At 41.8% G+C, this 72,089-nt stretch overlaps 1 long non-coding RNA gene across 1 annotated transcript; it reads left to right on the top strand.

The window, feature by feature from the left end:
- Positions 1-15,195: 15,195 nt before the first annotated feature.
- Positions 15,196-56,532, top strand: LOC136014289 (uncharacterized). Its single transcript, XR_010612608.1, has 10 exons — positions 15,196-15,361; positions 23,969-24,070; positions 24,528-24,714; positions 42,894-42,946; positions 45,181-45,299; positions 51,471-51,537; positions 52,106-52,257; positions 53,621-53,693; positions 54,227-54,375; positions 55,010-56,532. It is a non-coding gene; the product is annotated as an uncharacterized LOC136014289 (long non-coding RNA).
- The last annotated feature ends 15,557 nt before the right edge of the window (positions 56,533-72,089 follow it).

Genomic DNA, 72,089 nt, shown 5'->3' with positions numbered 1-72,089 from the left:
TAAGAGAAAGTTTGGTTTTCTTTGGCTTATACCAGAAAAAGCAGGGGAAATGGCAGTCTTGTGGCCCAGAGTGTTGCTTGTTGTTGAAGGAGCTCTGTGCAGCCTTGTGTCTCACGTTCAACAGCTCTTTGCCCAAGCTTATTTAAGAGTTAAAGAGAACTCAAGCAGTTACAAACCCAATTACTGAAGGGAATTCAGGAGATTGCAGATTATGGAAGAGGGAGACTGTCAAGGCCAGTCCATGCTGCTGAACAGATGTATGTGTGAAGCAGTCCGTGGTGCTGCATGGTGCAGGACAGACACAAGGAGGTCTTCTAGTTTTCTTCCAAAGCTCTGGCCCAGGAACTTGGGTAATCAAACATGCCAGAGCAGAGTTAGGTTGCATCCTTGGCAGATAATTTCCCACCAATGCAAATGGCCTGGGAAGGATGTGTGTGTGGGGGAAGAAGATGGGTAAGTCCCACTAGTCCATAAATGTGATTTGCCTTTTCTCTCTGGATGAGTTATGAAGGAATGCACTGCTTGGGGATCTTACAGCACATGATAGGCTGAGTAACAAGGGGTTGTGGTCATGCTGTGGAAGAATGGCAAAAAGAGACATGAAGTAACATCCCTTATCTTTATCCAAAGTGATCCTGAGAGATTCAAAACTCTGGCAAACACTTTTTTGACTTTGCAAGTCTGGCAGTGAATTGCAAAGGAGAGATAATACATATAATTCTTAATGCCGAGTGATTGACAACTCACAGTAGCTAAGCATCCTGAATGATCAGTTTGTGAATTCGTTGTCTAAAATCTGTTTTTACAAACTATCCCCGAGGTAATTAGGAACATGAGAATAAATTCATAGTGCGAATGAACTGTTTGCAGGTAATTTCTTTAAATAAAGAGTCGATTTAGTTGATTTAAGAGAAAACAATTATCCTGTAGTGAATTATTTGCTTATATCTGTCTCTGAGACATGTCTCATCTCCTCCCATAGATTTCTAAGCCTTTATGCATGAGTCACTAGTAATATGGTGAAACAAGGAATTTGCATGAAAAAAAAGCTCCTCCATCTTTTAAAAACACATTTCAGCACTTGTTCTGTGCTTCCAGCTTTCCTCTCTACAGCAAACCAGGATAGCAAAAATATATATAGACTATATGCCTAATGATATCCTGTGCAGTTTTGTGTTTCCACTGAACATTCATACTATTCATGCTGTTATTTCTGAAGCTGTTACTGATCAAGAGATTTTAAAACAATTTTTCATCAGCAACATGTGCAATGTGTTAAGGATACCTTTTGGAGAGCTTACTTTCGACAAGATTTCTCATCAGTGGATCATTTCAAACATTATGAAGTGGTATTTTTATTCTTTGCCAAAGTATCTGTTTTTTTTTTTTTTTTGTCCAGAGAAGCCTGACAGTAATTTAGTCTGCAGTTGTTTGCTTACATAGCTTCTGACTGCATTTCTTTTGTAATGATATGCTGTGCATGCCATGCATGGATCTAAAAAGACAACACCACAATAAATTAAGGAAACATGATGATTGATTTAAGAAACCTATTGTTTTTACCACACGCTGCTACTGGCATACCAGGAGTGCAGTTTTAACCAGGCATGCCACTGCTATCAGTATCTTTCAGATAAACTTTAAATAACCACTGGAAAAACACTCTGGACAGCTTCATGAAGGTAATAACAGCAATTAAATCATGATTCTTCTTGGAGAAACCTTAGCAAACCATAGATGAAAATTTCTCAGCGAGATCCCCTATGTCGGGTGCGCAGAGGCAGAGAAACCCACCACATGCACAAGATTAATAGGGCCCTTGTTGTGCTGCAGCTGGTGCCATGGCCTAGCAGGTGGGCAGGATTTAGGCCACGTGCCTCCATCAAACACCCATGCTCCTGCCTGCCTCTTGTCCCATCCTTCTGCAACTGGAGGGGGCTGTCTCTTTGCTCCTCTCCTGGAGCCTGGCAGCTGTGCAAGGGCTGTGAGGAGCTCTGCTCCCCCCGTGCACACAAATCACTGTTCATGGGTAAAGCAGAGAATGGCAGCCCGGCGGTAGAGAGTAACTGCATGCTGGGGTGTTTCTTGGCTGGGGAGGGTGAGTGCCCCCTGCTCTCTTGTCAAGACAAACAGCTCCTCAGGCACAGCACACCCTGCTTTGCTGACTACAAGGGTGTGGATGTGTATACTCGTTCCCACAGCTTCTTTCTTTCGAGGACGGCTTGTGTCAAACAGCTACTAAAGCCTCACTGCAATGGCCCACCACCTATTTTATGGTGGGTTATGCTGGACTTAAGGCATTTGAGGCTCTGGATTGTAGACCTGGGGACCCTACAATAGGACTCAGAGCTTTGCAGGAGGCTTCTGCACAGAACTTGAGGATGGGCACTGATGTAGCTGTGGTGATGCTAGAGACTTTACTCCTTTTTTTTGTTTTCCTCTGCTCTTTGGAAAGTTGCCCCTTCTCGGGGCTAACAGCAGGAAATGTGTGGTGATTCCTTGCTGGTGGCAGGGTATGGCCTAACATGGCAGTGCGGGAGGCTAAGTCAACACTGACTGGCATGCTGGCTGTGGAGGAGGCATCTCCTTATCTTGCCCATGTGATCCCAGTGGAAAAATGTTGCTGTGGACAGCGAGAAATGCATGTATCCTAAAGTGCCTGCTGGACTGACAGCAGTGAGGCACGCTGGAGTCCTGTCTCTGCCTGGACTGACAACCTGAGAGCTTCACCTGTGGTAAAGTACTTTGCACTGTTCCCAGGAATGCTGATCCCTGTCATTTGCTCTTTACTCTTTCAAGGACAGTACTGGAAGTGGGGCTCACCATCTGTGTAACCCCTTAGGTTTCTTTGCCCCTGAGTCCCCTGCTGCCTGTTGCAGCCGCAGAGTGAGAGTCAAGTCCGGTCTGCATTTCTGTGTGGAGACATACAAATGTGTGTCCTGCAGGAAAAAGCTGATGGCCTGTTGCTTTGGCAGGCCATGGGCAGGAATGGGCTCCCCTCAGTAGTGATGTTCTGCTGTTCTCCAGCAATTTATTGAGGGATGCTACCTAGCCCAGCCAACAGCCCACCTGCCAGGGGTGCAGACCACTTTCTTACTGCTGCCAGTTGATAGCTAATGGACAGCTACAGTTTGTATAAAGAACAAGTAACAGTGGTGGAAATAGATCCCTGGCTTTTCCTACTCTGGACAATATAGCCCCACAGAAATGGGAAAAACAGTGACAAGGTGCAGTCTTGTTTCAGGCCTCATGTGAACACTGAGATGCAGAGCTGTGGAAAGTGGGTTTCTGAACCAGAAAAGCTTCGACAGAGAAGGAGGAGAGCACATCATGTGTGGAGTGGGAATATTGAATAAGCACAAATCTGTTCCTGATAGGTACAATTGCCTAAGTCATTGCTTCATTTATATTCCTCCCATACCTATCTGAGTGCTCACTGATTTCATGGTGACCTCCCAAATGTCTGGAGAGTTGTCACTTTGCTAGCTTCTTCTGGGAATAAATAAAGCTGAGCAGTTAACGTAGAGTCGTGGCTATCTGAGGACTGCTACTATTGTGGGAAAAAGCTCAGCATTATGCATGTAGACAGCGAGCCAGCAGTGAAGCCAAAGTAGGGAATAATGGTGCCTTTAGAGCTTCTTTTCCAAATGCCTTGCCATTAGGGTTTTCAGTTCTGAAAGGAGCTTATTGCTTTCAGGCAGGACTGTTTTACCACAAGAAAATTGGAAAAAGGAGGAAGAAAGAAGAGGGGAGGGGAAAGAAAAAAAGGAGTTGTGTATTGTACAAAAACAATTGGGACTTAGTGGAAAGTGGAATTGGTTACTAATGATCTGTGGCTAAGAAAGCATTAAACATATTTAAACTCCTGCCTCTGTGATGATAATACTCAGTGGGTGAGAGGAAGGCAACATGAATGTCAGCAAAGTAGGAAAGAGCTATAATACTGACGCAGCACGGTGTGACTGCTGCCCTGGTTTCACTGCTCAGCCGGAGCCTGCCTGCCTGATGCCCACTGGGTACCAGAGATGCAGTCCTACGCTAGTGATTAGCAATTGCTTTCCTGGCTGCTCCTTTTGGAAGAGCAAACAAGCAAATTTTTTGTCTAATAACTGCCCGTTCCTCTAAGAGCCCTGCTGACAGTTTGTTCGAAAGGGGGCTGTAGGCAGCCTCCCCTGCAGCAGGGAAGAGTAGGCGTGACTATTGCAGGAACTGAAACAGCAACCTATGACTGAAGCAGGAAATCTTGTGTCACCAAGGAGGTCAGGCTGCATGATGATTGTAGCAGTTCTTGCTGGCCTTAAAATCTACATTATTCTCTGCTTCAGCAGGTCTGACTTAGAGCCTAGAGGCTGAAACAGGTTGATTTTTTTGGTGAAATGCTGATGTTTGACTCTTCCTGCTGCCCACTACATGTGACTTTAATTTATGCTACTTGGAAGAGTTCACTGGGTTCATACAAATTGCTTCATTTTCTATTTTGTTTCAGATATTTGTAATGACAGGTATCGTTGTGGCCACAGCCTCTGTGAGCAGAGAGCACCTGACATGGCTCTTTGCACCCCCTGTCTGTGGGACGTCTCCCTTTCTCATCTAAGTAGACCAGTTGCCTTGCACATCCCTTCTGAGAACTGGGTCCTGAGAATGCTTCTGCATTTTCCTGGTGTCTCTGCACTACTTATTCCTGCAGCCAGTACCAGGACAGTGAGAAGAGCAATCTTTCTGTGGTCATTATATTCCCTGCCAGCAGATGTGTCAGGCAGCAGTGAAGAAGATTAAGGCAAAGGTGTTTTCTTTCCCAGTTCTGCAGGCAGGCATGGTTGTACAGGGCTAAGCGCAAAATCTGACTCACGCTATTGTGTTAGCCACTGCACCCCCTCAGGTAAGGGAAAAGCTCGTGAATAGGTCCCAGTATCACTTTACAGTTTACCTGGTGATGTGCTGCCAGATAGACAGGTTTTTTTGTCAAAACCTCAATCCAGTCCCAAGACTTGAAGACATCCGAAGTAACTGTGTTTTCCTGTCTATGTGTATGTTTAGGGCTCAGCCCTGCTAGGCAGTGATGTTGGATGTATATCATGATCCAAAAGGGAAAGAATATAGGCTTTAGTTAATCAGGCTCCATTTGGAGCCTCTCATTTTATTGCTTTGCTAGAATATTTTCTAGTTTGATGACTTAAGTCACAGGCTTGTTTATTTGCTCTGCTGCTAAACTGTGATTTCTGAAATCACTCCCTGTTGGCCCTTTTATAATTCTCAGCTTCCCTAATAACCTTAATTTTCTGTCCCAATTTTCTTCTTCAGTGTTAACACCTGCAATTTTATTTTCCTTTGTAAACTGGAAACATTTATGGCAGAGGTCTCTTTAGTAGGGTCCTACGGTGAGCTGACTTATCTTAAAAAAATCTTGTGCTCATGTGGAGGTCAGGTACTAAGGAAATTTGAAAGAAGTGTAAACCAGTTTTCTATTCAAACAATTAAAAATCATTTGGTTTTGCTAATATTTTATAGGGAATTCAACAGAAACAAATCTATGGTCATTTCAGGCACTCTACAGCTTTTGTTCTTGCTTGTTTACCTGAATTGTTAGGAAAGAAAGGAGGAATCTATTACATACAATTTCTAATTACATTAATTAATGTAAAAAATGTGCAATTTTTAATTATTCAAAGAATACAACTATATGAACCAGTATACGCTGAACAGTTTTTCATGCATCAGGAAAGTACTGTTGCTGGAAAAACTCTTTTTTTATGCTGTCTCGGTTGCATGAGGCCTAGCTATGCTAGTTCTCACCAGAATCACACTGGAAGAGCTGCAAAAGAAAAATTAGTTTCTCTTTTATGGACCTGACATGTTGTGTCTTGCAGCTAAAGCCAGTCTCTGTTTATGTAACGCCCTAGGTTTGGGCCTGTAATTCTCATTAGGTAGTCTTGGTCTCATTTGCTTCTGTGTAAATGTTCTGAAAACTGTCTGATAGTCCTAGGTATTGCCTGTTTTATAGTGAAGGTGCATCAGTCAGAAATGGTACCCAAACTGAATCTTGCATCAGTGTAAACCACACCATGACTCTGGATCTGCATGAGTGGATGTGAAAGGGCATTTTTCCTCTCCTTTAGAGAGTTCTCCTAGTCTTCAATAAAACTGCAGTCCCATGGTAATGTTTAACTTCTCTTTTTAGCTCTGATTCAGGGAAAGTCAGTTATCTCCTGTACGTAGGGATTGTATCTTAAGTGGATTCCCTCTTTGAGCTGTTTTGGGCCATAACTTGTAAAAGAAGAGATTTCTCACCTCGCCTTCCATAACAAGATGATGCAAGAAATTGGAATGCAGAGAATAATGCAAAATCAAGACATAGGAAAGTAGTCTCTAGACAGGATGAAAGCAGAAGGTTTTCTCCAAGCAGGCATTCTGGAAACGTCTTTAAATGTGGTTTAAACCACGACACTTAAGCAGTGTATAAATACTCTTACCACACATACTTATTCTTCACGTTCGTAGTTCAGTCACGGAGGTGTGTGCATTGCGGCAGTACAAGAATTCATAGCTTGTCTTCTTAACATTTGCTTCTGCTCTTTGCCATGCCTGGCCTAAACTGAGACAGCTTGCTGAAGACCAATGTTGTTATGATGACTTTGAATTCATGCAAAGAGGAAACTGGAATATATGAATCGGTCTAGTGCTTTGCTCAAGTGAACTTCCCTATTACAAACTGACCCTTAAGTCTGCAATCAATACATACATGAAATAATTATTTGTACCAATAGCTTCAAGAAGTCCAATTCAGGGACTGTGGGCCTGAAGAGGCATATACAGAACAACATGAATTCCTTGCTCTGGAAAAAAGAGACTTCGGATATTGAACAAGATGTGCCAAGTGATACAGATACCTGTTCTGTGAGAGCTATCTCTGCTTTAAGTCTAGCTCTTATAAGCTTTGTTTAACTCTTTTTGCTTCTTGCAGTGGATAGACCGCAAACAGTCATTTCCTGTCCACTCATTAAACGTTATTCATGAGTGTTCAGAACTCTAGAAACCATTCCATAGTTTATTACAGTTCCTCTGAACTTTTTCAACCTCAAATTGGGAACCCTAACTGGAAAAAAAGTCAAGTTGTGGATAAGCAGAACCATAATAATGTTTTTGTTTTTCTTTTTATTCCTGGCATATGTTGTTTTTTTTTTGACTACTTCTGAGCATTGAGTTAATGCCTCTGTGGAGCTGCCTATTGTACCTGCAAGCACCCACTACAAAATGGTAATTGTCAGCTCAGAGTCTGCCCTTCTATGTCATTGTGAAGACTATTTGTTCCATTGCAAGAACAGACCCGTTTCATGTCTTTTGGCCAATAATCTGTTCCCACTGGGTCCTTCCCTCCTACCCATGGCTCCTAAGTTTCTTTAGAAATCATTTATGGGATACTTTGTCAAAAGCATTTTGAAAGTCCAGTTGTACTTTGCTTGATTGGCTCACCTGACCTATACACTTGTTAACTTCAAAAAACTCTAATGGATTTTACAAGGCAGAATTGCCTGCTACAGAACTGACATTGGCTCTTCTGCATAGAATGCATTTAGACACATATCTTCGGTAAAATCTGTCCTTTATTGTAGCTTTTACGATTTTATGCACTAGAGTTACTAGCTTGCAGGCCTATAGCTGTCTAGATCCTCACTGGCATCACATTTGCTAGCCTTCAGTATTCATAGTGCCCAAAAACTTAATGTGGGAGATCACATATTAGTGAGTAGTTAATGTGGGAGGTCCTTCTTAGTGATTCAGCTATTACCTCCTCGGGTTTTCTCAGTACTCTTGGCCAAACATCATCCAATGCAGATGAGTTGTTAGCACTTGCGCTAATGTTACAGTAGTCTCTCCACAGTCACTTTTGTTTCGGATGGATCCTCTGCAGCATTGCCTTCCAGAAAGGCTTCTAATGAGTAGATATCCTGTTTCTTCTACAGCGAGCAGTGATGCAAGTATTCATTCTGCTTCTCTGCAACAGCCTTGCCTGCACTGGGTACTCAACCTGGCTGTCAGTGGGTTCCACAGACTGCCTGGCAGGATTTTTGCTCTGATGTGCTGGAAGAGGAATTTAGTATGACATTTGATTGCTCCAGCCAACTGTTCTTCAAACTCTTTTTTTTTTGTTTTTGGTTTTTTTTTTTTTGGGGGGGGGGGGGTTGGCCTGCCTAATTAAATTTTTGCATTTAATCTGCCAGAGTTTATTATCCTTTTTATTTTCTTCATTTGGATACAGCTTCTGCTTTTTGAATGATACCTTCTCAATTCTAATAAACTCTTTTACTTCCCAAATCTTTAGCTCACTGCTCCACCATGCCTGCTTCTTTTTATTGTTTCTCAACTTTTCCTAACAGATAGTATGCATTGAAGCTCTGCTTTCAGTAGGATGTTTTTTGGTAGTCCCTGTGCTGTCAAGCAGAGGAGATGAGATGATGGATGAGGAAGCAGTACTTAGAATGGATTCAAAAGGTGATCAAGCAATATTATAATTGCAGGGTGTGTCACAAGGAGATAGTATGACCTTTCTCAGTAGTAATTCCTTTATGCAAACAAAGCTTCCTCTATGCCAACTGGGTCAACATCTTGAGTGCATTTGGACAACTGAGCCTCTGTCTGGACCTCTTCATATATTAAAGACTGATTCAAACCTTATAAAGTGTTAACCTGAATAATGCATGATAGAAAGTAAGTATTAGAAGTTGTTAGCAGGGCTGATAGCCTTGAAAATATGCAATGCTATGAGATTACTTATGCCATACTGCCTAGAAGATCCTCTAGGAAAAGAAAAATTAGCAGAAAAACCTTAGGTCAAAAATGCTAGCAGAAGGCTAATCCTTCAATTAATTAAATCATTGCAGATGAACCTTCTTTATGCAAAGGGTGCAGGGAATTTTGCATTACTGTTTTGCACATGTGGGCTTTATTCATTGAGGAAATGTAATCATCAGTCCAGGCAGTGCTTTTCTTCTTCCCTCCCAGCCCCTAGCTTAGGAATCAATGTGTGAAGAACTGGATGTGTGTGGTAGCATCTATATTCTTTTCCCCTGATTTATTTGGCTCCATACACACTGAATACATCAGGCATTTGTTTAAGTGTGGACTTACCTTTCTGGGTAACTGTGGACTGAAGGAGCATTGAACTTGATATAATACGAATCTCTCAATAAATAAAAAATCTCCTACTAAATCTCCCTTTATAAAGGCTGAGAAGAGAGATCTGTAGCATTCCACCTATGCATGAGTCGATTTCAATCAGCCTTTAGGAAGTTTCAGTCTGTGTTAGCTCTAGGATAGCATAGCCCAGCAGCGAAACTGCCCTTGTGTCCCTTATTGACAGGTTTCTTATGAAACATGGAATATTTAGATTGAAGAGATTCATCCCAGTACTTCAGACACCCAACGCTGTTATCTTCACTTCAGGTCTATTGTAATAACATCCAGAAGCACACCAGCTTCGCCATCCCTTGCAAAAGGACACAAACTTCTCTGAGTAAGCATTTTCTGGTAACTAATTAGCTCTTTAAAGGGGCAGGGGAGGGAGGCATTTTCTGGTTGCGTTTTTTAAGAGCAATTTCTGTGTTTAGGAAAATGGGCCAACTTTCCCATTTCAGAGCCCTCTGATTCAGATATGGGCAAGGTGAGAGGTTGGAGGCCTTGTTGTTAATGAGAGAGGCAGCCTCTGATTTTTACACTAATTGAGGCATTTACATTTTTCAGCAGAACTAAAATGCAAAACTAACACATTCCTTGGAGATTTATAACCCCACAATGGATTCTCCTATCCTCTCTCCCTTAATTATCCCAAATTATCTGAACTCTCATGAAGACGAAAGAAATTAATATTAATATTCCATTTAGAATATACTCTAAAATGCAGTAGAAAATGGAGGCAATAATAATGATAAAGCGGGTAGCTGAGATGATTTGGAATATATAATCTTTCTTCTCTTCATTGCAGCTTCCTTAAACCTGGAGTAAGCCAGGAAAACTCTGTCTTGCATTCATTTATCAAAGCAATTTTTGTGCTGCATTGACTTCCAGTATATACATAAAAGCTTGGTAAAATGTTGCTCTGTTAAATATAATATTTTGGCTTTGTGCCTTGATCAGAAAAAAAAAAAAAGGATAAATAAAAATGGATAACTTTTTCTGAACAGTGTACATGGGGGGCAAATAGACAGGTAAGGGTCATCATTAGAAAGTAGATGGGAAAAATAGAAGAAAAATTCAGTTATAAACTGGACATGAAATAGAGCAGTAATTATAGTTTACGCTGAAAGAAAGGAGGGAATAACAGTTATCCAAAGAGCAAACAGTGGGGTCAGATTTATCAGAAGTGGCAAATGTTGAATTGGTGTATATGGTCAGAGGGGAGGGTCTGCTTGCACAAAAGAGACAGGTGCCACAGGGAAGGGTGAGAGGGGAAAAGGAAGAATGTCTCTTCGTTTGGATGGTGAGACCAAAGTACCTGACAAACCTCCAGTTAACCACTAACTACCAATGGTGAGTTACAGGTTTGTAAGTGGCCTCTACCACTCAGAGATGGCTCCCAGCTGCTGCCCCAGATTCCTTGCTCCCAGCTGTAGGGCACTGTCTTTGGGTTCTCAGTGTCCTGAAAGCTGCTAGTTATGAGTGGAAGGAGAGAGCTAGTTTCAGTTTAGAAGTGCCCTAAGATAGAAAATAGCCTCGAGACCTGTCCTCAGTGGTGGGATACCATTCACACTGGACATAAATGTAAACCCAAGCTGAGCTTTAAAGCTGAATGCAGATTATAAATCTGAGTCTCATAACCACTTTGTCATCTTGTTCTGTGTAAATCCGTTTAGGGTTTCCACTCATTGAGAGAAGCCAGAGACTTTCCACCTCACCACCTGTGAGCATCTTGGTTTACGACTGCCTAGAGTTATGCTGTTGGCTGTACTTAGAACTATGTTATCCCATGAAAGTAATGTTTAATTTCTCAAACAATATTTTTTGCCAAACCCATAAGTTTTTAAAGACAGAAGGGATACAGACTAACCCAGTACTCTCCTACTTTCATAAACACTTTGTTTCTCACTATCTTAGTACAACGTTGGCAGGTTGCTGTAAGGGTGGAAGGCATCATGCAAAGTGGAGCCCATCTGCAAAAGCTGTTGCATACGGCATCACATATTGGGCTGGAGGATGGATTGCGGGAGAAAAAACTGTCATGTTAAAAGAACCCCAACAACCCACAACAGAGAATGATGCTAAAAATAGTGAGCAGACTTGAGATCAGCTGTGAACTAGAAAAGCCATTTTGCTGTTGCATTTTAGCTTGAAAATAGCCTTTCCTGTTTTTGCAGCGCTTTGCCTGCTCTGTTTTGTTTGCTCAGCTTTCAGAGGCTGAAGAAATGTTTGTAAGGAGTACTGAGATATGGAGCTAACTCTAGATATAGAAGCTGGTTCTATATATATATATAGGTAAAAATATATATAGAGAGAAGCTGTTCATGGTCAGCATCTGGTACAGCTGGGTGTCTATGTTATGTATACTTACTTTTGCAGGTCGCCCTACCTCATCACCATCTCAAAGTAATAATACACAGAAAGTAAACGGAGAATGACTTGGACTTGTACTGCAGCACCACATGTTGTGATGAGGCAGGTGCCATGGGGCTAGACCCTGGATTGTGTCCATAGCACATGTGCAGAATTACACCTGGGGAAGTGCTGCACAGGACTGCACATTGCTGGCACAACCGCATTCCTGCACATTGCAACTCTGGGTTATCGTATGCTGTGCTGGTACAGTTCTAGTGTATTAGGGGATGTTGTAGGTTGGATATTTTGGGTTCTTTTTCAGTCTGGAGCATCTGTGAAAGGAGATTGTGGTTCTTATCCTTCTCCAACAGGCCAAGTATTTGGGGAGGAAGGCTAGGTCCTAATGCAGTGTTTTGTTATTCTGTTTACTGTAGTGGCATTCAGTCTCAGGTGAAGCAGTTTTGTGATCCTGCCTCTTTGGCTTTATTTAAAAGTGAGAAAGAAAATGAAACTAAAACCCACTCCTAAAGATGTCAGTAGTAGCTACGGGTTTTTGGTGTGAATGTGTGTTTTGAATAGTTACTAGTGAATATGTGACCTTTAAACATAATGGAATGAGGAAATTAGATTTTATTTCATTTAGCCTGATGTAACAATTTCAATGTTATGCATTGCAAGAACATTTGCAATGCACCATCGAGAAACAGTAATGTGATGGATAAAGCGCTGGACTAGGATTTTATTCTAGGCATAGCTGTAGACGTTCTGCATCAATTTGTCCAAGAAAATTAACTGGCTCTCTTAGCCAGGGCTTTTTTATCTGTGAAATGAGAATGACAATCCCACAGTACCAGTCTGTGACAGATACACAATTAGTACTTATATTTACTAAAAAGTTTTAGATTAATTTTTTTCTCTTGTCCAGTTATTTCATAAAACAGCTCTCAAGAAAACCCAGCTAAAGAAATGAAAACTGTTGCATTACATGTCTAATGTGAATTGGCTGACACACGCTAGACTATTGAGTGTCCCAGGATGAGAAATTAAAATAGTTTGTTTAAATTATTGAACAACTGATTGCTAAAAGTGTCATATGACCAAACACTGGCTTCATAATCACTGAAAATTTCTGCACTAGTAATAAAAAATGATGCATTTCAGCTAGATTCCTCATTAATTTTGTTCATTAAGTAAAGAGATATGGGGCTAAAATGAGACAATTTTATTATTAGAACTACAATTTAATTTCCAAATATCTTTTATTTTGTTCTGTGGCAAACGTTTTATGGATTGCTTTCTTGTTCATCATTTAATGAGCAGCAAACTACTTTGCAAACTGCCACAGAAAAAAATAACACATATGAGAGGATGAGGAAAGAGATAAAACAGCACATGCTATAAAATGAACAAAATAAATGCAAGATATCTATGCATGCCTTTTGTTACATATATTTTTCTGTATTGCTCTGGGTGAAAAGAAATATTCTACATTTCTTCATGCGAATTAGAATACAACATGCTTTCCAGAAGCAGTGGTACCTTTTCTTAATGCAGAAAAGCAAAGTCTGTCTTTTTCTGTTTCTGTTTTCACTACCTTACAGCTATCTCCTGTGCATCACATATCAAAACTGCAGTGGTGATCATCTGAGAGGAAAGTGCCACATGTGTGTGCACGATGGTCTGATTGTGAAAGGCTTGCCTTCCTTCCCCCTTCTTGACATCCCAAAGGCCACATTTGTCATATAGTCACTTTGTTATGAGTGTGTAATTAAATGTAAAGCACTTTGGGAGGTTCAGCCATATAAAGTATTGCTACTGAAATGCAAGTTGTTTTTCTGCAGAAAAATACAAAAGGAAAAAAACAAATAAACAGCAACAAGAAAGAAATGAAAAGGTTTCTAGAGATAAAAATGTGAACATGGCTAGATAAATAAAACATTAGAAAGAAAGGAAAATACTTCCTGAAAACAAATCAATAAGATAAAAAATAAAAAAAAAAAAAATATTTGAGAAAGTTGACAGGCTTGCAGAATTTTCTAGCTTACAAGATATTTACAGAGAGAAAATATGATGAATCAAGACACAATCATCAAAGTAAAAACCCTAGGTATTAAGATTTTAACTTTAACTTGTAAAGAATACAGATCTTTCCTCTGTGACATAAATTTGCACAGGCAGTAGGAGCTTCCAATTACAGAGCTTTTTCTCTATTTTACATCCTTGGAGATAATGTTTGTCCTTTTGCGAAATATGTGTGAGATTCTGTTCTCCCCAATTTATGACATCTACATGACATATTAGGAACTGGAATTATTTATAACACCAGAAAAAAAAAAATAAGGCTTAACAAGCTCATTGGTGGATAGTTCTATTTATTCACTGCAAAATGACATTTTTGCCATGAACAAACAGTGGCAGGATTTACCCTGAGTTGTAGTTCAGTCATGGACTAGACCCCAGGTATGCAACCTTTCAAGTAAATGACCATGTGGTTGTAGAAGTATAGGCATCATAACGTATTTTTTCTTTCTGTTGGTTCTGGGCACCAAAGAAGAGGCAGCTGCATGGAGTTCTTCTCTTCCACAAGAGCACGCCAGCCCTCACACTGCTAACTAGACAAAGAACCACCACATCCTACATCTCTGCTGTTTTTGGAAAGGGACCCTCTGTCTAAAACCAGTCACATTCACCTGCTTCTTCTTTCATCTAGGTTGTTTAGGAGGTTACTGCTTCACCTCCTCATAACACTCCTCAGCAGAGGTTACCATCCATGCATAATCCTCTGAAGGAGATTTTGTGTCAGGGATGTGGGGGACAGCTTTTGAAACAGGGCAGAGGCACACATTGTCCTCTGACTCCAGCTGTGCTGAGTGCCTCTTTTTTGTTTTTTATTGAAAATGTCTGGAAAAAAAGTGAAACTCTAACCAATAAGTTGTGGTTAGCTATTTTGGCATTAAATACAGTGAGGTGCAGCCTGTACTATACATGTATTTCCCAGATAATTTAATAACCAAAGCAGTTAATTATCAATAAATGTTCTCTATTAGACTCTAGCATTGTTTCAGCCTTCTATTATGACTTATCATCAAAATTCATGTTCTGAGGGTCCTGGGTTACTTTAGCTTTGGTAGCTTTTTCATACTGGGCCATATTAACTCATATTATCTCCCAGTGGGTCCATGCTGAATTGAAACTAATGGGTTGATGGTGGCTGTCATTATTAAATGTCCATGCTTCTCAGTTTTGGACTGTTATGTGTTGGAGGCCAAACAATTACAGAAGTGGGAATTGCCTTTCAATTTTCTAGTTATCCTCTGGACTTTTAGTTATTTATGATAAAATGTCTCAAGTGTGTCGATTCATCTAATCTTAGAAATATGATTTCATGAAAACCGTATCTTCCCCCCTGGTTTACAGAGCAAGAAAAGTTTCCATGCCAGGAGGACTTCATAGTAAGAAGTTGGACTACCCTTTCATGTTTGCTTAAACTTGCTCAGTTTGGCTAAAATGATTCTTCTGAAATTTTGTAGTTAGCTTGAGTAACTACTCAGAATGCTGTGTACTCTCACTTTAGGTATATGAAATTGTCTCTGTTAGGGCTAGTAAATTCTGAATATTAGCTTTGTGTTTCCCATTTGTTTGGGGAAATAATCCAGTGTATTTGTTTTCCTGAAACACATAACAATAATCTATGAAGAAAACATGTCTTGCTGATTGCTTTGCTTCTGCCCTGGACTGAAATGCGGTACGAGGGTGGGAAAATGCCCCAGCTAAGCTGAAATTCGAGAGAAAAAAAGAAGCACACTTGCACCACTGAAACCTGGATCCATGAAAGGTATTTTTTGCGGGGGCTTTATTGTTCATGCATTTCTAATAACATTCTCATTTCATCTTATTGTGAGTAAAGGGAGAAGATATACTGCCATGAATGCTAGCGCATAGTCTAAGCTCCAGCTTTCATTGTTACTTCCAGAATCACAATGGGTTTTCATTGGCCTGAACTGCTAACATTCTTAGAGGAATGATAAGACTAAAATGGCTCTACCTGTCATTCACTGATGTGTGAATCGACAATCAAATGATTGATTAATTTTTCTGTGCTTTAATAGCTTCTTTCAAGCCACGCATCTGGAGTTATTGTGTAAAATGCTGCAGTTCCATCTAAGTTTTCTAGGGGATAGATAAAGTAAATTAGGCAATTAGACCTAATCTCAGATTTAAAAATTGAAAATCCATCAGTATCCCTGTCTTGCAAAGAAAATGCATTTCAAAATCTGAATGGAAAAAGTAACCTTACAAAAGAGAAACTGTAGTCCCAACAGCTTTCCTGTGAATAGCTTACATGAATTTCTAATACATTTTTCTTTTGTTCATTTTTTCAAAAAACTTTGGGCCCTAGAAGCTTTTAAGGAGGAGTTTTGAAAGTGGAGCAATAAGGAGAGCTAAATATTTTATTAGCGATTTATGAAAACATGTTTTTGCCTTATTCCTTTAACAGAAAAGAATCATGACAGCAAAATGATGAGGATTAATTTATGAAAATGTATTGCATGGCAGTTTCTGAGCAATGGTTTTATAAACAGTTTCTTTTTTCAAAATTTTATGTCAAGATGGATTACAAGAAGACTAGTAAATTATTGTCGTCAGATCAAACAGAATATGCAGTTCATGAGTTTTCCTGTAACATCTGCTGCATCCTGACTGAGATCACCAAGTTTTCATCTACTTCCTTCTCTAACAGCAATGATGTATTACTTTTGTTCACCTCCTTGGTTTAAAGCAGATGAACCTCTACAGAGTTTAATGTAGAAAAAATGCTTCTTGGTTCAAGTTAGGCTTCATCCAAAATCTATTTTTCAGTCTATTTAGTCCTTTTTGCAATTGTTGGTGAATCTGTGCACTTCATGGTGTACAGGTAATGATTCATTTTTAAACACTGCTGAGACCAGAGTTGTATGTTCTACGTGATCTGTTGAAACAAAAACCAATAAAATGCTGCAGAAGGAAAACCAAACAACCGCCAAACAAATAAACAGAAAAAAACCAAACCCCACCCAAACAAAACCCAAACAAACAAGCAAACCAACCAAAAAGTCCAAACCAAAACCCAAACCAAAGATAAAGGATAAAAGTGAGACAGAACCCATCAAAATAGAAAAGTTGAGGCAGACAAAGACTGGGTAATCGTTTTGACAAGCTGACTGGAAGCCACTGTACTTTATGCTGTGAGGGCTTCATCCAAGTTTCACTGGTGGCATAGAAAAGCTTAAGAGGACTTTGATGCAAGCCTAATTCAGCCAATTTATTGAATGATTTCTTCATATTTGTGACACCAGTCTTGTTGCTGAGCAGGGATGAGGAGGAAGGGGACTAGGGGGAAGCCAAAGGAAAGTTGACCACACAAATGTAATGTTGGAGGCATTAGACTGCATGGGGCTGTTCAGCCTTCACAAAGAGCCAAACTTATTTCCATGGAAACCAATGTTCAAAGATGAATAAGTAGCCTGGCTCTCAGCAGTTCCCTTTCCTTTTTCTCTTTTCTTCTCTCTTGGGATGTTTTGTTGTTGTTTTTGGTAAAGGGAAAGAAAGAGGCTCTTCACCTCCAAGCAGCTTGAGAAAAGACTGGTAACATTCATTCCACTAATAGGCTGGCAATTAATGCAAAGAGGAATGTCCTGGATTTCTCAAAGAGAAGTATTTTTCCACAGGAGCTAGTCAAGATGTTGACGAGGTTTTGTTTCTCTCTCTCTCTCTTTGTTGTTGTTGTTGTTGTTTTGTTTAAATATACTTTCTGGAAAAAGGGGTTGCTAAACTGGTGTTGTAAGTCTGCCCTCACGTGTTGGATTTGAACTCTTCAGGAAAGAAAGTGTAAGTGAGCTCAATGGAATCCACCAGATGTATTATGGCACCACCCAGGTGCAGATCCTCAGATCTGCTAGATTTTTCAATTTTTAATTTTAGGTGTGGATGTACACGTAGCAATGGGTTACACGCGGAATACACAGAGGTATGCACTGTCCCTTTGATGGAGCAGATATGGGTCATTATCGTTCCTATGCTAAGTAGATAACGAATTCAAAGGGAAAGTTACAAAGGTGTTGCTGATGTTATCAGTGTTATAATGTGTTGCAACTATTGACTGACATAAAAAGAGACAGCCAAAAGTAGGCTGAAAAACAGAATTACCAAATATCTTTCAGTAACGAAGATATTCTCAATAGTCTGAAAGAAATCCTTTGCATTTGGCTTCTTGTGAAGAGAGCTTCTGAGAATAGGAAATATACCAGGCAATAATGTCATATAGGAAATTTCCAGTGTGAGTCAGCATGTAACTGTGCCTAGATGGGACACAAGTGTTTCTTCAGGCTTTGAAACTAATGAAGCCAGGTCTTCTGCAGGCTTGCATCTGTGGCTGACTGACTTTGGTGTCTCTGAAAGCGTCAATGCCTGTTGAACTTTTGGTGCAACAAGCATCTATAGAAGATCTCTTCTGCCCAAAGAAAGACCTCTTCCATGTGAATACTCTGATACCTAAATGATGATTTCATGCTGCAGCCTTTCCTTTAGCAGAGAATAAATTTTGGTTGCTCTCCCTTTTCCCTCTCCAAACATCTGTTTTTACAAAACTTGTAGGAATATAACTGTCTTTGAGAGCTCTGTCCCTCTATTCCGCTTGGCTGACATCAGTCAGTAAGCTCAAAATTATTAGGGAAACCAGCCAGACAAAATGAGTGCCTAAGCCTCATTTCCTCAGGAAACTAGGCTAAAAAGTTAATATTAGCAATAACTCCTGAATTGGAGCTACCACTGGAGGAATGCAGTGTGGCACGAAAGCTGTGGACGCCAAAGTGCAGTCTGATGCGTTGCTTCCATTGTGCTTTTGCTGTAAACTTTCTCTTGGACCCTGTTAGCAAACAAACCTTACTTCCGTTGCTCTGTGGATGAATGGCCATAGCAGTGTCCTCACCAGTGGGGATTCAGAGCCTCTTCACTCCTTGGCTTACCCACTGGGTATGTGGATGTGGACCCCTGCTCACTAGAAAGCGATGAAGACCACACATCTAGTTAATCCAGACATTCCCTGGCCTTCTGAACATTTTGGTCCTGCACTCAAATCAGCAGTTTGCAATGGATTTCATCTCCTGTTACTAAGTAATTAATTTCCATGGCTTTTTTCTTTTTTTTTTTTTTTTAATTAATCTGTTGAAAAATCACATTTCACAGCAGACTCTTTCTTCTTTGCCACATATCATCAGTGATAGTCACCTCACTAAGATTTATTCAACTCTCAGTGAGTGTTCTAAAAAGTTCTTTATATACTAGGAAAGGCATATGGCCGAAGCTGTTTGTGGTGAGATTTTTACTGTGTGAATATGAAGCGGGGCAATGGCATTGTAACTGCTTTCCAGCATGAGCTTATCTTCAGTACTCTGTTTTATCTTGAGGCATTGACCTTTCTATTATCAACCTTTCTGAAAGGCAGGAGTACAACCATGTCTTATCTGTATCATCTTGTTTATGGTTTCTATGTGTCTGGAAGTTCTGCCAGAAACTTAGTGTCATTTTACTGCCTGGTTTTACATTCTGGCTGTGATGTACTAATTATCAGGGTATGACAGAGCACTTATTTCCTATCATAAACCAGGGCTGTTATCCAGGAATGAAATTTTGTGCAAGTCATGAAAGGATGTAACAATATGAAATATTCTCTAAGGGCTATATTTGGATCCTGTTGACATTGCTGGGAATGTTACTTTTGTCTTCACTGTGAGAGCCACATAATGAAAGACAATGGTATCACAATGCCTGCTTTTATTATTTTTACTTCCTTTTTAAAGAAATATTTCCCCCCAGTACTGTGAGCACTGGACAGTTGTACACCTCAGCTGACTGCTTGGTGCAGCACTAACACAGGGTACTTGGTATGCTAGAGAGCCAGAGTCTTTGTAGATGTAAATCAGTGTAGCTCCTTTCACATCGGGGCAGTGTGCTGTTTTATATTACGGGGAAATCTTGCTCTCAGCTTCAAGCTGCCATTTCCTTCCCCTTTTAGAATGGAAAAAGCAAAGAGACTACACTTTTAATCCATTCCCAGGGAGGATGGGAGGAAAGAAATAAAACAATTTTGTGACTCAGTAGTAGCCTTCTAGTTCCCTACTAGTAACACACAGTTAATGCACAGGACTTAATGGGAATACACTTGCACTCAGCTGCAGTAGCCTATGGCAAAAGAGATAAAATGCGTATACCATCACAAACTCTCACTTGAACAGCACAAGTACAGACCAGCCGCAAACCAAGAGCAAGGGTGAACAGAGTGTAGCCTTCAGCCTGGCCACAGCTGCTCAACACTGCTCTTGGAAATTCTGGGGTTCGTCAGACACTCAGGCATTGAGTTAGAGCCTTGCATTGCTGTCGGTATTGGTATTTTGTATCATAGAATCATAGAATCGTAGAATAGCTAGGTTTGGAAAGGACCTCAAGATCATCTTGTTCCAACCTCCCTGCCATAGGCAGGGACACCTCACACTAAACCATGCCACCCAAGGCTTCGTCCAGCCTGGCCTTGAACACTGCCAGGGATGGTCACTCACAACCTCCCTGGGCAACCAATTCCAGTGTCTCACTTCCCTAACAGGAAAGAATTTCCTCCTTATATCCAATTTAAACTTCCCCTGTTTAAGTTTTAACTCGTTACCCCTTGTCCTGTCACTACAGTCCGTGACAAAGAGTCCCTCCCCAGCATCCCTATAGGCCCCCTTCAGGTACTGGAAGGCTGCTATGAGGTCTCCACGCAGCCCTCTCTTCTCCAGGCTCAACAGCCCCAGCTTTCTCAGCCTATCTTCATACGGGAGGTGCTCCAGTCCCCTGATCATCTTCGTGGCCCTCCTCTGCACTTGTTCCAAGAGTTCCATGTCCTTTTTATGTTGAGGACACCAGAACTGCACACAATGCTCCAGGTGAGGTCTCACAAGAGCAGAGCAGAGGGGCAGTGTCACCTCCTTCGACCTGCTGGTCACGCTTCTTTTGATGCAGCCCAGGATGCGGTTGGCTTTCTGGGCTGCGAGCGCACACTGAAGCCGGCTCATGTTCATTTTCTCATCGACCAGCACCCCCAAGTCCTTCTCTGCAGGGCCGCTCTGCATCTCTTCTCTCCCCAACTTGTAGCTGTGCCTGGGATTGCTCCGACCCAGGTGTAGGACCTTGCACTTGGCATGGTTGAACTTCATAAGCTTGGCATCAGCCCACCTCACAAGCGTGTCGAGGTCCCTCTGGATGGCATCCCTTCCCTCCAGCATATCAACCGGACCACGCAGCTTGGTGTCATCAGCAAACTTGCTGAGGGCACACTCAGTCCCACTGTCCATGTCAATGACGAAGATGTTAAACAAGACCGGTCCCAACACCGATCCCTGAGGGACACCACTTGTTACCGGTCTCCAGCTGGACATCGAGCCATTGACCACAACTCTTTGTGTGCGTCCGTCCAGCCAGTTCTTTATCCACTGAGTGGTCCATCCATCAAATTGATGTCTCTCCAATTTAGAGAGAAGGATGTCGTGTGGGACAGTGTCAAACGCTTTGCACAAGTCCAGGTAGTCCTTTGCATGAACTGCTTTACCCTTGTCCATCAATTCTGTAGCCCGATCATAGAAGGCCGCCAAATTGGTCAGGCAGGATTTCCCCTTAGTGAAGCCATGCTGGCTGTCACCAAGCACCTTGTTGTTTTTCATGTGCCTTAGCATGCCTTCCAGGAGATCTGCTCCAAGATTTTACCAGGCACAGAGGTGAGACTGACTGGTCTGTAATTCCCCGGGTCTTCCATTTTCCCCTTCTTGAAAATGGGGGTTATATTTCCCTTTTTCCAGTCTTTGGGTACTTCACCTGACTGCCATGATTAAATGTATGTTCATAGGCTTATGGCTATTTCTTCCTCCTCTGTGGAAGAGATGATAAAAGTAAAGGACAAGTAAGAAAATTGGTCTTTTTAGCCAAATTCCACCAGACTATACAGCCCACAGTGTTCAGAACATGTGAGATATTCTATTACAGACATTTATGGTTGTGAGAGCTGAATTCAACCCTGAACTCATTTACATGATTAAAATGAAGCCAGACTGTCCCACCATACTTTTATAGCACTGGAATGCAAATTTTGATTTACAGTTCCAACTCAGTTCCTTTTCTTACTGATATATATTCCCCCCCTTCCTTTACCCACCTCCTGGAAGAAAGAAAAAAAGCATTTGCGTCTTTTACTTCTATCTTAAGCATCTCTTTCTGATCTACAGACTGAACCTTGGCAATTTGGTAAGGAAATAGATGGTTCTTCTGATCTATATATCCCATAATTTATTGGCTTCTTGCACCTGTCAGATGCCACATTTCCTGACTCTGGGAGCATGCTCCCATTCATGTAACTCTCATTCCCCTGTAACTAGAGAAAAAGATAAAGTTACAGATGTCAGTTAAGCCATGACTGTTTCTTTGATCTTTCCTAGTTATGTTTTTATTGGAATGTTTCTTCCTAATGTTTTTCCTGTGTACCCTTACTTTTAAATAGAGCAGCATTTGTTTTGTTTTCAGTAAGGCCGGAGCCCCAGTTCTGCTTGTGCACCAGTGAAAAATGGAAGTGATTCCCTGATCTCAGCATATCACTCTGGGGTAAAGCTCATCCACACAAAGTGTTCTGATCTCCCTGTCATCTTGTTTAGAAATGAGATCCCTGTCTGTGAATAACTCTTGAATGTGTGCTTCAAATCCACCCCTTATTTGAGAACACACTCAAATACTCTCCTGAACTGGGACTATGGAAAGTACTTTTTTAACAGGACAATTTCATAAAAACCCCAAACAAGCAGATATATTAGAGGAGAACCAGATCCTTATTTTTGGTGGAAGTGATATATTCTTTGTCAGGACTGGATCTCTTTCTAACTGATGCTCTGAAACAGAAGATGGAAGTATGAAGAACACATTACTGGGGAGGCCATTTCCTAGTGCTGTTCAAGAGGTTGGCCGCAGTAGCTGCTAGATCTCTCTGCATCACTAAAATGCAAACAGCTGGGCTTGCCTCTGTGCCTTCGAGCCCAGACATTGAGACACTTTAGTAGTAATAAAACCTAAAAAGAACATTTTAAAACCTAAGACTATTGGCCAAGACAGGCATTTTGTACAGCTTGAACTGGGCACCTCACGACCACTTTAATTTTTGATTATGATCTTCCTTTCTCCCTCTGGTTCTCCTGTCCTTGCAACAAGATGCTGCTGCTGCTGTGAAATGGCAGGAGATTGCCTCTGTTTCTAAAATAAATCATTACCTTGAGGTTTTCAAAAACACTGAAAGCATTTCTGCATACACTTATTTTTTTTTTTAATTCTTGGTAGTGCTTTTCTTTTCTTGCTATGTCAAAGCATTCAGTTTGGAGCAGAGCCTGGACTATACTTTTCAGGCTTTCTTTTGGTACAGCTAGCCATGCCTTTTACTCCCTGCCCTGCTGAAAATGCCTTCAAATGGTGCTGCATTCCCAGCACAACCCTCCTGGGCTCCCCCAGCCTCCATCCCTATTCCCCCCATCCTCTGTTTCCCCTACCAGCCCATGTCCCTGCACCAGGGCTGAGGGGAGATACCATACCCCTCTGCCACGACACCTCTATGTCCACTCGCCTCTGTCTACCAGAGCCTCCCAAAGTACATATGCAGATGTGTGCATATATATGTATATATATGTATGTATACTTTAACCTACTGTGAAATGAATTTCTACCTCCTTACAGCATGACATGATGGAATTTAGATTTCATCTCGTTGGTTTTGCTGCATTTCCCTACACTTTAACATCTCTATGTCACTAGAGGTGGCGGGGAGACACTAGGTGGAGGTTCTTGGTAGCATATGTTTTCTCATCTCAGCCTATTGAACTATTATCTTTAAAATATTTCTTGTAATATCTCTTTGGAAATACACGTTTAAAAAACGTAAGGAGGATCTGTGAGCTTTCTGCTAGGTTTATTCAATTTTCAACCCTCCAAACACTTGAGAATTCAAATTATTCAGCTAGGCTTAATGAGGCTGACTCAGAGTAAAGTTATCTGCATAAAAGTCAAGGGTAGGAGGCCTTGATATTATGCATTTTTAGGTGGTTATGGGGTTTTCAATATTAATATTTATTACTGAACAATTTGAAGGAGAAGTCAGACTGTAGCTTTTCATCAACACTTGCTACTTCCTACCTGGCTGCAAAGGAGCTCTTTGGAGGAGTCACGGACGTGGAAGGTTGTTTGTGAAAGGCCTGCAATCTGTCAGTGCAAATCTGAGGGCTCCATCAGCCACACCAACCTCAGACCTTGCTGATACCTACAACTGCTAGCTCTGTTTAGGTTCGTACCACTAAACACTAAGCTCTTAGTCAACGACTTTCCCTTTGCCTCCATTTTCCAGTTGATAGCATGGGAGAAAACACTTTGGATGCCTAAAATGACCAGCACGAAGCACCGCCATGGGCTCTACTGTGATCCCTAACACAAAACACAAAAAAAAAGGGTAAGAAGATTTGACTAAAGAGCCTGCCCATTCTCATGTCCCAGCTTGTTTGAGCATTGTAGGTTTGGCTGTTTTTAATTCGGTTGCCTTTGACCATTCTTTTTCTGGTCTTAAGAGTACAAGAAAGCAAATCTGCTTGTGGCCTTAGCGGTTCTGGACAGTGGGACTGCAGGAAGGACTGCTGGCCTTGTGCTGGCGACCTGAAGAAGATAATCTGTTGTATGTCTCTGGAGGGGAAATTGTTCAGATAGTCTGGCAAAGATACACATGGCCATGGGAATTTTTCAGTGCTTGTCTGAACTAAATCTCTGGAGACTCCTTGCAATTAATCTTATAAGGTTCTCTGGGGCTTTATCCTGACCTCATCCTTGCTCCCATTCACACATATAGGATGAATTCCTGTTGAGTCACCCTTAGGAAATGTTCAGAAGAAAACTCATCTTTTTTTTCTTCCTAGGTGTACATTTTGCTGTGCTGAAGCAGACGCTGGACAAAACTAAGTGCCATCCTAGCTATGCTACGTGGAGGATTTTGCTGGAGAGCAAAAGTCTATTCTGACTTGCCATGGTCGTGCAACTCTCTTCTTTTCATTTACATGGTATGAGAAAGGCCTTAGCATCTCTGCTCTGAGAGCAAAGGAACAGGTACCTTTTATTTTCCTAATGATTTTTATTCTGATGTTACTCAGACCTTCAGATGCCTTTCCATGTATTTGTTTTTATAATTTTCACCTGGTAAAGGAATTTGGTCGGAAAACGCTGACTGCAGGAAATGGAAACTTTTGCAGAAATATCTCACTTTAATGAAGTAAATATCATGTTAGGCTCGGATCACTCCCATGAAATTGAGTATTTATCCTCAACAGCATGGTTTTGGGTTTTATACTGTGTTGCAATATTCATACTGCAATTATAAAAAATGCATAAACATAGAATTGCTTTTGGAATCTTTTTTTCACAGTAAAGTTATTAGATTATTGACTTTTTATTTGCTTTATACTTGAAGGAAAATTGAAGAATCTAAGAATTCTCCATAAAATAGAAATTAAAAATTTTAATTACCTGACTAAAATTACCATCTTCCCTACCTTGCATTACAGGATTTTGGGGAAGAAAGTCCCACCTGTTTCTACACAACATGTTGTGCAAGGAAGGCAATTAGGACAGGAGAGGGAGGTGTGTTTGCTGGTGATCTAAAACATTGGCAGCACCCTCCATTCCAGTTTTACCTATAAAATCCTCTCTGCTGGGAGACAGCTGCTGCCTCTGAAGCCTTCTACATATCTCTTAAAATCCCAAGGATCCTTCTTTTTTTAACCTGTATTGTATCCCTATTGCCCTTGAGATCCTATATTACAGCTGCTTTCCTCAGAAGGATTTGATAAGAATATCTCTTTTGGACCATGTCAGTGTTAGAGAATTGCTGTCAAGCATCAAGAGATGCTCTGTCTTTTCCCCTGGGGCTTTAAAGATGCTATTCTAAAATTAAAGTGTTTGGTATAGATAAGGTGCTTAGGGTTATAATGAGGTCAAGAGTTACTGTCAGTTTCCAACTAGATTTTTTTTTTTTTTTATATAGGTTGATCAGATCTCTTGCTGTGTTATTTTTCATTTTAGACAGATAAATATAGACAGACCAGGTAGAGAAATAGCCAGGAACAGGAAGCTTTTGAAATATATTTGGAAATTATTCTGATTGCATTGTCTAAATCAAGTTGTCCCATTTGATTATGCTGGCATCCTCTGCAATGCAATGTGACATGGAATATGTGATGTAATAAGATATGCCCGGCAAAACACAATGTGCTTTGTTTTAGTCAGAATGTATTAATCCACTTACTGAATAATTGACCCAAAGAGACTCTGTCAAACAGTATTAAATTATTCACTGGATTTCCAAACCAGCAGACAGTGTCTTTTAAATATTTAAGAATAATGTCAAATAATTTTCCACACCAAAAATATCCTTCTTCATGTTTATTGAGGTCCCCTGTCTTTTCTCTGTTGTTTAAGGAGGGCAGGTTAATTGAAACCCAGTATGCCCTTCAGAGGTGCTGTGTGAGTGGAAAGGCAGAGGCTCTCCTACCTACCAGCTCCCCCCAGAAGAAAAAGGAAATGCTCCCCTGGTTTGGCCATCAGATCAGGCCAGATGCCATGCCATTAGAACATTCTCACTGCCTTGCCCATGCGTTTCAAAGCCAAACCCAAGCTCTTCACACACATGTACATATATTTGACTCGGTAGCCTGTGCCTCGGCAGTGAGTTCTCTCAGAGAGGGTGCAGCATTGCTGGCATCGTGGCTGAGGCTGTGAAGTGCCCGCTATTCCTTACCCTCAGGCCTTGCAGTACCTCTCTAGGTGTGCATTATGAGATAACAACCTTGACGGATCAATTTTGGTGTGGCAAATAGGTTTCCTTAAAAAAGGGACACCAGGACAGCAGCATTCAAGTTCTACCAATTACAGTGTCTGACACCTTTCCCCTTGAAGGTTGCATGCTGAACGAATGCAGGGTATATTTCTGTCTTGTTTAAAAAGGATGAGGACAGGCATCTGATACCTTACCTTAATTATTCCATTTCCTCCTCCCTATATACATTTCCAAAATCTAATTATAGTGCTTGTGGCCCCTGCTATCAGCTAGTACTCAGAGATTAATATAAAGCCATGAGAAGGACAGCTACCTCCTTTCACACTTTCCCCAACACTGCAAATATATTCCATCGGTCTTTTGATACTAATATTTTTATACATTTATCATTGTGTTAGCATTGACAGTGAGCAGTATTTACAGTTTATAAGCTCTTCCAGGACCAACTGTTCATATTACTCCTATTAAGTCCATTCAATTTTCCACCTGAAATACCACGTTTGTCTAGTCAGAGTTTGACATCTATTTTCGGAGGGATGATTTGCTTTTAATAATGAATTTTATTTAATTTTATGTTCTTCTCCCAAAGACAACACTAAAGCAATCTGTTATGTGTTGTCAATCAACGAAGATGCACTTGGCTGCATCCTCGGGTTTATTATCTAGGTCCTGATAAGGGGACATACTTGTGTGTATGCATCTGTGTGTGTTGAAATACAATTGCTTATCTGTTCTTCTGCGGCTTTATTTAGACTGGAATTTGCTGCAATGTCTTCCTGAGTGCAGGAATGCTGTCCAGGGGTGTGCTCTGTGTGCAGTTACTGGGCAGCGAGCAACCCACCTCAGTATGTTTGCTATTCCAAGCCACAAGTATTGTCACACCCTGTTTCTTTTTGTGAACAACCAGACTCTTTATATGTCAAAATAAATAAATACAGTAATGATTCTCTTCCAGCTACTCTCTTAATGGCATTTAGATCTGTTTTTAGGAAACAGCAAACCCTATGACTGCTCAGCCACAGTTCAGTAAGCAGAATCAAAGCTCAAACAGAAAAAAAAAACTATATAGAAAATTCTTCTTCATCTTCGTCTTCTTAATATTATTATTACTGTTACTTAAGAGGAGGGAGGCAAATTATAGCAGCATAGAAAATAAACTCTTTAACTCCCACAAGGACTAAACTCAAGACTTACGTAGTTCTCTGAGCTTTCAATGCTAGAGTTTTCATAGACATCCTGCACCTGTAACAAATGGTGTCCCTCAGGGATCGGTGATGAGACCAGTCTTGTTCAACATCTTTGTCAGTGACATGGACAGTGGGATTGAGTGTGCCCTCAGCAAGTTTGCCAGTGACACCAAGCTGTATGGTTCGGTTGATATGCTGGAGGGAAGGGATGCCATCCAGAGGGACCTCAACATGCTTGTGAGGTGGGCTGATGCCAACCTTATGAAGTTTAACCATGCCAAGTGCAAGGTCCTACACCTGGGTCGGAGCAATCCCAGGCACAGCTACAGGTTGGGCAGAGAAGAGATTCAGAGCAGCCCTGCAGAGAAGGACCTGGGGGTGTTGGTTGATGAGAAATGATCATTATGCACTTGCAGCCCAGAAAGCCAACAGTATCCTGGGCTGCATCAAAAGGAGCATGACCAGCAGGTCGAAGGAGGTGATCCTGCCCCTCTGCTCTGCTCCCGTGAGACCTCACTTGGAGTATTGTGTGCAGTTCTGGTGTCCTCAACATAAAAAGGACATGGAACTCTTGGAACAAGTGCAGAGGAGGGCCACGAGGATGATCAGGGGACTGGAGCACCTCCCGTATGAAGATAGGCTGAGAAAGCTGGGGCTGTTGAGCCTGGAGAAGAGAAGGCTGTGTGGAGACTTCATGGCAGCCTTCCAGTACCTGAAGGGGGCCTATAGGGACTCTGGGGAGCGACTCTTTGTCAGGGACTGTAGTGACAGGACAAGGGGTAACGGGTTAAAACTTAAACAGGGGAAGTTTAAATTGGATATAAGGAGGAAATTCTTTCCTGTTAGGGTGGTGAGGCACTGGAATCGTTTGCCCAGGGAGGTTGTGACTGCTCCATCCCTGGCAGTGTTCAAGGCCAGGCTGGACAGAGCCTTGTGTGGCATGGTTTAGTGTGAGGTGTCCCTGCCCATGGCAGGGGGTTTGGAACTTGATGATCTTAAGGTCCTTTCCAACCCTAACCATTCTATGATTCTATGATTATAATTCAGTATTTTCGCACTATGGAAGAGCAACAGCAAACAAAGACTTGGCCAAAGAATGTATTGGTCCATCAGTTTGCCTGACATTTTTCATAGGGTGGGACTCCCTACTGTAGCCCCAACACACTGAACAGGGAAATTCTCCTGCAGAGTGAGTGCTTGCGCAAGACATCTTTCTGCATCAGACTTCCACCATTTTCCCATACTTCCTGCATGCAGAAATGCCAGGGTTTGTGTCTGGCCACAATATGCAAAGAGGTATATCCAAGACCTCTGTTAGCAGTCACTGAATGCAGCACAAGCGATGGACAGAGCTGGTTAGGAATTAAGTTGCTGTTTTATGAGAAATTCTCCAGTTGCAGAGGTTTTCTTTGTAAATGAAGCAGGAACAAATAAAGCTATAGTAATTTCCAGGAAAAACATGAAAAGAAAAGGAAATTACGGTCATACCAAAGGCTTAACAGAATCAAAATCTTTGATTCTAATTTCAGCTTTTTAAAAATTCTGTATAATAAATGTCAGCATATAAAGGAATTAAAAGCCATAATATTGAATTCTTCTTTTTCAGAAATGACACTCTAAAGCTCTCTTCTCTTCCTTGGATGGTTAATTTTTCTATGCATCAGGTTTCACTCCTTGCAGCCTTCTTCCTTGCTGATCTACTGCTATCTCAGGTGGCTCAAGCACAGGCTTCTCCCTCAGATGCTGCTCATGCCACAGCTATTGAACAGGGCAGCACACAGCTGCGGCAATGACTGCTGTTTTGAGCAACATTCACCACTGTCAAGATAGGAGGGGAGGGGACAGCAGTGTCCCAGGGACCTGCCCCACTTGGTACTCTCCTCACAGGAGCATGCCTGGGTGACTAGAGGCTCTCCTTCAGCCCTAGTGTGAAGGAGAAAAGGAAGAACAGGGCTGGTGAAGGTCAGGAGGTGGATCCGCTTACTGTTCCCTTGGCCAGAGGACCACAGGTGTTGGGCAGTCCCTCCAATGGATCGAAAGGAAAATTTCTCCCCTTCAGCACTGGGGGAAATATCTGGGGCTAGCAGACATCCCCTGTATGGCCTTGCCATGATTAGGGGCTTGCAAGTGTAATTCTCTGTCCATATCTGAAAACAAAGAGGTAGAATGGTTTTCCCCAGTCATACAGCTAATGGCCATCGGAGCCGGGGTACAAACTTTGACCTTCAAATTCCCATCTGAAGTAACAAACCCCATATCTTTCCTAGAACATGCTGTGAGGCAGAGCCTACAGTATGACGTTCTATAGGTGACATTAATTGTGCTAATTGACATATACTGTAAAGTTTACATCAGACCAATGAGATGAGTTTGGAGGCCTTGCCTTGCCTTGTCTGCAATGCCAGCAGGAGACTGAAACGTTGCTGACATGGTAGCAGTCCTGCAAACCAAGCTTTTCAGAAGAAAGTCTATTGAAGTTTTATGGAAAAGCTCCTTAATTCTCAGGTGCCACAGCACGAGCAGGCAAGGCGGTGACATGCTGGAATATGCTCTGTGTGTATGTGTTTTTCTGTGTGTGTGTGTGTGTGCTGGTGGGCTAGCACCAGTGTGAAGCAAATGTCTTTTGAAAGACTTGGTGCTGGAGGGGACATGCACAGCATCCCAAGGCAGCCTCAGCAAGACATCTGACTGATTAGATATTGAGGTCAGGCGCTGAGACACCAAGGTTGTGCCACGTCCTGCTTTCCTCATCCAGCTGGGCTCCGATAAAATAGCAGCTGGTACGACCACCAATCAGATAAGGTGGCAATTTTTGACAGCCTCAAATTATTGTTGCAGCAAGGGAGGTCCAGATAAGATCAATCAGACTCTGGAACAATTTGGCCATTCCTGATTTTTCTTCCCCCCTCCTTTTTCTTTTTTCCCTTTCTTCTTTTTGAAGACACAGCCTGTCTCGTGAATGTGAACGCAGGGAGCACTTAAGCAGTCCCTCACTATTCTCAGAACAAAACGTGAAGGTTGATTTATGGCCTGGATTAGTGGGAAACAGTAATTCTTTGCTCTTTATGATGTTTTGTGGGAAGGTGCCATACCCTCCAGTCAGAGCAGCAGGACTGCAATGAGGTTTTTGCAAAAGGGGGGAAAGAAGGGGGGGATGTGTGAATACAGCAGCACCTCTAACACAGGAGTTAATAAGACACCGGCACATTAATCATGTGACAGGTATTGAGTCTAACAGGGCAAGGCAATAGTTTTTGAAAACAGCCAGTAAAGTTACTACCCGGTGGAAAAAGGCTGACTAAATGCCACAGCTTTTATGCCACTATTTGCAATTAAAGTTGGGTTTTTTTTTTTTTCTTTTTCTTGGTTTTCTTTTCTTTTCTTTTTTTTTTTTTTTTTTTCTGTTTGGAAGTTTTGAAATGCCTTTTTGCATCTGTTAAAAAATTAGAGACAAATCACACAGGGCTGTAACAGAGGGCTGCATGGTTCCTTTCCTCTTGACCCACTGTGCCCCAGGCTGTACCTCAGGCATTCGCACTCTCCTGCACAGTGACCCCAAATGCTAGACACAGCTGAATGACCACTGAGAGTCACAGTACAGAAGAGAGACACCAGTGCTTTGATACAGCTGGGGTATACTCCTGATCAAAAGAGACTTGATTCTCAGCTGCAGCCTAGAAATGTGGCTCCCCTCTTTCATGCAACTCTCCAGGCAGCTTTATTGTACCAGACCATGTACGCCTCATCCTCTTTTATCACCACCCGCCTGATTAGAATTGGCAAAGTCAAAGGGGAGGAAGAGTTGGGGTAATCTGATGCACCACTAAAGATGAGTCCCATACGTCCTTGGTGTCCTTTATTTAAAGGAACTCCAGTCACTTTAATCTTGCGCTTACTGATGTTATAGTGCAACTTACTTTTCATTGATAAAACCCTGTTCATCATCAGAAACACTATAAAACGCAGGAAGAGAACATGACTAAATGAATTATTCCCATGATTTTATAGGCTCCCTGCATGTGAACATCCACTGCATTTGAGCCTTTGTCAAACACTGCTTGCATGACAAATACGGAGCACTGGCAAGACCAAAGCAGGCAGAGCAGTCTTATATGACTAGGTAAAGTTTTGTCTTGCTTCCCGTATGACAAATAAAGATTTCCAGGACCTGTCTCTTAGCCACTACTGTGTGATGAAATAGGCCCTTAAAGTGGAATGCGGATGTCACCACTGAAAAATAATCATAAGAATTGCCTTCCCAAAGGACGTCAAAAGTCCATCTTGCTCATTAATCAGTCCTGTTAAGGATCAAAGACTGATGTTTCCAGGGAAGGTAAAAAGATAATTGTAATAAACAGAGAGAAAACACACCTTGCTCTGATCTGGTGCTATGGGAAAAATATGTCGTCTTAACTCTGGGCTAATCATCAGCAAATGCTAAGCAACAAAAGGTGAACAGCGTAATTATGTGACTCTGCTGCTGAGAATCATAAAATGGAGTTTCATGGTCATTGCTGGCAGTGATTACAGTAAGTACAGCTTACAGTAATATGCAAGATGTGGCACATAAATTTTGGGGTAAATAATATAAGTAAGACAGCTGATTTGCCTGAGAATCACCAGTTACAGGAGGGGTTATGGTCTAGTCCTAGGAGCTTCCTTTATTACAGTGGGTATAATGACTGGTGCAGCTCAGTACAGCTTTTTTTGAGTTGATGTATATAAGCATTGCTCCACTGGAGTAAAGGAAACCATAGTGATTCTCAGCAGCTGAAGACCTGAAAGACAGTTTTCAGACGTTCTTTAGTTTTGTTTTGCCTTTTAAAGGTTGCATATTACATTTGGAGTTGTGCTTGGTTTTACGGACTCAAGACATTTGGCAGCAGCAGTGCTGAGTAATGGCTGCATGGATTTCATGATGCAAATCAGATTACTTTTTCCTTTGTTTTGCTTTTTACATAATTTTTGTGCCAAAGAGTAGTGCTGAGACTAGGAAAGTTGTGCCTAGGAAATAATTTCTCCACCAAGTTCTGAGATATTTCTCTGAAAAATAATTCTAAATTTACTTTATGTTCTCCCAGCTGTTTCCTCTCTGCAATTTTTCTTCACTTATAGCATCAGAATATACTGCAGGTTACAAGGCAACTGAAGGAGACGCTGAGCTAGTTTTAACTGAGTGGTGGTTTGAAATAACACTGCTGCAGATATATTTCTTCTGGTATCTAAACCAGTTTAAAGCCGTTGGCTATCTCTACTTCACACTGCTGTCTAGGGTGTAAATCTATGCTTCCAAGCCTTGGTCAATTGCAGAAAATACTGATAAACATTCTCACACTTTGATATTTGTTTCTTAGTGAAAAATCCTTCCCTAAGTAGACTATGGTGTAATTTCACTTGTAGCTGGCTGAATACAAATGTAACTCATGCAGCGACGTTTGCCGCCCACCTCTGTCTCTGCAGAGCTCTATGGGCAAATCCAGGGACACTCCAGTTCATGAGAGCAGCATGGTGGGCTGATACTGCTGCTGCCAGCCTGCCCACCAATTCCTAGCCAAAGAAAAATCCTGGCCCATTGAACTTACTGACAAAACTCCCGTTGGTTATTTGTTGGAAAAAAATATGTGTTTCAGCAAGTACTCAGAGTGCACAAAGATGGAGAATGCCTGTTTTCTCTCCCAGAAACAACTGGACTTGGCAGCCAGACTGTCACTTTGAGTGTTGGTGCTAAACAAATCCCTTCTCTCAGTCATCTTCTCACTCTTGCCTAACATAGCTCCTTTTTCACTGTGTTGTTCTGAGCATATGATACAATTATCAACATCAAGAAAGGTTTTTCATCTTTTCTCCACACTTGGCATTTGGATTATGTTTGCTTTTGGGTGTTTTTCTCCCCAACACATACAGAAACACAGGGAAGCATGAAGTTGTCTTACAACTGCCAGAGCACAGATAACTTGCGAAGGGTTTAAGCCCACCTAACCCTTACCCAGACTCCATCTCACCTAGCAGCCCTGTCTGCAGTCCAGCCCACTGACTTACAGGGAGTCCTTTCCCTGCAAATGCTTGGAAGCATTAGAAAATTTCCTGATTAGCCTGAATGTGTTCTGGTGGCTCCATTTTAGTTACTTGGAATCAGGTGCTCTGGTGCAACAGGCACTTTTCCCTGAGCCAGTGCTGGGGTGCAGTCAAAGCAGAGATGGACAGGCAACTCGCCTCCACCTCCTTCCCCAGGGTGTTTGTGAGGTTTCCTGAGGGACTGTGCTGTGACACCACATAGGAAGGCACATCCCCTCTGCTTCAGGACTGATCCCAAGGGCAGCAAGTGCATAGCAGCTCCTACTCCTTCAGTCTCTTCTCTATGGCAAAGGAATGTTTGTGGTTTAAATCTCAGGAATATCTAGAGTCTTATATAGTCAGTGTAGACTGAAGGGGTGTTTGAGTTACATGGATAAATCGCCCTCTGGAGACCCGCGAAGGTATCTACTTATTTGCGCTTGCTAGAAAAGGTAGGAACCATCTGGCATTAGAAACTTAAATTTTTCCAAGGCAGCACCTAAATAGGACACTCCAAGTATATAGACTGGCTTCTACTTTTGGTTAGTAGGTGAACAAACAGTCTTGAAATCTTTCAGCAACAAAAGCCACTTTGTCTTTTGTCATTCTCAGTTCTTTGAAAACTGCCTCAAACTTTCTTTTCATAATTGCTATGCAAACATTTTTGATGTCTGTGCAAAAACATCTGGAAGCTTACAGTGGCATCTGGATGTAAATATTAAAATATGAACAAAAACCTGATGTGAATTAGCCATGTGGATAGCCATAAAAACCACAACTGCAGAAACCTGCTCCAAGTCTCTGTCTGTGAAGAGTGGATGCCTTCTCAAGCATTTTTAGTGTGTCTATGAACTCATATGCAGAAAGGGAGCATTTGGGTTTTGTTTAATCTTGACCACTCTTAATCAGACTAGAAATTCCCTGGCCTGACTGAATGGGTAGGAGCTCTCTGACAAGTTTCTGGTGTTCTTTGTGAAAGTTTTGATTCTGTTTGTGAAACGTGCTTGCAAGGCTCCTCCTCCTGCCAGACATGGCCTGGATTCCCACTGAATTCTTACTGTGGAACGCAGTGCCATGGGCAGAGCTACTTGAGAGTAATTGCCATGGGCAGTGGCCCTGTGTTATGAGAACAGCGGTTTAGTGTACTCAGGTCTTGCTATAGCATTCGCACTGGGGAGATGTGTTGTGAAGAAAGAAATGTGACTCTAAGGTCCATCTCACACAGGACAGATGAAGGAAAACTGTAGCCCCCATCCAACTCTCACAATGTCAAAAAAACAAGCTAAAATGGTTATTTATGGAGCCTAGTCCCATGACTTTTGAGCCCCGGAGGTTGGCAGCGTTGTGAGTCACTTGTTCAAAAGTGGCAAGGACATGAAGACAACTAAATCTCTTTGCCTTTTAATGGGTATCTGCAGTGTAGATAATCAAAGGCGACTGGAGTCAAGCATTTAAATGGGTTTGATAACCCAGGTCTTATTACCTTGATTTTCTCCTGGTAAAAACAGAAATAATAGCTTTTCCCCTCCAGAAGTGAATACATGAATGATTGAGCAGTGCTAGCATATTAGAGATACTTTAAATTTTCCAAAGAGAACTGTAAAACATTTCAGTGGATATGGATTAACTAGGCAGTGCTGGATCTTCTAAGAACCATCATCTGCTCTCAGCTCATCTTTTTCTCGTTCTTGCTGTTTTCTTACTGGCCTTTTACCTCAGTTTGCTATGTCACTGCAGATGTCAGTGCTACGTCGGTCGTTTCCCTAAGTAAGCAGCTCCAGAGAGCAGCCTTCAGCACCAGAGCCGGGGCAAACACCGCGTGCAGGAGCTTCAGTTCTGAGAGCCGAGAGCCACCACGGGAGCCTCCTGCTGCACCCAGACCTTGCCCGGGAGCAGGCAGCTCCGCTGAGGCGAGCAGGGACTCACAGGGGCCGTCCGGCACCATCCTTAGCGTGGAAAACCCACCCTAGGGAGTGCTGGAACAGGGCGGGCAGTTGGCCTCGAGGATGATCAGGGGACTGGATCACCTCCTGTGTGAAGACAGGCTGAGAAAGCTGGGGCTGTTCAGCCTGGAGAAGAGAAGGCTGCATGGAGACCTAATAGCAGCCTTCCAGTACCTGAAGGGGGCCTATAGGGACGCTGGGGAGCGACTCTTTGTCAGGGACTGTAGTGACAGGACAAGGGGTAATGGGTTAAAACTTAAACAGGGGAAGTTTAGACTGGATATAAGGAGGAAATTCTTTCCTGTTAGGGTGGTGAGGCACTGGAATGGGTTGCCCAGGGAGGTTGTGAGTGCTCCATCCCTGGCAGTGTTCAAGGCCAGACTGGACAGAGCCTTGTGTGGCATGGTTTAGTGTGAGGTGTCCCTGCCCATGGCAGGGGGGTTGGAACTTGATGACCTTAAGGTCCTTTCCAACCCTAACCATTCTATGATGATTGTATTCACCTCATTCTCAGGCATGGTCTACTGCAAGTCATATATATCCCACCACCTGAGCTGGACTACTTTTGGAGTTGGAGTTGGTTTTATAAAGGTATTTTTGTTTCTTTATTTTCTGAAGGCATACATAGTTATTTCATGATGGAAACAGAAAAACTGCAAATGGCCACTGCCCCCTTCAGTTTGTAACCCACTGGGATATTCTGGATAGGACCAACTACTAGGTGAGCAAATTGCTCTGAAAGACTCTCAAGAATGGAAACACACAGATGTTTGTATTTGATTTCTACCCTAATATTTGCGGAAGACTCTATAATTTAAATAAAAGGGCGCATTTTTCCCCAATTTAATCTCTTTTAAACAGTGTGGGAGTTATAAACATTATAATAATTTTACCACTTTCATATTTAAAAATATGCCCTCTAAGCATTTACATTCAAGATTTGTTTTTCTTCAGATGTGTAAATAACGCATAGCAATTTGCATCTCATGCATAAATCTTTCTCCTGTTGAATGCAAATTAAAAAATAATAATACTCCAGCCCCCAACCCCTTTCATTTGCCTTTTTGCCACCTCCTCATATTTATGGCAAGTTAGCTGGGTAATTCTTCCAAGGAGAATTTTGGGGATTTTATCTCTGTTTAAAAAATTATCTGACTGAAGTTTTCTTCCGCTGAGTAACAAGAAGCCTAGAGCTGATTAGTAGTGTTTCCTTTCCCAGTCCTAATGAACATTATTTCAGGTTTTATGCATCCCAGATGAACCTATTTTAAATAGTATATGCGTATGCATGCATGAGTGTTGCTCTTTCTTGGGATTTATCCCAAATGAATTTAGTTTCTCTGTAACTTGTAGGACAATATCAACGCTGGCTTAATCAATTTCAATTTGCTGTTAAACCAGAAATGAAGCATTTATCAGGATGAGCCAGGAAGGGCTGAATGGACACTTCGTGTTGCTGAGTACTCTTTGTGAAATTTGCTCAAGGAGGTTGCTGGAGCTCCACATTTACAAGAAGCTCTTCTCTGGCTTGCACTTCACACTTTGTCTGGATACTCCCTCAGAGTGTTTTTACTCTACAGGTTTCCTGCACTGGCAGCTTCTGTGCCTACTGATCAGTATCATGGGTCTCAACCCACTAAAAATACCTTCTTTGGAAAGTCTTGCTGCCTTCGTAAAAATGCAACCAAAATATCTCATTGAATCATCTTCCTCAGCTCAGACCGGCTCTGCTATTTATGTCTGTAGAGTCACTTCTGCCTCCCCGGCTGCTTCACGCCAAGTGCCAGAGCCAACCCGGGCAGACATGCCATGGTGCCAGCAGCAGCAGTGGGAGCTCTCTGGATGGGTGAGAGCCTTCTGCTCTTGTGATGAGACCTGGCCCTGGGCTGGTGGTGGTATGGGGTGTTGCGAATTCCCCAGCTCCTGGAGGCAAGTGTTGCTTTAGTGATCAGCTCTGAAGGCCATAGCAAGTGGTGGGTGAGCATTTCTTCCGCTGCCACCTGATCACAGCGATGCTAATTTTAAAGCAGTGAGGAAGAGCAGGGAGGTGATAGCAGGATGGTCCCAGCTGTTCATCCTAGGAAGGCGAGCAGCACTTCTATTTGGGAAGGCAGGAACTCCCATTTCACTGCACAGGCTGGAGGACTGGGGAGAGGAGAGGAAACTTTTCATAGATTCCTGTTTCGCTTCAGAGAAGTGTTTTCAAAGACTCATCCTCTCTCCCCTCCTGCAGGTTATATTTAGTTTTAAGCTCTCCTGGTTGCTGCATTGATAGCTCTTTACCGTTTCCACGACAATTAATCAGAGCAAGGTTGATTATGCGTTTGTCTCTGATTGTATAAATCAGGATACTTCCATTTGAAATAAGGAGACCTTTGATGCCTGGGCACCCTACTGCCCACCCCATCCCATTCCTCCAGCATGGCTAGGCAGCCAGGTATGGCTGGATTAATGGGGGGGCAGTTGCTGCTGTGCTGAAATGATGTGAAGGAGGGATGAGGTGAAGGATGAGGCAAGCATTGTGACTTTGGTGTGAGGAGCTGTGAGATGGATGAAGCCACCGTTTTAGGGAGCCTGTTACCTGTTTTTGTGCTGCGATATGAGGGGGAGATGTGAGTGGCTGAAGGGCTTTCTCCTGCCTGCCCTGCAGCACAGCCAGTCTCATTACTGTCAGCACTTCTTCAAAAGCTGCTTGAATATTGTATAGGGTAGTGCTCGTGTAATATGAACTGAGAAGAAAGAGTAGTTTTGGTTAGAAAAACTATTCACAGTCAAGTGAGAGTCCCAAGGAGCTCCAGATCCCAACTCCTGTTTCTAACAGCTCACAGGCTGCTTCTGCTCCTGTTTCACAAGGAGCAGCGAGCATGGGAGTTTGGGGGAAAATCTTAAGCGGCTTGGGCCTTTCCGTGGGCCTGTCTGGGTCACCCTGAGGCAGCCAGGCTCTCAGTGACATCAGTGGTCTTTTTGGGAGGGTATGAGCACAGGAACAGCTGTGAGAATGAGTGACATTTTCTGTGTGTTTGGAGAGGCTGATCAAAAGAACAAACTGTAATTGTAGGAGTCCCCAGCATAGCCGAGCTATAGCTATTAGCTTTGCTGGCTCCTCAGTGTTTGCTCTTTTCCTTGATACTTCACAGCCCATGAATCTGTCTAGAAGATATCTACCATTTTAGAGTAAGGCATGCCTGCAAACCTCAAAGCACTTTAAAAATATGTATTTGAACTCAGCACTCAGGTGGGAGCGACTGCTTCACAGGTTTGCAGTGTGAGATGGGGAAGGGTTAATGTTATTTGCCCAAAGACTTAAGAGGCAAAGCTGAGCAGACAGCAGGGCTAAGGAGTTGCAGTTCTTAATATGCCACTCCAAGCACTTGTTTATAATCCCTTCTTTTAAGTTAGCAGCAAATGATAATCCATAATATTGCCTCTTAGAAAAACAAGTGCAGTACTGCTCTCCAAAGCAGCCCAGGTCAGAAATCTTCCTTTTAAACTAGCTAAACCAGCAGAAAATATTTGTGAAGGACAGACACACTATGAATCTTTTTCTTCCACCTGCCTAAACACTGTGCTATGTGTTTCTGTTCAGGTTTTAGAAAGAACTGGTGAGTTGCAACTCCAGTTCAGCTTGCAGGGTGTAACATTTGATTTTGCTGTATCTTTTGTTAGCAGATCACATCTTTAATACACTCTTACTTGTCAGGGAACAGCTCTGTAGGCAGAGAGGAAAGTAGACAGAGAGAGCATGTTTCTTTTGCTCATATAGGAGAAGATGAGAGGTAACATGATCTTGACCTCTGAAAGTCAGGGACAGCTCTGATGGTAGGTGTCTAGAGCCAGGACTTCTGATGATCATATAACAACAACACATGCTGGTGCTGGGCATGGATTAACTCTTTGGAGGGGTTGTGTTTTCCCAGTTGACACTCAATTGCATGGGGTCCTAACCCCTGTAAAGAGAGAATTAACTGGATAAGGGTATTTTGCATTGTTTGTAATTTAATTTTTTTTTTTTTAATAAGAAAAAAAAACAAGATGATTCTTAGTAGACAAGAACTGCTAAATTTTTGGGTGGAGGAGCAGCAACTCCTTGAGTGAATTACATCTTCAGATGATGTCACAAGGACCATCAATCACTTCAGGGTTTTATTGCTGCTTAAGTAATGTACTATCTGCCCTTTCCCAGGAATCTAGTTTTATACTGTCGACAAACAGCAGGGGAATGAAAAATATCTGCAAGACATGGTAAACTCACACAAGTAAATGTGGTCATAAACTAGAAGCTAGCTAGTGCATTTACAGATGTTCATTCTGGTCCAGATGCAGCTACCTCACTTCAGAGGTCTCACAGATATAGTACAGAGGCTGCTTTGCCATGTTACGTGGAGAATTGATGAAGTCACATGATGCTGTTATTACCATCTCTTTTTCCCCCCCCAGCTGCTAAATTACATTATAACGCACTAAATAGACCCTCAATATTTTCCTTATATAAATTTATCATGTAGCAATTAGTTCAGTTAAACTCGGTGCAGGTATGTGATTGCAAATGGGAGGTGGCAATCAATGTAATTAGAAAAGGAAAAGATGTGCTTGCAAAACAACCTCTGCATTACAATATTGCCCATGCCATAAACACCCTACCACGTGGTGTGTCCCTTCTCAGTTACACAGGGTAAGTCCTGTGTTGATTCAGGCTTGAATTACACAGTAAATCTTGTTTGTGAATTTATAGACTGTCCCTGTGAAGGCAGAATTGTGCCAGCCTATTTATTTAAAGTCCTTTTTTTCACTGCAGCAGTATGCTTTTGAGATATAATACCTTATGCACAAAATCCCTGAGTGACAGCAGCTCCACAAGCTCATGATACTTATAATAGATTACATATTATCAATAAAATGTTTCAAGACATGTCATAGATCTTATTAATATAACTTTAAATTATGGGTACGAATTTGACCTATCTGTTGATGGATTAGAAGCAAAGCCTGGATTGTTAAACAGAAGTAAAAGGCTCACGGCATCATTAAACAAACTGTTTCAAGTAAAATGTCTGTATTTCACTGTAAAACGTCAAAGCATACCTGAAAAGTTAGCTGCCCCCGAGGCAACTTACAAAGTTTAAAGAAAACCAGAAATAACTTTAAAGTAGTTTTACTCTTTAAAATTACAATTGCCAGTGCCCTTATATTAATTACGATCCAGGTCGCTCCCAGAGACTTTGACTACCCTAAAATAGTTTGCTGTGTGTCTCTTCCCATTGCCCAAAACAAACCCAAGAAAATAAGCTCTAAACTGCCAGAAGATCTAGGCAACCAAACCTTTGGTACCAGGGTCATATAGATTGCCTGCCTGTTGTGTCCCATTTCTGGGTTGAGATTCATTATGTCAAGACTAGAGAATGCAGTGACAAGGAAGATCCAAAGAGAGATTTAGAAGTGAATCCTCAGACATGCAGGAGTCTGTACTGGGAGATGCAGCTGCAGAACTTAGACCTTAGGTCAAAACAAATCTTTTACAGATTTTATGAGAAATTTCTAGGACGTTTGTGCAGTAGGTAGCTTGTGCATTTAGGTAGCTTGAAGAGTTTTAATTAATGGAGTGGCTTTTGTTGTTTTAATTATGGATCCCTTGCCACATCTCTTTGTGTTCTCTTTGTGTTGGCACTGTTCTCACTTTGGCAAAGGCGAAAAAATTAAGGCAAGCCATTTACGTGGCTTGCCTTAAATTACACAGAAGAACAAGGATAGGGCCAAGAACAGCTTATAGATGGCCTGTCTCCTACTTTTCCACTTTATCCTGGAAATATTCATTTTCTTCTGAGTGTTGTTAGGAGTGGCCTTCTATAGGAGGATAAATAAAGCTTCCCTCCTCTGCCTCTCCCTCCCCCTACCTCTCCCCATTTTAACTGGTTTAAACATTGAATTTTATTTTTAGGGGCAGTGGTGGTGCTTCCTTAGTCTAGTAGAGCTGAGAAGTGGAAGGCAAGAAGCCCAGAAATGACTGCCTTTTTGCATTATTTCTGTAATAGCATTTCTGGATTGAGTACAAAACCATGACTGAGAGAGACCTCTTCCATTGGCTTGGGAGGGAATGGAGAGAGACATTTAAAAGAAATGTGCCCAGCTGTTGAGTAAGCTGGCACGCACTACTGACTCATTAGTAATGTTTATTCTATTAGAGTGGACAGTCTTTTGCTGTTGACGAAAAAGCTAACTCAGTCCGCTGCACATTAAATTAAGAGAACACACACATGAACCGTAATCACCCTGAGCGCTGATCAGTAATAATTACCTTTTGGGTATGGGGTGGAAGAAGATAACCTAAATACTTTGAGGTTAATTATTACTCTCCTGTGCTCAGGAAAATCCTAGCATTTTAACAACCCTTCTGTGCTGGTGTCCCTTGAGACCTGGAATTGGCAACAACGAAAGAGCATATATCTTTGAACAGTGCTATAAGTCATTCTGTGGCTTTGTTTTTGGTTCTCTTTGTTGTTTGTGTTTTGGATTGGTTTGTTTTTTTTAATTTCTCCCAAAGTGATGTAAAAAGCTTTCTTTGATGAGTTACAAAAAGTTTTCACTCTTACAATCTCATAAGTATAAAGGCATGCACAAATAGGAGCAGCTTGAGCCCTGAACTGGACTTCCCTGACTCACTCTGTTAACGTTCAAGTTCACTGTGCTGAAAACTAATAGTGTCTAGTTGTCAAGAAACCAGAATAATGACATTTTGTGCCATTATTCTAATGTGCTTTTCACTGTGCAATTTCTTTGATTATTTGCATGAGTAATATCATTATGCATTCATGCCAATACAATTCTGATAATTAATTTACATGATGGCAATTTCTTAATGATCTTGATGTCAAAGTTAATATCAACATCTGATAGTTGATCTGTTGGTGCTGACATAAATTTAACTTTTAATGTATTAATGCCAAGACTGACAGCAGCATCAAATTACATTGAAGAAAAATAAACATCCACTGGGTAAAACCTTTGGTGGAAAAGTCTTGATCTTTACCCAACATTTATAGGTTCAAATAAAACTAAGGCCCTTAGGCATGATACATGTCAGATGTTTACTTTATCATGCTTTACTTATTTATTTACATCAGTAATATCATTGATGTATAGTATTTAAGAGATCAAATATGATATCATATAAAATACAATGTTTTCTTGCCTTTAGCTTGGTGCATATATTCCATATATAAAAATGGGAAAAAATGCATTAATTACCTTTTATCTTTCTGGTTCTTTAAACAGGAACTCTAAAATGCTCTGCAGTGGAGGAATGGAGGACTGGTGTCTGAATCTTGGTTGGTGTCTGTATCTTGGTTTGTGATTTCAGTTTGCACAATGAAGTAAATAATATCAGTGAAATAGGCTTTATGTAGAGGCAAATATTATTAATATCAATAAAACAAGAAACAGAGCAATGAATAATAAGGCTTTAGAGCAATATTTTTAGTGCATTTATTCTATATGGAAGTGATGCATGGATGAAGAGATAATTGCATGTGTAACTGCATATATATGCCTATCTTTTTATATAGGCTCACGCAAATATTACAAGACAATTAACACAGAATAAAACCACATTCTTCAGTCTTTGTTCAGGTGCTCTGAAGATCTCTTTGGAAGTTTATAGGCATTTTTATTTACCAGTTAAATATTTTATTACACACTAGTATTGAAAAAATGTATGTGAAACAAATTATGTCTATAAAATGGTGATGGTTGTTTCCTCTTTAGTTTTTAATCAAAAGCAAAGCCTCGTTCCGCTGCATAGTTGCTAACATAATATTTATTTCAACCCGCTTCAGCCAGATAAATGGATAGATGAAGTGTTAAAAAACATTACAAATAAAATTGATCCTGCCATGTATTTCAACCTTTTCCCCAATTGGCTTTTCATCAAAGATATCCACTGAGGGAGTGTACATTTCATTTTATATAGTGAGGAGACAATTATACAGCCTCAATTAGACCTTCCATTGCTGGACAATAAAGAGCTGCTAATGCAGACCCAGATCATTTGCCTCTAAAATGCACTCACTACCTTTCCTCCTTCAATGTCCACAAGCAGGCTATCTGTCCCTACCTGCTGAAGAAGCAGCCTGCATGTCTGATTGTTTTTATCCTGCTTTATCCTCACTCTCAAAAACATGAGGACACATACATGCTTGAAACCAGCCCCTCAAAATTCATACGTGTTGGGGTGACCTTTTGCCATGCACATCCTGTGGAGAGGAGCATTGTGCTACCCAGAGACAGCTTTTGTTGAACGATTTTATGAGTCCCTCTGGTGATGGTGAAGGTGCAAAGAGACGGCACAAGGGGACCAAGGTAAATGGGCTGCCTTTTAAATGGCTGCTTAATACAATTTACAATGAAAAGCCAACTTTGGCCCTAATGCACAGCTGTCTGAAGGCACGTAAAGTATGCAGCTGCATGGCAGACTTTGGACACAAGCACAGCTTATCTGCTGGTGACAGCACAGCTGCTGCTTCTCCTTTCCTGCACCACTTACTGCTTGCTGCTGCCGAGCCAGCACCTGAAATGCAGCACCTGGCACCTGGCATGGAGAAGGACCTAATGTCAGGGGCTTAGCTCCTGAGGAGATGAGAAGGGGAAGGGATAGGAGAAGCAGAAGGCAACGACAGATGTGCTAACAGGAGGCACCTCTGGTGGGAAGAAATTGCCCCATGTAAGAGGCCTTCCAGTAACAAAAGCAGATGATGTGAGCAAATCCAACTGGCTACATGTGGTACTTGCACCTTTGGAAACGCCCATGCATGTGCCATCTGTGGATGCACACCATCCATATGACCATGGCCCCTTCCTCCTCCTTTGCTCTTTGCTTTAGGAGAGCATGCTAGGACGTAATGGTCTGGTGCTTAATTCCTCACACATATGTCAGGGGAGCTGTACTTTGGAAGAAGCCTGTGGGTTGTGAGGGGCTTTGCTCAGAATTTTAAGCTGTCCTATGCAGTATACCATGAATGCAGCTGTGTAGCTGCACAACTGCAAACTGCTGTAAATGCAGTGCTCTGGTGGAGTACAGGAGAAGACCATGGAAGAGAGGAGATGTCTGAGAGCCCTTGGCCTCCAACTACCCTTTGTCAGAACACACATATGTTGTAGTACATCCAGATGTTTAGACATAATCTGAGTCCACTGTAATCTTTTGTCTGAAAGGACCATTGGGCTGAAGCAGGTAGTAGACATGCAAGTGAGGACAGTGAGAGAGGAGGCTGGAAAACAGTCTGATACATGGATTTTTTTGTTATGCAGGTTTTATCAAATGCACTTCCTCCTCACATGTTTGGTGAAGATCTGGAGGTGTTTTCCTCTACCAGAATAATTTCATTTCAGAGCCTGGTTTTGAGATAGAGGAGAAAATAAAAAGAAGTTTCTTTCTGTGTAGCAGTACCCTGTATTAATTAAAATTATTTTAATAATACATTTTAAAAATAATAGCATTTCACATTATAAGACTTTGAGAAAGGGGTGGAATACTAGTTGACTGGCCTTCTTCCTTGGTCTGCAGAAGGCATGGATTTTATCTGCTCAAGTTTCCTTTGGAAATATATTAGTCAAGAACACATCCTGGGTTTAAGAATAGCTGCTCAACAAGAAACAGCAGTGTAAATGTTATCTTTATTCCAGGTGAGTAGAAAATCTCTTAAAAGCATTTCTGAGGAATGTTAGCTTTGTGGGTTGATTTTTGGAAGGTGTAAGAAAAATGACTGATTGTGGTTTGCACACTGAGCGACTCTCCCCCACAACCCAAATGGCTTTCTTGTGTGTGGCATTTCAGCAACCTTTTTTTTTTTTTTTGCTTCCAAGCATGTGGAATGTCTGTGAAGAAAATATTGTTTTGGTGCAGGGCTTGTCATGAGTTGGACACAACATTCCTGAAATGTAGCGTAGGAGTTAGAAAGGGAGGTTTTAAAAATTCAGAGCTGTCTGATGACTGGTAGCATTACTAATGAAAATATGTTTAACATTGAAACTAAATGTCCCATGGAAAAGAAAGACATTAGTTTCTTTCCTCCCCAGAATGCATACTGGAGTTTACATTGCTTTAGATCTGTCCCAGAGAACTTAGCCTCTGAGTCAAAAACTTCTCCCTGTGCCTCACATAAACACCCACACCCAGGCATCTCATACTATCTTCCATTTCTTCAGTCTGCCAATTATTTGCTACACCCAGTTATTGTGGACTATCTTAAATTAGCTCCCCAGTGACTCAAACATTTATTAACTGCTCAGGTGCCAGGAGTTCAGCATATGATAAAAGCTCTGGACCCTAGGATGCTGCAATAGAGGTTGTTTAGGACACAAATAGTGGTCTTCTTGTACTCTGAAGCATGGCAGAGACAGCAGGGTACCACCAGGGCATGGGGATGTGCATGGGATGGCACAACCACCCTGAGGTCTCTGGCTGCTTTGGCCGTGGGGCTGTTGGCAGAGGCAGGTTTGATACCTAGATGATCATAGATTTTTCTCCATGATTTTGGAGATTGAGTCCAACTGAAGACAGCAGATCCCTTGTCTATCTCCTCTTGGCCATGCTGGCCAGCTCTGCCTCCCAAAGCAGGGGGACTTGTCTCATCCTCTCCACCATGAGGATGTGGAATGCTACACAGGAGGTGGGATGCACCTTATTAGCAGTGAGTCATGAAGCCTGAGGGAGGTGGCCACAGTCCACTCACTACCCACTTTCTTTAATCAATTGCAGGCTCAGAGGTGTGACTGTGGATATGATCTAACTGCTTTGGTCCCTAACGCAGGCCTCAGGCGCAGGCGCTGATTTCTGCAAAGGCAGTAATTAGTCAGCAGGCAGCCTAACTACTAAGTACAGTGCTCATTTTTTCTCTCCTTGACAGCTGGTTATTAACACAAGAAAAAACAACAAACCCTTTCACTTTTAAAGTCTTTGTTCCCTCCATCCTCCACCACTACATTTCCTTTGCATAAACCATGCTGAACTACATTACATTGAGGCTGGGGTTGTGGAGCCTCTTTAAGATGACATTTGACAACTGATCCAGAAGTCTTTGACTGGACTAAGACTGGAAGTGGTGTGTTTTGGTGGAGGTAGTTCCCGTTGCATGCACTGCTGCACACTGAGCTGGGAAAAAGTTTTGCAGAACCTCCACGTCATGTTACGTGGCAGCTTTGTAACAACAGGAAAATTATTTCCTCTGGTACTTGTTGTTGAACTGGGATTGATTATGCTGAGTCCTGTGACTGTTTGGATGTCTTAAGCCTGCAGACTGCAAAGAGCTTTCACTGTAACTGAACAGTCACTAATGTCCATTTATTCCGCTGTCTTTGTCACACAAAGCCTTCACTCACAGTTTACTGACTAATTGTACTGAGCAATGTGGTTTTAATACAATGTGTATTTACGGTCTGTAATACTGGAATACATAAAACCTTAAAAAATATACTATATTTGACTCCTAAATCATATGATTTTACAAGGAGTTGTGTATATTTTTGCATCCACTTTATACTTACATGCATACAGTATTTCCAATTGTTTACATATGTTAGAATCTCTTGCATTTAAATAGCTCATTATGCAAATATTTACAAAATACATGGATATTTATTTTTACTGTATCCTCTATTCAATCACTGAGCTGAGATTTAACATCTAAACATTGTCTGCAGTCGCATGTGCAGTAATGAATTATGAGTAATTATGTACTATGTACAATTATACAACAAAAATTACAGTTTCAAAAAATATTAAAGTGTCAAAACCAAGCACTCTAATTTATGGGGCATCAGAGGTAAGGTGCAATCCTAATTCAACCCACAGTTATGCATATGTGCCTTGTAACATGGCTTTTACCAGCCACACTCTGGTTGTCCCCCAGCTGCCTTCGACTGCTATGGGTGCGTGATTATGCTGCAGGCCAAAGCTTTAGGCTCTGTCCAAGCCTTGGGATCAGACCAAGGCCAAATTTGCAGCGTTTCCCAGGCAAGAACTTTCCCTGGATTTGGTCACCTAAGCAACTGACCTGGCTCAGCGAGCATGTTTTGATTTTCCCACCCCAACAGCAAGAGCTTGCAGCAAGAGAATGCCCTGCACTAATTCACTTCTCAGTCTAGAGCCATACACAGAGCAGGACTAATTTTGCATTTGAGACATTTGAAAGAGCACTGTGTTCTTGTATAATCAAAGACGGAGCCTGAAGTACATTTTGTTGAAAGGTTTTTTGACCGGAATATCTTCCACCAGGAAATGCTGCTTTGTCAGAATTGAAATGTTTTGTAGGAACATTTTGTTGGTGGTGATATTTTTGAGAAAAAAAGATATAAGCCATTCAAAATCTGAAGAAAGCATTTCTCCCTGCCGGTTGTTTCACTGTACACCTCATTTCTTTTCTGTGGTTTCAGAGCAGACATTATTTACATTTACTATTCGAGAGTTAAATATTATCAAATCACCTGCACAATGATGTTGAAATGTTTCCATCCTGTTAATTAAGACATTGAATAATTTGATTATTGGAAGACTTCAATAGGTTTGGGTTTTAACAGGTATGGTTTTTAGTGGCCTTTGTGCATGCACGGTGCTTTCCTATGGTTTAAAAAGCAAGCAAATCACAGAAACTTAATTTCAGCACAATTTAGAACTACTGTGAGGATGACACCCCATCTAAGTAAAACATAAAAAGAGTCAGTTCAAGGGGATAAAGTTTTCCCAAGTTATAAGCAGACAAATTGAATTTGCAGATTAAGTTGAGTGATCTCAATAATAGATGGCATACTTTGTTCCATCTATTACATTGCAAACGATTTGTCCCTGGAAGTTACTCTGAAGACAGCAACTGTATTTTTTTAATAATACAATTTATAGAGAATTCGTAACACAAGGAGGGAATATTTGAAGCCATTTTTTTTTAGTGTTAACTGAATCAGTGATGAATATGAAATACACAACTGTCTACAGGCAAAAATTATTTCCTAAGCTAATTCATAGCCATATGCATTCTGCCTTTTGATAGCAATATGCATCTTGCTTTTTAATAGAAACCAGACTAAAGAGAAGTATTTTTAAAGTGCAGGCAGGTTGGACTACATTCATAAGATTTGGATAAAGATTTCTCAGGATGCTAAAATGAATTTGATCCCAAATCTTTTATCGCCAGGTCACAAAACATTTTATAACTTCCTGGGGTGTATATGTTAGTTGACTTGTAGCTCAGCACATTCTGGCTGTGGAAAAAGGTAAAGCAAAACAGTAATGAAGATGACTCTTATGTAAACAAGCTTCAGGAAATATTAAGAATCGCATTTGGGAAGGCATCAACCCAAGCATTTCTACATCCTCAGCTTGCTTTGCTCTAAATTGAAGACTCTCATTCTGTTTCCTGATCCTCTCTGCCATGACTGTGTTAGATCTCCCATCACACAAGCTCTGTTTCAGGTGGGAAGCAGAATGCCTTTAAAAAGAAAAAGGAAAGTAAAAGAACAGACACACCTGTGCATTTAAAATGCGACTTCCACCCACCCGCTGCCATATTGCTACAGAAATGTTGTGTTTATTTATATATAAATAAATACACTTTTTTATCACTGCAACTTGTAAATAGGAAATGAAGTCACAATCCTCAAAATTATAATGGCAGGCACACAAAGACACGGTTACTGGCACGGAATTCAATTAACAGATAGCAATCACCCTTGGGTGACTGTGTGAGGTGGAAATATACAGGCATGCTAATAAGTAATATCTTAAAGCCAAGGCGTTTATCAGCCAGCAGCCAGACATGGGCATAAGTGTGGGCAGGCAGCAGTGCTCTGGGATATTTAATAAAACCTGCTCTCTTCATTTGAGGATTTGTGTTTAATCATTTGGTAACATTTTAGAAACATCCAGGCTGGGAAGCTTCTCAAATGGAACTGCTTAGGTCAGAAAATGTAGAGAGTTATTTACTGATACTAAAATAGCTAAAGGAACAGAGTGGATTCTAGGTAATATTAACAAAATTCTTTGTCGCCATCTTTTTGACCTTTTGAGTTTCTGGGGTATGCCTGCTACGTGAATCACAGCCTTATCTGGGGAAACACGCAGAAGGTGTTCATTAGTACTGCGAAAGCAAATGATTGAACTGCTGTTTAAATAAAATTTTTAACTCTTTTTTGCTTGGTTGAAAGCCTAAAGCTAAAATAGATTTCTTCTAGGCTGCTTGAACTTTAATTTGCATTGCATTTTGGGCTTTCAAAGGCTTCAGGCGGGCCAAGATTTGTCATCCTCTGAAAGATGTTCAATTTAAACTTCCTCATCGGGGCTCTCTTTGTGCCACAGCAGCCAGGTAAATTCGCAGGGCTGTTTTGCATGGCTAAATACCACTGCTTGGAGGAAAGGCAAACTCAGAAGCCAAGTCATGGGTTTCTTTAAAGGAAAGCAGTTCGATTTAGTAAGATGCTTGTTAAGAACTTCATACAGAAGAAATGTAAGGCATGGTGTTAGTACATTCTTGGGTAGCTCTCTAGGGTTAAAGCTTTCATCAAATGAAAGCAGTTTGGAGCAGGGCAAATGGAGGCCAGCCAGCCTAGTCCTGGGACATACAGGAAGCAGCATATGTCAGCCATTACCAAGGCAGGCTGGAAGCTTTTGGCTATGAAGCCCATGGTGTTGCCGATAGATGCTCTCACTGCTTTTGGTTTTGCATCTGTTCTGAGTAAGCAGTCATGCCTTTTGTGCTCGCCAGCTCTGCCCCTACAACTGGGCTGGTGGCAGAAGTAGGTCTCCAGTGCTTCAGAGCACCCCTCTGAGCATGCTGCACGTTGTCCCTCTCATTGGTGTGGCTGTCTCCTTTGCTTTGGTTCAAACATTTCTGATGTCCATCTGGGCTCTGGTGCTCACTAATAGCTACATAGCAGCTAAAGCAGTGTGGTGATTGTGCAGTTTGCAGGGTCTTACTAATTTTGGTTTGCGGAGGGAATCAGCAAAGGCAAAGGTAGGCTGAAGCTAATGTTAAAAGATGGACTGCGGACATGCTACAGGGAACGTCTAGCAGGTACTCTCAGTACCTGTTTCTTTACCCTGGGGTATTCATGTGATCTACAAATCAGTGGCCAAAGCCTCCTCTCCCAGCGATTTTCCACCCTGCTGGCATTCAGCCCAGCCTGGGCTGTGCTCAGGAAGCTGTAAAGTGGCTCTGAATAGCTGCTGTGAAGCCGTCCCTGTATTACTCCTGTCACAAAGAGTTTTCAGTGCCCGCCTCGCTAATGGATAAGTTTCTCTTATACAGAGTGCCGAACAATGTGGTGATACATTCAGGTTTTATTAGAGTGAGTTTAGCATGGCAGCATTATTCATAATGGAAACAGCACAAGAGAACTGCATTGTTCATCCCAAACCATAAATCCTGTAAACCACGCAGTGCTGTTGGATGGTGTGTTTTCACCACTTATTTTGCAGGAAAGCTATTTGTATTCCCTCCGTATGTAAACCCAAGCTGTCTTAATATTGCAAGCCCAAACTGTGTTGGTGGAGGTAATAACAACAAAAAATTGCAACCAGTACATTTTAGGAAACTCAGTCATAACTCTGTGATACCAAGGCTCAGTACCCACTGCCAAGTGAGAGGGGAGCAATGCTGTGGTAGGGTGGCATGGGGCTGAGCCCCTGTCTGCTGCCGGAGGGGGGCTCAGGCTGTACCCATCTGCGAGCTATGGCAGTGGGGCTTTGTGGTTACTTGAGGTCTAGAACATTGATCTCCTTTGCTGTGAAGTGTGAATGTGTGGGTCTGCGTGTATATGGGACAAGGAGGTACTTTGTGCTTCTGCTTGCTGGGTTTCCTTTTCCAGAGAGCAGCTGCAATAACGGGACATGTGAAGTATGCTCAGTGGAGATACATCAGTGGGCAGAGCATAGGTAAGTTGGTCAAAAGTTCAAAACAATTGTAATTTACTGTGAGGAGGACATATCACCTGCCTGACATTAATCAGGCTTTGCAGGCAGCGGGAAGCAGTGCAAGCTATATGTTGATTTGCTGCCATGCTTTCCTATGGAGACTGTCACCCAAGAAGCCATCCTGAGTTCGAAGTGAGAGCAAGCAGCTGCTCAGGAAGATCTGGGCTGCAGCAACTGCTTTCCTTCACCTAGGCAACAGGTGACTGCTAGAGAGATGAAGCTGACTTTTGTGTGCTTCTGCACTCAACCTAGTGACCCAGAAGTGAAGGGCTACACAAGCTATTACCGGTCTTTTCATCTACTACTTCTTCCCAGACTCCTGTCCCTGGCCCAGCAGCTTTTGCAGGGCCTGGAAGCCAGGCAGTGGCTGCCCCCCCACCACCCACAGCCAAAGCACTTTTTCTGTGGTACCACACAGCACCTGGTAAAGGAAATGTTCATTAGGAGGGCTGCAAACGCTCTTGATGGTGTTATTACCTGACCCAATGGCTCAGGGGAATTACAGACTGGACTCTTGCTACTTCTGCAGGAAACACTGCCTGAGCTTGTGGAGAACCTCCCATTCTCTCCTGCATCTGACCCTTCTGGGTGTGACCATTACAACAATTAACCCTCAGCTGAGACAGGAACCTCTCATCTTCCAAGCCTTACATGTGAAGCAAGCTCTCTGCACTCCTCCAGGTACTTTGTTCACTGTTGGTATTAACACTGGAAATGCTGACAGCAGCTACGAAAGGTTCAGTGTGTTTGTAGAAAATCAATGACGTGATGTTCCCTTCTCCCTCTCCTCTCAGTGTTTCAGGGAGAAAATGCCTCCTGGATAGATGCAGAGTATAAGTTAACATTTCTCTCAGAACACGTGCACTTATGCAAAAGGCTGAAAGGATATCTTTTACTATCCTAGTACAGTGCCGCTCCTCTTCATTCACTGCTTGGAAGAGCGTCTGAGGCTTCTGAAGCGTTGGTTATTATGCAGGGCATGTGTTTTAAAACGTTAAGTACCTTGATTGTCTCTCGCATAGCTAGTGCTGTCAGCAGTTTGCACAGAGCTTTTATGTGTCTTTTTCCTCCCTGAGATACCTGTGTTCAGTTCAGAACTGATTCTGCTTCTGAAGCAATTCATTAAACATCTTCAGTGCTCCACTTCTGTGAAGAGGTCAATTTGTTCTTTCTGCCTAGAGATGCAAAACTCTGAGCTTCAGTTGTAAATGCAAGTACTAGATGCATTTCTCGCTGTTTTACTTGTGCTTCCCTCCAATCTATCCTCTCTAGTGATCCCTTCCTTTAACACAGACATTTATTATTCATGAAATGTGGAGACTGATGCTACTGTATCAGTCTAGGGCAGGTGCAGTTGGGTAGCCTGGCATGCACACAGTGCTCCATTCACCCTCTTCCAGAGGAGACATTTTTTAAAGGAGAGAAAGTAGCTGTTTCTTTCTCCTGTGTTCCTTTGTCCTCCTCACAAGTTGCCAGCATGGTAGTGGGTTGGCACGGGCTCATGGGATAAGGTTCCTGGAGCACCACTGGCCTGAAGGTGATGCCTATTGCAGTTCATGCACAGGCTGCTGGATACCTGTTGGGAGTCTCTGGCTTTTGGTCCTCTCTGAGGTGGCTTCTCTGGTAGTTAAAAACGAGACTCTGGGAACGAGTCCTGTCCCCAAAACCAATTTGGTAAGGTTTTTTCCAGCTGTACTGTTTGAAAAATGGATTCATCCATAAGTCTTCAGGTAGCTGTTACCTATAAATCTCCACCCTCCCAGGCCCAAACACCCCTCTGTCCAATACGATAGTTGTTGTTGGGTATTGTTACATTTGTTTTGTTTGGGCTTGTTTGTTTTAATCCAGTTATGTCTAATATGTAAAATGATCTGGTTCATATCTGCACATACCAGTTATAAAAGGCTTATTATTAAAACACAGGTTTTAGGATGAAGGTAGACCAAAAGTAAAACTTGCCTTGACCTTGTGAGGTTCCTAGCTAAACAGGGTTTTTCACTTTCTTCCATAATTCTTACCATTCACTTTTATTTTACTGTTGCAGCTAGGAATATGGCTCGGGGTGTTTGGCTAGCCCACCAGTTCTGGAGGGAACACGCTTGCTGACATAAAAATTGGTAGGTCTTCTTAAAGTTATCCTTAGGTCTTTGGTAAATATTTAGTGACTAGGTCTGGAACAGCAGATCAGGAAGTAAATGGGACCATTTATACTGGAATATCAGACATATTAATTAAACTGTTATCCAAAGACAAGTATGGGCATATGGGATTATTTTCTCTTAACAGTGATTTCTTTGGTTAAATTCTTATTGTACTTATTGCAGTAGTTACAGCTTTTTCATTTTTTATTTTTGGCAAGGTTTTTATGTAATGTACGTGATTGAATATGATTTTCTGGGCTGTATTTTGCATACGATATGGTTTCTGTTTGGAAAACTGTTTTGTTTTTTTCTTTTTTTCCACTTTTTTAGAAGCAAAGTCAGACTGTGTATTTAAGAAGCAAAACTGATTGCAAAAAGTAGCTGGAGAGCATAAATCAGTGGGGTCTTCAGGAGCAACAGACTCTCAGAGCTAGCAGCTTGTGAAAACTTTGCAATTATATTCCTCCCAATATAATGGTATTTTCTTTCTTTTTTTTTTTTTATCGTAGGAAGGATCTTCAGAAATGTGTACTCAAATCACTAAAAATGTTCAGTTCTCAAGGACACTGATCAACTCATTATTCTTTGTTTTGATTCACATGAAATATTTTCAGCCTGTGGTTCATTTCTAAAACACAAAACCAAAAAAGCTTGAACAGTAAGTGATGCCTCACATCTCCTGTTGGAAAAGATTTCAAAAGCTCGTAAAATGTCTCCAGCCCATACAATGTATCATGTCATATTAATTTATGGTAGTCAATGAATGGTAGGAAATGGTGGAGGAGAGAGATGGAGAGCCTGCAATATTCTGCTTTATTCAGAACTATATATCAGAGGGCTTTTTTTTTCCTTTACACACAACTCAGGCACAGCGTCTCCTCTTCCTTGCTTCAGGAAAAAAAAAAAAAAGAGAAAGAAAGAAAGAAAAAATCCTCATATTTGTATTATATTATGTTCTCTAAGTCACAAATTCCCTCTGCCAACTATCTGTGGGTGTGCAGCCCTTCCTCGGGAACATGCTGTATCTTCCGAGTTCCTGTGTTTGCGATATCACAGTGCTTTTGCTCTGCGAAGCCATGAATGGGGCCATTATGAGGGGCCGCCAGATAATTAAGATTCTGAGAGGGGTAGGCTGCTAAAAGCGTGTTTAGTGAGGAAATTACAAGGCCAATAAAAAAAAATGTCTTTGCAAGTTCCGATTGTATTCTTTTCTTCTGTGGGTCTAATTTTTCAGGGTCTGGCTGGATCATGTTGAGGTTTTCTTTCATCCCTTTTTTTTCTTTCCACAACAGGAGCTGAGGCTAGAATCTAAGTCCAAGTTAATGAAGCTGCCTCAAAGTTGAGGAGGGAGAGAATAAACCACAGCTCTGAGGCACAGACCACTGGAGATTCCTCTTTCAAATCCTGCCTCTGCCGCTCACTGGAGTTATTTGATTTGGGAACAAGATAAGAATTCACAATATCTGATTTGTAGAAATAACCCGGAGGAAGGAGAAACAGTCAAAAATACTAATTTCAGATACAATTTTCTTCTCTCAGTTTCCTAATACTCTTTCTCAGCATTAATAGCATTAACCAAATATAAAGCTCAGACTTGGAGGAAGTTGTGCCCCGACTAACAAATGCATCTCTAAATAGCCCACAGTTCAGCACTTCTTATTCTGTCAATACTCTGTGACCAGGGAAGCTTTGGAGCATAATTCTCTCCTACTTATTCATCTTCTCACTTTCTTTTTATTTTTTCTTCCCCGATAAGAAATACACCTGGCAATTCATTGCTGATTTCCCAGGAGTGTTATTTATGCCACTTTATTTATGTATTTATTATTCAAGTGCAAACTACTGAAGTTCCTTGTGGTAACCTGCAAATCAGGTTTTACGGGGCTGCCTATCACAACAAGTGCTGTAGAGCCAAATGCAGGCATTGCGGTTGCTATTACCCCACAGTGAGGGGCTGTGAGCCTGCTTGATGCTCAGGACTGCACAGGCCTTGGCTAGCTTTGGGAGAGAAAAGTAGTCAGCAACCTTAAATTAAGTAAAATCTCTGCTATAAATGCCCAACTGTGGCAGTGGAATAGCTTGTCCTCTTTCTTCAGTGTTGGTAATGTATCATTGGCAGGCAATGGGCATGCATTTATGGCTGACTCCTTCACATGCTCAGACTTCAGGCTTCAGATTTGGGTTGATTGAAGTCAGGGTGGTCTGTGAGAAGGCAAGGCCACTGTGCCATTTATCAATTACCCTGATTCCCTCCAGGGGTGGTGGTGCAGCCAGGTATTTCAGTGCCTCTCTTGATGCTGAGCCACTACAGCCAAGGGGGACCAGGAGGCAGTGTCTCTCAACACTGGACAACTCAAGGAAGGATTGTGGAGTGGGTATGGGTCCTGCAGGTAATGGCTTGGGGGAAACCATGCTTCCCAAGCCAGACACATGGTGGGTATTGCCTATGGTGACCATAGCCATGCTCTTTCTCTGAAACACAAGACATCCTTCCCCCTTCAGAGATTCGGATGCATGTGCTGCCTGTTGTCACACACTCAGAATTTGGGCTTCAAGTTTTATGTTGATTATAGTTATTTATTAAGATTGCATTTTAATAATTTTCCCTGGCATCTTATTCTGCATGCCTTCACAAGGATTTAATTGTCTTCAACAGACCATTTGATACAACTGTGTTTTAGCTTGTTAGTGTAATGATTTATTGTGTTAAAGTGTCAGAACTGCAACTTGGAGAAACCTACATTAAGGCTGATAAGAAAGGGACAAAGTCAAGTTGGAATGTGGTCAATTGCGAAATAAAATTTTCTCAATTATAGCCCTTGTTTCTATGCTTCCTTCTTATTGCTACCTTTTTTCACCAATATTTCTGAAGATTTATGCACATCCATGTTACACATTCCTTTGTTGCTCTGAAAAACCTACACAAATAAGGTTCATTGATTACACAGAGGAAGAAGTGAAATTCCTGTCAAATGCTTAAAAAATTCGAATCAAAAGAGTTGTCATTTTTCTGCATTGATTTATTATTGTTCCCTTCCACAACAAAGGATTAAAAGGTAATTTTGATATTTCTGTGTACCTTTGCATGCTATATTGATTTCCATATGGTAGGAATCTCAGGGAGAGTATGCTGATTTACGGTAGCAGAAGTCCTAGTTGCCTATTTGAATGCCATCTTGCTGTGTTATCTTACAGACAACATAGAGTCATTATTTATAGAGACGTAATGTTCCTGTGTTTTTCATGTGACCTTGTCTCATCTGCAAAGCTCAAATTTCATTGCCATTCCAGGAAAAGTTATTGGTGAGAAAAGTTTGAACTTTAAATGGATTTTCAATTTTGAATAGGACCCATTTTTTTATGTGTTGAAAACCAGGCTTAGATCCAAACACTTCTGAAACTTCAGATTCAAACTTGGATCTAGACTGAATCGTGCAACTTAAATCTATTTCTGATATAGAGGTAATTCAGTGTGCAGAGTGTACATGCACATGCAGATGCATGCATGCACACATATAGACACAACATGTGTGTATTGATGCATAGCCCCAGAAATGCATGCTTCAGGGTTGTACTTGTAAATAATAAGTGATTTATTTATCTTCCAGTAGAATTCCATCAGTGTTGACTATATTTCCTAAAATAGAATTCAAATTTGAAAAGTTCTAAAATAATTTCTTGAGTAGCTAAAGAAGTCACTGATGAAAAAAACCCAAAGGAATCAATTGTGGGATTTTTTTTAAATATCTTTTATTGCCCATATGCTGGATTTTAGACATGTCTAAATCACTTTTACATAACTAAGGTATTTCTAAATGTTTAGTAGTTCCTTACTGTTGTTCTGTACTGATATCAATATAAAGCTTTGGTTTGAGGAGAGCCATAATAAAAAGGAGGACTCTTTTTATGTAGCTAATGCAAGGTAAATGATTCAAATGTTGGAAATGTAAAGCAGCGATTGGCAGGAGGAGGGAAAGCATGTTGTGTGGAATAGGTAGGGAATCGAAACATGGAAATGAAGTAGACATAGAAACATTCTGGAGAAAATCGTCTGATATTTGGTTTTGCAGAAATGAAGACAGGGTGGCCTGGATTTGAGTCCTGTTGTACCAGCAAATCCAGCGTTCAGGATCGTTTGCATAACCAGTTCCAGCTTTGGCTCACTTCTGTTCTGAATACGCAGTTTGGGTATTTTTCAGTTCCCTGTGGGCTGGCAGAGAAAAAGATATGTAGCACAGAGGACTGAAGGAGGTGATTTGCTTAACTTCTGCTAGCTTGTATGGATCCCTGTCCCTGAGGGCAGCAATGTTCAGCCACCCTCATTCCCAATACTGACTGGTGTACTAGGCAGAAAGTACTCCTGTCACAGAGGGAAGATGATCAGTGCTTAGTGCTTTGAACACCTATTTACAAAGGTTTTAAATAACTTAGGAGCATATTAGAGCTGTCTCCTAAAAGCAGGGAAAGCTCTGAAAACGGTGCAGGTTCCAGCTTGGCAAGGTAGGGCTCCAGCTGACGCAGGAAAAACAAGGAAAGCAGCCAAGTGTTATATGCCTCCCCAAACCCTCATCTGTAAGCTGGTGCTAAATGTCTGCTGTACTACAGACTTTTCCTATGAGAACACCCAAATGTATAGTTAGCACCCCAAACCACAGGAGATGACTTTTGTCAGCAGGTCTGCGGCCTTAGGGGGTTTGGAGGTTGGTCTGTTTGTATGTTTGGTTGGTTTGTTGTTCTTTTCCATCTGGATGTGACTTCAGAGCAGGACTAAAGCTTTAAAAATGGAGAAAAGCAAACTTCGGCTGCGTTTTCTCTCACCAGTGGACATATGCAAGTTTAATTAAAAAAATGGCTATGCTGATATTTGGTTAATGCTGGCACTCTAAAGACCCACAGAAGGCTGCATCCCCCTGGTGCAAAGTGCTCTGCAAATAAAAGGTGTGAGGCAGCTCCTGCCCCCAGGTATTTGCCTTCTCTGTTCATAAACTGTACAGAGGGAGGATATCATGGCTGAGGCAATGCAAGGGGGTAACAGGCAGCTGAAAACAGAGCCCAGTTCTTTCTGTCGCAGTTCCTCGAATGATGAGCTTTGCTCTGGATTTCTTTCTGCTTTCCCACAGCAGCACTCTCTTGCACTAATTGGGATTAGGTCCCCATTGCACTTAATGCTTCCTGAGCACAGAGGAGGAAGCAAACCCAGTCATGAAAAGCTCAGCAGTTGTAGCTGCTTAATTGATGGGGTTATTTTAAATCCAGTCAGTTAAATTGCTGCGGACACCCTTTATTATAGCCTAGGCAATTTTATTTCAAGTTAGCTTTAATCAATTAGGAATTGATTTTAGCTAAGTCAGTATGAGAACATCTGATCTGGTTTAACAAAATTGGTTTTCGAGAAGTGAAATGGGTGCAGATTCAGCACAGGCCCAACGAAGGCTTTCTGGTTTTGCCTGCTGATCATTAGGTAGAGGATGTCCTAGTAAAACCTCAGATCCTACATAGCCACAGCTGACCTTATCCCAGCCTTAAGTCTTGGTGAAATAAAATGTATAGAAAGGGAGATAAGAGGATTTACCAGAATGAAGGACTGCCCTCACAGCAATTTGTGCATATATGCACGATCACACCCTCACCCTGAATGCACTGGTCAGAGGAGATTTGGGAGCTGCAAGTGAAATGCAAGCTAAGAGCTTCCTAATTGCCCTGCCCGGCCCAGGCTGTGACTCCCAAGGCAGCTGAGGCACCAAAACACCTTGCTTTTACTCCACCTGTTTTTAATGCACTTATTTTCTACCAGGTTAGTGTTTTAAAGAGGTCTGCAAAGATGACTGAGTTGAAGGTATGGCATGGAAAGTGGCTGGGAGCAGTAGCAGGAGCTGGAAGCAGGAGCTCCGCTTTTTGGCAGAGGTGAGTAAGGCACCATATTGTGAAAATGGAAATGCCAGGAGAACTGAGAATTATCAATGGGCAATTTCAAGATGTGACTGATTTCTAATGCTGTCTCACCTTTAGGACTATGAAAAATTTGTAAGGTTATGCTATTCTTTTGATGCTTTTTTTCCCTGAAAGTTTATTCTGATATTTTAAGCATACTGTAAAATTGGTACTACGTTTAAAAAGAACCCTTATCCTGTTATCTTCAATTTGCTGCTGTTGTTTTTATCATGGTTGTTATGAGTTTTCATATGGCAAATCTTTATCACTGAATGTTGAAATCTCACTTCTGCTTCCATAAATGGTAAGAACTAAACTACTGCAATCAAGGACCCGTTACTTCCAGTATTATCTGAAGAAAAAAGGAAGATTTCTACCTAGGACTTGTTTACTTTGTGCCAGAGCTGTTCCCACGCTTGATTCCTTCTGTAGGTACAAGTAGTGTTAATGAGGTGTTAATGTGTGTGTAGGCAATGCAGTCATAGATTTGCCTTTGATCAGTCGGTGTTAGTTCCTTTTTTTTCCCCTTTCCTTTTTTTTCTTTAACCTGGAAAAGCTGTTTGCACCATGTGAGCCTGTTGGCTTAACAGAAATTTCTCTGGGAGCTGAAAGGACTTCTGAAAACAATGCGCAGTAAAACTCCCACTGACTGCAGCGGGGTCAGTATTGTTCCTTTGATTATAACTGTTTGAAGAGCAAAAACATATTCCCAAGGGTTTGCCTACATGCAGTTTTTGTACTGCTTTAAGTATAGCCTTGAAACTAGTATATGAAAGCAGTATATAAACCTTAGTACAACCTTAGTATTATTGGGATGTTTATGCCAGTCTTGCCTGATCCCACAAATACAGAGAAGCTCATAGTGCCTCATTATCTGCATCAGTACCATAACGTCAATGGTTCTTAATAAATGCACCCTTAGGGAGCTAACTTGGCACAAAAACTGGGTGCATTAGGTTTACGTTTCTAGGCTTAAAATTATGAACAAACATGAAAAACAAAAGCAAGACATTTAAAACAGGAAAGCTTCAGAAAGTAGGAAACCAATGTTTTCATCTTACTGATGTGGGCTTCCTTATCCTGTGGCCTTTGTTGTGACTCTTGCTGACAGAAAGCAGTATTGCTTCATGTTTATCTGATTCGCATGAACAAACAAACAGTCAGAATGTGTATGTGAGTACATATGTGTGATCTTCATAAAGTGAACATGTACAATGTGGAGTTGAAAAGGTGCTCAGTTCAATGCTCATGCCTTCTTCCATGGACTCCCCAGGCATCTTCTTAAGACTCTGATGCATGGAACAATCATGTTGTTCAGTGGACAGTTCTGTGGATTTCTGCATTTGCTGTTCTAAGGGGATCCCATTTGCTACAGTTGTGTTTCACAAGCTGCCAAGAACGGCATTCTGGGTGCTGCACAACCAAGACAGCAGAAGGGTCCTGTGCTGCACACAGCAGTCTATGCTGTGTGACTGGCCTGGTCATGCACAGCAAAAGGAGACATGAAGTGCAGAAAATGAGGCAACAGCACGGATGCAGCAGCCACTGTGCAGGCACTGAGGCTTGGGGAGGGCTGGATGTAGGTAGTTTCCAGTTGATATGGAAAAGGGGGGAAAGTGAAGTGAGAAAGAGAAGCCAGGAAAGATGGATGCTCAAAAAAGCCTTGTGCAGGAGGCTGGAAGAAGCAGCCCACCAGCACAAATTGATAAAACTGTAAAAAAAGCTCCAGGAGCAGCTGGAGGCTCCCGGTGCTGATGGCTGTGTATCTTTCCCTCCTGACTGGGGTCTTGTTCTCATGGCAGTTTTTCCCCACAGGCCACATGGCAGGTAGAGGAATTGGGTTTGAATCAGAGAAAAGAGATTTGAATCGGACAAGCTGGGCTCCTCTTCCAAATCCTGCTTTAGATGATACCTCCCTTGTAACTATAGAAAGCCCTGGATAAATTGTTCTTGCCAGACTAAAGTCAGCGTTTGGAAATGACTCTCTTCCTCCTCTCTCCTAATTCACCTAAGAATGAGGCTGCTCATTGCATAAAGCTGTGTCTAAGGGTAATAGAAATGTAAAACACCTGCTAGACTTGGTTCCAGTCTACCCAGCTCCCTGGGCCCATGGGTTTCCACCTTATCTGCTTCTGATGACTCCAGTTCTGCCTGTTTCTTTTTGTTTGGAAGAATACACAAGCTCCTAAAATAGGGTAGGGAACATTTAAACCTACTAGCAATGAGGAGGTGTAGTGAACTATGCACCTCTGTGAATAGCGTTTATTTATAAGCCTGAGCAGGGTGTTCAGGTTTGCTAACTGAGCTCAAGGAAGCCTGCCACTGCAAAGGCAGATGCATCACAAGGTAAAATGGGTGGCCCTGGAAGCATTGGCTGCTTGCAGAGAGCAGCTCCAGAAGCAGCTGCTATAAATTTCCCGATGTTCTATTTCTTCCTCCCCCAGCCCGGGTTTATGTTTTGTTGTTCCAGTTTGGGTTTAATGTGCTTTCCAGTTTCCTCTATTTTTCTTTTTGAGTGTTTTGGTTTTTTCATCTTGAAGTTGCTGTCGACAAAAGGTGCCAGTCTATTTAACAGCTGCCTGGTGATAAGTGCTCAGTGGATGCAGACAGCAGGCACAGCATGGGTGGCAGTGTCGAAGGCCAGCTGAGACATCATTTGGGCAAGCAGCACCGTGTCTCCTCAACCTCTGCGTTCATTTGCCCCTACAGCTGGGCTGCTCAGAGCATGTCACGGGTCATACTGATTTTTGTTAACGGGGACATGCAAACATGCTTTGGATGTGAAAGCATGCCATACATTTTCACACCTGAAAGCTTTTCAAGGAGAAATCTGAGATGTTTCCTTTTATGTGCATACGTTGAACTTTCTTTGCCTGGCTTCAGCCTTTTTCTTTTTTAACACATATGGTGATTTCTTCCAATGTGTGCGTGTAGAAACTGGAGACATTTGCATTCCTAGTTTAGGAGAAGATGGGGATTTGACAGATATTTGATTTGAGTTGGCTTGTTATTTCTAGTTCTGGCTTATTGCAACCACAGTGCCTACTGCTGTATCTCTATTGATTGCAGACAGACATCCTGAGGGATAGCTCTGTCTTTCCTTTCATTTGAAAAGGAAGAAAAGGCATGTCTCCAGTCCTGCTACTTGTGAAGACAGACACAAATATGTAATTCAGACTGCTTGGCAAGATTGAAAGTGTTTCACTGTGAGCTCTAAAAAGTCATTATTTATTCACCCTGTCTTCTCTGTCCTTCTCTGAGATGCCCTTGGTGACCCACAGCAGTAGTGTGCAGAGCTGTGCTGGGAAGGCTGCAAAACATAAGTGCTTGCCACCACTTGGGTTAAACAAGCGAGAAGGCACTGAAGTGAAACCGTGAAGGATATCCAATCTGAATTCGAAACCTTGACAATTCCAAAGCAAAATTGCTGATATCCCCTTGCTCCCACGCCCTTATTTGTGTCCAGCCAGGAAAACTCCACCTGAGCCCTGGGTTTAACAGGTTTGGGATAGTTTTCTTGAGTCTCATCCAGAGAGGAAGTGGCTAGAGGGCTTGGTTTATATTTGCATCTCTAGGGCACCATAGTCCTTCAGAGTTTCCCTGGCAGCCCAAATGTTCCTAGCAGAGAAAGGCCCTGACCATGTCCCATTATCTTAGTAGTGCAGGGGGAAAGTACAAATATGAGTATCTGCTGACACTGAAAATCTTTCCTCTGTCATTACTGAAGCTTACTCAAAGACTGGCTCTTCAGCATTGCTTTCTCTTTGGCTTATGTACTTCAGCTGCTGCTCTGACCTTCCTTTAAGACACTGCAGGGTTTGACTGCTCTGAAAATGAAGGCAGCTTGTGTGGGTAAAAGTACGCTAGATCAAAATCCTCTAGAGTGGGTACTGGGGCAGTGCAGCACTTGTAGCTTGGCACTCGACACAGGTTAGTATCTCAGGAGTTTACCTCTGGCCTTTCTGTTCCATGTTGCCTGAGCGCCTCTGAGGTCTCCACTTGCAATACCCCTATGTCTTCTCATTTGAAGCCTTCATGGTCAAGTTCTCAAAATCACCGAGGATTCCCACAAATAAAGGTCCTCACCTCGCAGGATGAGAAGACAGTTGGTCTTTAGCTGTTGTACCTCATACCCTACAACTCCTAGACATGAAAATTAGGGTAGGAGAAATAGAGAACATCATGCTACAAACCTGAAAACTCTGCAGCTGGCAGGGTACAAATCTCTTTGAGGCAATGTACTTACTATGTTTCACTTAGTGAAGTGATCTGATGGCTTATGTTCCTGTGAAGCCACTGACTCACTTGTGCTGTTTTTGTCCCACCCCACAAGCCCCAGAACATAGACCTTCCTAAGCAAACTACCTTGTCTGTTGGAAGAAGACCCTGCTCGCTCCTGCCAAATGAGAGAAAATCAAAATCTTTGCTGGGTGTCAGTAAAACAGCAATGTTGTTGCCTGGAATTGCATCAGGAGCTCCTTGCTTGTAAGGCCTTGTAACTACAGCAGGGAAACAAGTAGCTGAGCCTGTTCAAAAGCCTATGGATTCTTTCTTGCGTTAACTTAATGAGAAATGAAACAGGCAGCTAATGCATGAAAGAAGGGGTTTGGTATCTTGTATCTTAGTAGCTCAGTGGAATTGCAAGGAAAAGTAGATACTACTTGTCACTGGTAAGAAGGAAATTTTTTATGCTTGCTGTAATTTAGAGCCAAAATTTGCTGTGTGTTACCTGCCGATGGACAGAGAACATACAGCAGCTGAGGCAAATGTGTTAACAACTAATCTAGAGAAACTTGTGTGACCAGTTAGTGCTCAGTTACAGTCCTGTCTGAACCACTTCTGACTGAGAAACACCAACTTCTAATTCCCTTCTTCACTCACTTGAACAGGAGGATGCAGGGAGTAGGAAACTCACAAATGAGCACACTCACTCCTCCCCAGCATTTAGCAGCACCATGAAAATAAGGCAAACAGATGGGAGCCAATGTATCATCCAAATGAAATCCCACCCTTTGTGAAAATGTGCCAGCTGAAGAGGAGACAGGATTCTTATTGGCATCCTTTGCCATAGATAGCAAATGTGACTTTTTTGGCTTTAGCGAGTGCTAACACACTCAGTGAGTGCTTTTCCTTTTTCATCCTTTGGGTGCTTGTCATCTTGGCCAGTTGGTCTCTGAAGCTTGGATGCAGAAGTAGGAGACTTCCCAGAGAAAGCTCCAGATGCCTTTGGCAAACTTTTGTTTCTCCTAAATCCTGCTTTCCTGCTGAGTCTGTGACTGGGTTTTGCCCAGGAAGACTAGCTGTATTTTAAACGTATGTATTTCCATCTGAGTTGCAGTGGCAGGTTTTCCTTTCCTTGCTGACAGACTTCATGTTGTCATGAACAAAACTTGCTTTTAATGGGTATTGGGATCCCTCTTCCCTTCATGTGTTTCAGTTGTGGCATTTGGAAGCATCACTCAGGAAGTCTCTCACCATCTGGGCTTCCAGCAGCCTCAACACCTGCATCACTGACACTCAGCAGCAAGCCCATCTCTGCAGCTGTCCCCTTCAGACTCTATTCCTTAGCCTGTAAGCAGCTTCCCCAGCAGCAACTGGCTTGTGGTAACCAGCCCCTTTTCTAGCATATGAATGTAATGGGAGATTTCTCCGCTTGCAGTCAGTATTTCAGTTCTATCACTTGCCATGAACTGAAGAATGCTGCTGCAGCATTTGAGGAGGTACAGGTTTACCTGGAGATTTCACCACCTGCTTAGTGGTAACAAGCTGTTGCTTATCCATAAAACTTCCAAGCCAAGTGCTGCTTTAGCCTGAGTTTTGAAGGGGTAGCTTAGGGCTTCCTTCTCCCATTTACAGCTACAGTGCAGGCTCATTGTGTCAATGCAAAAGGCTCTTGCCTTCAGCTTCAGTACCACTTCTGCTTTGCTGCCTGTGTCCATCAGCAGTAAGCAGCCTGCTGAACAGCACTCTTCCTCTGCTTCATCTTCTGTGGGGTCAGGAGCAAGTCAGAGTTTGCCTGACAGCTCTGAAAGTGCAAGGTTGATCTTGTACCTTATGGTGGGGCTGAGGTCATCCTGCAAGGTACATAAAACCATAGAATGGTTTGGGTTGGAAGGGACATTAAAGCTCATCTAGTTCCAACCCCCTTGCCATGGACAGGGCATCTTCCACTAGACCAGGCTGCTCAAGGTCCTGTCCAACCTGATCTTGAACACTTTCAGGGATGGGACATCCACAACTTCTCCAGGCACTGTTCCAGTGCCTCAGCACCCCCACAGTAAAAGAAAAAAAAATTCTTCCTAATGTCTAATCTAAATCTGCTCTCTTTGTTTAAAGCCATTCCCCCTTGTTCTGTCACTACATGTCCTTGCAAAAAGTCTCCAGATTTCTTGTAGGCCCCTTTTACGTATTGGAAGGCTGCCGTAAGGTCTCCTGGAAGCCTTCTTTTCTCCAGGCTGAACAAGCCCACCTCTTTCAGCCTGTCTTCATAGGAGAGGTGCTCCAGCTCTCTGAGCATCTTTGTTGTCCTCCTCTGGACTCGCTGTAGTAGGTTCATTAGCTTCTTGTGTTGGGGGTGCTAGAGCTGAGAGCAGCACTGCAGGTGGGCTCTCAGGAGAGCAGAGTTGCAGAATCACCTCCCTTGACCTGCTGGTCACACTTTTTATGATGCAGCCCAGTGTATGGTTGGCTTTCTGGGCTGCGAGTGCATGCTTCCAGGTCATGTTGAGCTTCCCTTCAAGCAACACCCTCAAGTCCTTCTCCCTGGGGCTCCCCTCAGTCTCTTCCCCATCCAGCTTGTATTTGCGCTTGGGATTGCCTTGACTCAGGTGCAGGACCTTGCACTTGACCTTGTTGAATTTTATGATGTTGGCATTGAACTCTCAGGCCTATTAAGGTCCCTCTGGATGGCATCCCTTCCCTGCAGGATGTTGACCACACCACACATCTATACAGTCATTTACTATAGCTAGCCTCAGCAGCCTGCTATGACCTTCAATCATTGTGGGAGCTCCCTGATCTAGTTAAGCTCAGAAGGGCTTCTTATGCATTCCTAAGTAAAGCTAGGAGTTGGCTGGCAGCCTTTGCTACCTGGGCTCCTGAGATCTGCACCCACAGTCCCAAGTAGGGCAAGCTATCAGGCTAAAAGTAGTTGAGTCGATATGTATGATTTTAAGCCTTATACATATATGTACAATGCTTTAAATATATAGATGTATAGTTACTGAGGAGAACTGTGAGTGTACCACTTGGAAACAATCCAAATTATAACACCAGAGTAGAAAGCTGAAGCAGCTCTGCTGAAGGAAATGGAACAATGAATCGGATAAATGTCCCCTTTTACCGGGGTAAGGAAGTATATTTACATAAAGTACAGCATTTCACCAGGGTCAAGGTTTCTTTTAAGTCTGTGAAATATTGCTGTTTAAATGTATGTGATGCAAAATTTCCTTTTTTAGCTGATAAGATTTGCTAGAGAGAATACTAGCATGAGTGTTGTTTTCCAAGTTACATTTATACTTTAAGTACTGTACAGCTAGAAGACAGAATATAGAATGAACACTGAGTTCTTCTCTCTAGGTTTCACAGATAAGTATCATACACTGAAAGGGTGGACAGACTATGGGAGTCCTACATACTGCTAGTGATTCCATCTAGCTTGTCAGTTTATGTAAAATCATTGACCTTGATCCGAGGATAGACCTCTTTAACACAATCAATACAGGTGCAATCAGATAAGAACATTCTACTGTTTTATTAAAGTGCATCTAATTCAAAACTCAATAACTCTCCCAAATCCTTAATCAGAGAAGGCATCCTGGGAGGTATTTAGGTGAGTGATCTTATAACTCCTGCTCTCTCCTTGTTATGATGGCATTTTACAAATAGACATATCTGTTTCCTCTTTACCCTCCCTGCCATAACTCTTTCACTGTACAGTTGTGCTGATTATCATGCATTTATCAAGTCTTTTTTCCTTCATTTGTTTAGAGAGATTGAGTCAAGTGACAGCTTCTGCTTACCCTGTCCCCCAGCATCACTGTGGCCAAGCATATAAATGCAAAAGTGGCTCCTTTGCTGGCACACTGGGTCCTATGTTCTAGTCCATGGCTTAGATGTGTTGTGCTATGGGAGGTGAAGTGTTAATGCATGCTGTCTAACTCTGGGTGGCCTGGGATAATGAAAGAAAACAGTCCATGTGCAGCATTATGTGATAGTTTAAGTAGAATGAAAGCCAAAGGCAACGACTGTATTTTTAGAAATGATTTTAGATCAAAATTATACATACTGAATAAGACAAAATAAGCACGTGGTAGAGAGCTTTGAGAGCACTGCTTACAATGAGATAATTATTATTCTTTCCAGGTGATCCTCAGCGTGTTCCTCAATAATGCAAAGTAAATTGTAATTTGGAGCAGTTGAGCTGAAGGCTGATGTTTTTTAGTCATTTAAGTTCATATACTGCAGACAGAGGTGATTAGGTCTTTAGTGATACTGTGAATGGCTGCACATGCTTAACTAGACCCCTGGTTCTCTGCAGTACACAAAAGAGCACTAAGCCAGTCTATATGATAAAATAAGAAAAGTTCAAATAGCTTTGTAACTATACAGCAAGAACAGCAGTACTACAACAGTCTCTTTAACATATTTGTCTGGTGACAAGGGAAAGTGTCTAGATTATGACTCCTCATGGGCAGGAGTCTTCCAGTTGTAATTCTGTTCCTTTTACTCCTTCAGACTTGAACCTTCTAATTTGGAAGTTTCATAATTTTTAAATCATGAAAAATTACTGTGCAAATATTGTCTTCAGCCTTTTCCTTTGTTCCGTTTCAATCAAGGTCTAACCTTTAAAGCATCTGATACAATTTCAGTTGTATTCATTAGGGCTGTGAGCACAGCCTCTGCGCAGGAAATGTGAGATGGATCAGAGGAAAAGTGTCTGTGTTATGCTGAAGTGAAAAGATGAGCCTGTAGCCAAAACCTGACTGAAGGAATCATTGCTTGTTAGTCAGATTGCAAAAGCTTAGATAACTTAAAGAATGGGTTTATTTTCAAGAACAAACACGGGAACAGTGACAATGTAGCCAACTGCTTGGCCAAATATGAAGAAAGATGGTGTCTTTGTCATCCAAATCAGCCCTGGATACAAATTTCTGAAGGGGAAATAAAAATATGATGGTTTAGTCCAGCAGAGACTGTTGACCTCAACAGCTTGAAAAGTAGGGACTAAGCTGGTTAGTTGTGTACTTCTAGAGTTTTCTTGTCCAGGAAAACCTTAATTGGCAATCTCCAACCAGGAGTGTGGCTTAGGCCAGCAGCTTCTGTTGTAAGGTTACAGATTGAGAGCAAGAATGGGAAGGGCAGAAGGCCAGGGAACCCTTCTGAAACTGGTTTGGTGATGCTAGTAAAGCTACTGAGGGATACGGAACAAAAGATTTGATCCTTCTTGCCCAGCCAACACAGTAGTAGTTGCCATCACAGACGTTTTGTCCTTCCTTTCTATTCACATCAAGAGCATGAATTTCCAGGGCCCTGCTGTAGGCAAAAGCAGGGCTTATTGTTACTCTGCTGTTTCTGGCTTCCTGCTAACCTAGACAGCTGCTTGCTTGGCTTGCACCTCATCTCTACAGGCTCTGTTGTTCTCCATGACCAGGAGCATACTTGCTGCATTCAGTGGTGGTGATGCAGCAATTCCTGAAGCACTGTAATCCCCCTCTGATACAGCATGATATTGTGTTGTCTTAGCTTGGGTCCTGAGGTTATTGAAGCATTATCACTGCACTGTGCAACACCTAGTCACTCTATCATTAGTACTGTCATCTTCAAAAGGCCAAGTTGATTTATCAGATTCCACAGGATGAATGGAATTAAAGGACTGATGAAAGTGGTTTGTTTTTTGGTTTTGGGTTGTTTTTTGTTGTTGTTGTGGGGTGTGTTTTGTTGGTGGTGGTTTTGTTTTTTTTTTGTTAGTTGTGGGTTTTTTTGCTTGTTTTTACATTACTGAGCAGAATTTATTGAATGTATGTCTTCAAAACACAGTTTCAGAAGAAAACGTCCTGGATAGTGGAATGGCTAAATGTAAAGGCACGCTAAGTGTCTTGGTCTTTGCCACAAAAGGCATTGCTGATTCAAGTCATTACACAAAAACAGGGGCTTTCTCTGTTTCTGCAGTACTGCAGTCTTTCAGTAGTCACTGTACCTGGCCTTGCTGCACTCCTTCTGCAAGGCAAAATAATACCCTCTTTTAATTTTGTAACCAGACGTGATATCTCATCGTCTCTGAAAGACGTTTCTTGTGTGTTTCTGCTTTGATAAACGTAGCCTCATCATTAATGGAACAGAAATAAAACAAAGTTATCTCTGCAGGCTTCTGTGTGCTGGGTCCGCAGTTCAAGAGCAGCCTCATTTTGGGGATCTAGGGAAGGGGAGAAGCTGGTGTACAGATGTACACAGTGCTTTAGAGGAAGAGTTAAAAAAGAAGATACTGTTTCTTAATCTTAACAGGAGAAAGAACAGAGAAAGAGAGGGAAAAACAGTCCAGATGCTGCATTATGTCCACAATAGTATGTAACAATGCTGTATTAATTGAATAAAGCCATGGGCTGTGAGGAAGTTTTGTGCTTTTGCCAGACGGGTTTGGCTCAGAAGGATTCCCACACCCAGTGGAAAATAAGGATGCAAGAGATCTAATTAAAAATCGGAACTTGAGATGCACAACAAGACTTTAAACTCTTCTTGTATTTAATGGAATTTGCTGTGGTGCTAAAATAGTATTCCCCCCTGTCATTCTGACATGGAAAACATTAGTGAATATTTGATTTTACTGTGGAACAAATTATGGTAATAATGAGTCTTTGAGAAGGAAGAAAATCCTTAAACTGGTGCAGTCTCATTTAAAATGTGCATGTTAAAAATAGAGCAGATACACAAAATTGTCTGCTACTTCATCAACAGACTGTTATTTTATGAGATGCATGCCCTTACAGTGTAGTGCTTGACACTTAACATTTGCCTGTCTCAACCCCACTCTTATTGCAAACTCCATTATTTGTGTAATTTGGGCATTGGGAATGTATGGTCAGGCTCCAGCTCCTGCTTAGCAATTCAAAATTTCAAGGTCAGATGTCAGTGGGCAGAAAATCCTATCTGTGCAAGTGATTCTCAGAACTAGAATTGGTATGAATGATCAGGTCTAGCCAAACAATGTAAATAGTCAAACAACAATTTGTGCTGAATTTCTTAAACTTGTTTATTTTAATTTGCACTTAATTTCATAATGATGGTTGAACTCCAGGCAAGAAAACAAGGAAGACCTAGAAGAATTTTTATTTTATTTTTAATAATGAGGTTAGCAATTCACCCATTGCTGAAGTGGGTGCTGTCACCATGTGAATGTCTCTTGCTACCCTTTTGCTTTTAAAGTTGCACTGATTCTAGAAAAGCTGATGAGACAACAGCTTCAGCTTTCTACTTGAAGATAAGAGGAAAAATCACTAGCTTCTAAAATCCAGCTCTGGCATGGAAACTCTTGACCAAAGGTTCTTCTGCTTCACTCTGACTTCTTTCCTGGTAAAATGAAAATGGCACTGGGCTTGCAAGATTTATTAAGGGGCATGTTTCAATGAAGGTAGGAGTCACTTTAGTGCACACTAAGATCAATGGAAAAACTTTCAGACATTCCAGTAGGTTGGATCACATTGTCAGTGTGAGAAGGTGCAAAATTAGTTTTATTTGTCCAAGTAAGCTCAGTGGATTACTCTGGAAAGGCAAAGGCATGGTTCTCCTGTCACATCTTCTAAGCAGTGACTGCTTTGCAGCTTTCATGGGAAGAGGCTGTAGGAGGATGTGTTGAATATGTATGTATGCTTTATACACTGCTCCAGCCCTGGCACTCTCTTTCCAGCAGACACTGCCCACTTTCGAGAACGTCCTGGCCCTTTTATATTTCTGTAATTATGACTTTAGAGACTTGTGTGTGTGGCAGGGACAGGAAGAGAGCTACTTTTTGCTCTCATAAACTCCTCTTCATAATAATTCCCACTATGATGGCCTCTATCATAGGACACCTTAAGAAAACTCCAGGCTGAGCCCAGCTCAGCCTTTGCAAATTTCCTTCTGCATCTTCAGTATTAACGCTATTTGTCTCTTGCTGGTTATGAATGAATATTCCCTGAAGGTCATAACAGAAAGGGGAAAAAAGAAAATAAATCAATGAGTTTTTCATCAGCAGGAGAAGATGATCTTATTTTTCAGTCTTTAAAAATCAGAAGTATGTGTAGGTCTTCTGTGGCTTGGATCATGTTAAACAAAAATGTAGGTGATATAGCAGGGATACAATTTTCCTGCAGATGTTATTAAGGTGAATTTTATTTTGTGAGCCAGTGGTTGTTCTTAATATCAGTGAGTTAATGACAAATGAATGTGAAAGATGAATGTCAAATG

Source organism: Lathamus discolor, chromosome 5 (assembly GCF_037157495.1).
Source record: "Lathamus discolor isolate bLatDis1 chromosome 5, bLatDis1.hap1, whole genome shotgun sequence".
Taxonomy (NCBI): Eukaryota; Metazoa; Chordata; class Aves; order Psittaciformes; family Psittacidae; genus Lathamus; species Lathamus discolor.
Note: the sequence above shows the minus strand (reverse complement) of the source record. Positions and strands in the feature narration are given on the sequence as shown.